Source organism: Periplaneta americana, chromosome 15 (assembly GCF_040183065.1).
Source record: "Periplaneta americana isolate PAMFEO1 chromosome 15, P.americana_PAMFEO1_priV1, whole genome shotgun sequence".
Taxonomy (NCBI): Eukaryota; Metazoa; Arthropoda; class Insecta; order Blattodea; family Blattidae; genus Periplaneta; species Periplaneta americana.
In genome coordinates, this window is record NC_091131.1 from 167,289,609 (window position 1) to 167,361,697 (window position 72,089).

Sequence of the window (72,089 nt, forward strand, 5' to 3'; positions counted from 1 at the left end):
TTAACATCTTCTGTAATTGCTCTCTTGCTGCAGTGTGATCTGGCAGTCTTCGGTGTTGCAACAATTGCCGGAACAATATCCCTTGCTAGTTTAGCTACAACTACGACACATTTTCTAGGTCTATGAGGAAGGCCACGTTTTGCCTTTGCCACGGCTTTTCCAAATGAACAAGGTAACTGATAGCTTTTTTGATGGAGATGCGACTGCGGAAGACAAAGCAGGAGTTTGCATCTTCTTTTTCTCTCTATGTACTCTTTGCTCTATTCTACGTTTCTTCCTCTATTCGTCTTTCCCATCAAAAGTCATTGAACTCTTCCTTTTCTCTCTTCTCTGTCTTTGCATACAGGTTTGCTTTCCTTTAAACTGTTCGTATTTCCCCTCTTTTTTCAGTCTTTCAATCTGTTTTCTCTTCCGTTCTGCTGCTGTTTGAGGCATTTTACCGCTGGCAAGGTTAGGTTAAGAATGGACTGGTGTTGGTATTTTATGCCTTATTTTCAAGAAAATGAAGTATCACACTTCCCTACAGAAAGAAAAGAAATTAAAAGTAACTGGAAGGAACTGTGAAATTCAGTGTGACTTACACAAATTAATAAAAAATTATTACATTGAAGGCAAATTATCTAAAGTCAGGAATCATATATTTTATCACTTTGTTCTTACTAAAGTAAGAACATAATAATTTACAATCGATTAACTCGAAGCATTACGCCTAGAATCTGACAATTCACAAATTTTTGTGACTTACACGACAATCCCACCTTACTTAGCAATTAACTTTATTTCAGCATTCCTTGCCAAAACTTACCTTTTACTTCAGTGTGAATAAAAAGAGTTAGATTTCAAGTTATTATGGTAAGTAATATCTGCTGTTAGCACTTAAAGACGTTCTACATGCTTTTATTCTGAGTATAATATTCAATACTGCAGTTTTATGACACTTTTCTCCAATCTGACAACATTGCTGCTAACTGTGTTCAAAATTTAGAACTATGTCGTATGTTTCTGGAAGCTTCAATGTCTAGACAACATTATTTTTTAGTGTTACCAGCTTAAAATAATACTTCAATATTTTCACTCTGGGTATATATTTTCATGAAATTCACCGGTGAACAAAGGGAGGATTATGAGAAGAATGGGAAAACAAATAGAACGTGGGAATACAAGGAAAATGGAAAGAGAAGAATATAGGTAAAATAAAGAGAACAAACGGAATACAAGGAGAGCAGAAAGATAACGACAACAAGACTAAGGCAAATGCATGGAGAACAAAATGTAGAAGGAAAAATAGAAAGAAAAGGAGAAATGAAGACTGCAATTAAAACACGGAGAATACAAGGGGTATAAGGGAAATAGGACTGGAGAATGCTGAGTTCGCAGTGAAAGACCTTCTCTTGAGCAGAACACTATGAATGAATGAATTAAATGAGAGCAAGTGTAATACAATAAAAAACAGGGCAATGCATGGACAACAAGGAGAAGATGGGGTTGGATTTTCATGTGGCTGATAATTTTCTATTTATCCCTCATATGTAGTGAGAAGAAAGACAAAGTTCTACTTCAAAATGTGGGAACCCCAAGAAAATTCCTGTTAACCTAGCCTCCGTACACAACGATCCTAACCTCATTGTTTGAAATGATGTCTCCGTTTAACTCAAGCCAACAATCTGTAACTGAATCACCACGGCGTCTTGGATTTGTAATACATTTACTTTTCAATTATTTTGAAATGACATGATTTCCGTACATGTTTGATGAATAGAACAGAAGATACTATACATTATAACAAAGAAAATAATGAAGTCATGTCATGTCAACCACATTCGATTAGTAGTACAGTGCCATTCAGTAATCTTTGTACTGTTTACTATTATTGCAAATTTATAATATATCCTCTATTGGCATTTCTCTACTGAACTCATATCCAATGAAAAACTATTATATCTAATTCTCCGCAATAAGGAGATACATATTGCGTTGCGCTTCACATCTTTGTCGTGTCCCCTTTCAAGTGGGATGTGCAATGCACGCCTTCGTATCAACCAAGTTCTTTAAGTGATCATGTCTCTATCGATGAAGCCTGCGAAATAGGGCACATTAATGCCGCAAGGCAATGTGAGAAAGACATTTTGTGCAGTGAATTCAAACTATTTTTCAAAGTTAGCCTACACATTTTACTTCTTATAGATCAAGCCTGGGCGTTAATAGCTCAATTGAGGTAGGCTACTGCAGACCACCCCTTGACTCTCCACTCCACAGACACAGTTATATATCGGACTGTTACATGAACGTCTGAAGGCAAGCATTGCTGAGTGACGGATTGAATAATGTATGCATCATAGCGTTTGACTCTCGCTGGTCACCTAAAATCCACCACTGATGCACATTGTTTTACTATATGAAAGCAGTGTAGTGGAAAGAACATGGGCGGTGGTATCTGCTTTTCTTTTTCCTTCCCCTGGTGTAGGCAGTCACGCGTTCTTGCCATGTGTTCATTTTTAATAGACGACCAGGATATAACACTAATTGATAACCTGAGAACACAAATTTTCAAATAATTTCTCATTCTGGACAGACTGCAACAAACAGTAGTTCAGTGATGACTGAATTTCAAATGAAAGTTTTCTGTTTTCCGGCAGAACAGTACATAATTGCACTATTTTACGACTATACCTCAACAAATTCAACAGATAACTCGAAGAACTGCTTGCGATAATATACAAGCGATTGCAAAAAAAAAAAATTCCATAATTATCAGGATAAGGAGAATCATAAGCAGTTGGCCAGGAAACGTGCACAATGAGATAAGAGGTCACTATTGTCATTATTTCCAGGAATTTCACAGCGAGATATGAAGGGTTCAGAGCCATAGTGGTCCAAGCGCCATTAATGAAAAACGGAGAAAACAAGGTCTTAAATTGAGTGATTACCATGATTTAACGAAACATATAGCAAGTAATATAAAGTATGCACATTCAAACTAAATGATATGTCAATCTTCATTAAATTATGCTATTCACTTAACGTTAACCCTTGCTTCCTCCGTTTTTAGTAAATGGCGCTTGGCCCTCTACAGCTCTGAACCCTTCATATGTAATGGGAGGGAACGTTGAAAAAACTTTAGAATAAATTGTCCATGAAGCTACGTTAGCTGCATTAGTTCGTGAACTAGCTGACAGCATTAAGCAAGTAAGTATGCGTAGTATACAGTAAAGGTAATAATGTTATCCAACTGAGAGTATGTAATTTATTCTCACATCAAACTAGATTGTATACAAGCGGTGCGCATATTCGAAAAGTGCGCTGCAAAGCTGTGCAACATGAAGTGTTGTTACCTAAACTAGCGGTAAGCTTCGGTTATTGGCCCCACAATGCGTCTGGAATAAACTTACATACATATGAAAATAACTGTTTCGGTATCGGTACTACATTCCGAATTTTAAAGCGATTACGGACCGCATCTTAATTTATGGAGCGTATGGAAATTGGGTCCAAAATTAGGAATAGGTTGAGTTTCGTTGTCGGAAACTGAGAAGAGGAAGATCAGTTTTTTGTGTCACCGTATTAAAGGAATGTTCGTGGACAAGTTTCTGCACAAAACCGGTTCTTTTCTCGCTCAGTAAAATTGCAATAAATTCTGAAAAAGAAATATCACAATATTACTCGTATCACAGAGTTACCAACCTTTACCCTATATTTTTCTCTTGGCCAGGTGTAATTTTGGTGCCCCATCCCTTTACTGTGTATCATGGCGTCGTTTCTACTTGTATTTGCACTTTGTCTCGTCGTTCAATCGACCGTGGCCGAAGACTGCAAGACTGGAAAATCTCTAATCGAAGACGTCGATGTATACAAGGTAAGAAATTGGTTATCGTTTTAAAGTGAAAGCTCTCTCGGAAAACATTGTTGACACCCCTTTGAAGTGAAATTTCTGAATTCAATAAATATTGTTAATAATGAATATTCCAATTTTTTCTGCGTGCTTTTTATTACCAAGAAGTAAGTGTCCGTATTAACCAGTGTAACACAGAGGAAGATGCCTGGCTGTTTCATACAGCACTCACCAGAGGCCCAATAAAGTGTTGATTCGGCTCCGTGGAGATTCATGTTTCATCAGTTGTTTTAGCAAATCAAAAGAAGGAACCATACCATTTTGATTACCATCACCGAAATTAATTAAGCGAATTTACGAGCATAGGATGCATGTAGAGGTGACGTAGATTGTCGGGAGAGAGTTCCTCTGTATAGGAAAATGTGTGGTTTGCCCAACCTAAACTAAATGCCACACTTTCTTCTTAGAAAAAGCAGAAGCAAAGTAGGTATAGGAATGAACTCTATAGCGTCTAACCCACCTCGCAGCTGTGGATCTACTCCACCTCTTAGTTTCGCTTTAGTGCCCAACACTTTCCGCTCCACCGATCTTTCATCATTATGATAACGCAGAATTGCTGCATGGAAATATCATATGTACTTCGATACACCACTATAGTAGAATTATTTAGATTAAATCGATTTATAGATCTTTTATATGTATACAGGGTGGAAATGAAACCCTTCACATTTTCAGAGGGAATAGATCATATTGTATGTAACAAAAATTGAAATAACATGTTGGTGGAAAGTTCATAGTTTTCTGAGAAAAAAAAATGTTTTTTTCCCAAATACTAAACACCCTGTTATTCGGTAACTATTGCGAGTAGGATAGTGACTTTCATCCATATCGATAGAAAATCTAATAAAGAATAATTTATCACTCTGGCATATTTCAAACGCGTCGACGGTTTTCGCGTAAATTTAATTTAAAACCACTAATTTCAAGCCACTGAACGATGCGAACAGATTGCAACGTCGTAGCGAGAGAGGGAGGCTCGCGTACAGAGACAGACCTGAGTTCGTTCACCTCTTACAACTTTACTACTTGAAGAAAAGATTACTGTGCTAGCGGCGATGTTAACCGTGGATTTAATTACAAAACGTAAAATAGGTTTCCTAATTCTTTAATGTACCCTATCGCCCCTTTCAATCTGCAGGGGTATTTTACTTCCACCCTGTATATATAGGGCTTTTACGAGATGTATAGATGAATTCTTTCAATTAAAGCTTTACACGATTTTATTGTCATCCTTCAAACAGTTAAAATATGTTTCCTGTAGCTCACTCTTACTCAGATAAACGCTTTATTATTTTTTTTAACTCTAGACACAAGACCAAGGCTTCAGCTGCCTTTACGAGAAGTCATGATAATAATCCTCACCCATGAACATAAACTGAGGACGGTCTTGTCTAATTGAGATCTGTAATCTTTATATAGGTACAGGATTCTTGGAAGGTCGTCTACGTCAACAATAAAGATCTGATGACAAAATTCTCCTGCTGGGTAAGCGAAGCAAGCACCGCACCTAACGGAGAGCTTCAACTGCAGGTCAGCATCGTTGACAACAGGTAAGGCAAAACAAAGCCTGGCAGGGAATTTGAGGGCATCTATAATATGATTCCTTATACTTATAAAGTATAAAGAGAATTAGGATTGATAAGTAACTTACAATTTGCTGTAAGATTTCATTGCATGTAATGAAGGAAAGAAATGAGCTATGTGATCAACATTCAATCTTCCAATAATAATAATAATAATAATAATAATAATAATAATAATAATAATAATAATAATAATAATAATAATAATAATAATAATAATAATAATAAAAATAATAATAATAATAATAACAACAACAACAATAATAATAATAATAATTTATTTTTTATTTATTTACTTATATTTAATGCGTTGTACAACAGCCAGTGGCCAATTACAGTTCAGCACAAAGAATATAATAAAAACATCAGCAATGATATAAATTACAATAAAAGTCCAATGACGTAATTAAAATAAGGGCAATTAAATAAAATGATAATTATAAATTAAATAATGGAGTTATATAAATGAAGAATGGAAACATATAAATAGTATTACAAAAGTACGCAAGACGACGAGAATATTATAACACAACGACAATAATAACATTGGATAGACGGAATAAAGTGGATGAATAAAATACATAAAATAATGACAATTAAGGTAATATTATTTGAAAATGAAAAGATGGAATCATGTAAATGATTAAATAAACAACTAAATAATATAAAAGGTAACGAGAATAATATTAAAATTCACATTTAAACTAGAGAAATAATAATAATAATAATAATAATAATAATAATAATAGTAATAATAATAATAATAAAAATAATAATAATATTAAAATTGAATACAATATTTTAGAATGACAATAATACAAATATTAAATTAAGTAAACTGATATTATAACGTTAATTAACAGATACAATTAAATAAAAGAATCTTAAACAAAGAATTCTTGTCTAGTTGATGATATAATATTATCGGTATTACAAGAATAATGAAAATGTTACTATGTAAATTGAATAAAATTTTTAGAAGAATAAATAAATCATAAGTCATTGCAAGAACAAATTGAGCCTATACATTGAAAGGATCCAATTCGCCTTCATGTATCTTGGCATTTTAATGCATCTGGAGACTGGTGAAAGAAATGTTGAATTTCTATTATAGAAAAGTTTGTGAGCTCTTATATCATCGTCTGAATACGTAAGATAATATTCTTTAAGAAGAAGTCACAGGGTACACCTTTTAGAACCTTGCAAAGAATGGATAATCGAACTCATGACGTCTTGTAGGCTTCGAAAATTACAGTATTCGCATTTTCTCTCATAGCTATGTCCGGAATTAATGATAATGAGGAGAAATCTGAATGATCATAAGGATATAATTTTTCTTTGTATGTATTCTATTTTAGCCGAATCAGTAGTTGTAATAGAGTTCAAAACTACAGATGCAAAATATTCGAGTTTCGATCGCACTGTTATATGCTGTAGTAGATTCTTAAAAGAGAATCAGCCGTGGAAAAAGAATAAGTTATTGACCGCATTATTCCCAACGTTCTGATTGCATGATTGTAAATTAATGTAATCAACATGATTACGAAAATACAGTTTACTGTCAATGAATATTCCCAGATATTTTACACAATCAGTTCTGTTTATTACAACAATATTTAGATAATAATTAAATTTCAGTGAAGAAGTTTTCGTGGAAAAGGTTATCACATTAGATTTGGAGACGTTAATTTTCATATCATTAACTTCTGACCATTCTGCAACTGAGTTAATGTCACATAGAAGAGACTGACTTATTTGTAATAAGTTTCCCATTTAATTCTAAGCGTGAAAATATATCTAACCAGACAATGTAGTGAACGGTAGAGGAGGGCCTATACCTAGATTACCGGATTTAAATTCTTCGAATTTTTGTGTATGGAGTTACGCAAAAAGCCAAGTTTACACAACAGACATCACCACAGCTGAAGAATTGCAGTAGGCCTATCGGATTGTAGATGCCTTCCAGCAAATGAAGAATGACCCAGGACTGCCATGGTCTTTGCAGAGAAAACTAGACAGATGCAGTCAAGTTCATGGTCAGAACTTTGAACATCTTCTGTAAAATTCTTCAGTTAACATGTTGATACCGTACCGCACCTTGTTTATCCACAAACTTTACTGTTGCTCAAACAAAAATTTTTCTTTTGTGTATGTTTAATCATATTTCAATACCAAAATTATGAATTTTACTGTCCCGTGACTGATAAATGAAATAAAGCTATCACTGATTTTGTTGGAATTAGTACTTAGTATATACAGCTGGCCTCCACCAGCACAAAATGACATTATCTCGTATATGGTTAATTTGCGGACTCATGTTTACTGGGACTATTTTGCTTTCCTTCATTTTTATTTTTCATCCCTAAACTTTTTACCGTCACTTTCGAAACACTCTGTATAAAATGAGACAAATTCAACGGAACATCTAAATTGTCGTGTGAATAACAGATGATCGAGCGAAGTATAAATCTACATTTTAATTTATTTTGCAAATTAAGATTTAAATAAAACAAAATAAGATTTGTATGTGACCAAAGTTGTGAATGTTTTAATAGAATTAATTTAGACACTTCTAGATTGTACTGGGAAATGTTTTTTTTTTATAAAAATGATTTTTCTTTTTCAGTTTCACGATGTTATCTTTCTTAAATTAACTAATTCTTTCAATGCATACATATGTCAAATCAATAACGTAAATAAAAAAACAGCTATAAGTCAATATCCGACAACTGGTAACTTCTCATATCTTCGCACACACAATGTGGACTGATTTGGGTATAGGAATGGACTCGTTATCATTGTTGTTACGGGATATGACAAACATTTCCATGATAACGTCAGTGTAATTTCTGTTGCACAAAATCTTTCCGTTTTTTCTATTAGTGTAGGACGACCATATAATTAATTATACGTAAAAAGTTAGTAAACAAGAACAACGTGGAATATTTTACATGTTGTTCCTGCTGCAGTAACGGACAGAACAACACCTTCCATGGAACCTACGAGAAGGTGAACGGCCACTACGTGGATTACATTCTTTCTGACAATGGTGAGTGCTAATAAAGTTGCAGCCACATCGCTCCGGTTGATACTCGTACACTGACCTTCAAAGAAATCTGACCTACGATTTTATGATCGTGTAAGCGAACTTTCCAACCACGGATCAGTCAGAACCAAAGATATCAAATTTAACGAACTTTGAAAGAGTTCCGCTAGTTCTCGGTAGATGGCACCATTATTGAGGCGGTTAAAAGTGTCAGAGAAAGTGATTATGTCGATTAATCATAATTAATTCTCGTAATTGACAATATTAGCGGTTTGCAGCTTACCCATTGTTGTTTTACAATAAGTAGAGTGGTATCAAAATTGAATTCTATAATTCGGATATATTTATGTGCTACTGACAATAGACTACTATTATCTTCACCAACTATTCACAGAAATAATAACTAAAGTAGTCACACTTACACCAATAAATTATCGACCACTATCGATTAGTAGGATCAGATATCTTTGAACGTCAGTGTACATTCGTTAAGTGTTGTAGCAATGCACCTCAGCCTAGTTGGATATTGGCATATTGTCAAGATTCTCAGGTCGCCAAATCTATTGCACAGTTGTCAGCAGTTACTATTTTAGCTCTGTAAAGTTAACAACTTACATATTTAAATACTCGTACGTACATTATCAAAAAAACGAGCACTTCCTTTCATGCTTTAAGAAGTAGAACTCAGTAAGAAAATAGGATGACATTAAAGTAACAAACTGGAAACAAATTTATTACAAAGTCGTTACTGCCACATATCACATAAATACTTCGACTTGCATTAACTTGTTACTTACCTCGAAGTGAAGGTCACTGATAACCAATACTGGTGTCTTTGAACCAACCTGTTAGTCAAGTCGAAATATCTCTCGTGTGCTTAGAGATAGTTATGGCTAGCTAAATGGTGTGATACGTGCAACAGTATTTATGATTTCAAATGGAAATCCTGAGGCAAGCACGCCACTGACAACTGTAACTAGTCTGACGGGTACAAAATTGTGGGAAGATGTACAATCGTGAAAATGTTAACTAGTTCGCATTATTTTGAATTGCTGAAATTGAAATTTATTACAAAATAATTTACATCGCATCCTTTCAAATTAGGAAATAACAAGGAGAATATTAGTAGACCCTGTAGTTTTCACTTATGAGTGAATCAATAGCGTCAGTTCTAAATCTAATCCAAGTAAATACGCTGTTTTCTTCCAAAGATTTAAAATGTTTTATGTATTATAAAACCAGGAAGCCTATAAAGAAGAATAGTGGTGCTGTGAAGAGTATTGCTGCCATAGTTCATGGGAGGAGTTCAACGGCAGTAACTTCACAGAGGAAAGTCTTTCATATAAAAGGAACAACAATTTATTATGCCAATTTGCGTTATATCTTATATTTAGTGGAGAATTGCCTTGACTTGAAGAAAAATTGCAACATCGTAATAAATTCAGTATCACTTCCCAACGCATGAAGAAAAATTGCAACATCGTAATAAATTCAGTATCACTTACCAACGCATGGAAACTCCCCCTCTTCGCAGCTGTGAGGGCGGTTATGTAGTCATTGTCAGTAGCAAATCTTTTTTTTTCATACATTTTACGATGAGCTTTTGCCATGTCTAACAATATTAGTAATAATAATAACAACAGTCCTAACACTTATCTTTCTTGAAATTTAATTGTTTGTCTTTAGTTGGTGTCAGGACCAACGTTTTCAACTAACTGAAAATCATCTTCAGGTCCCAATTTACAAAAAAAAGAATAGGCCTACCTGCGGGCAAAAAAGAATTTAACTGGCAAAACTTAAATTTTTCAAGATAGAGAAAAATTATTTTGACATTTTATTGGTATATATTTTCAATTCTTTTTTCTTTGGATCCCATAGTGTTTCTGTAGCAATGTAGATTATAGAGGAATGGAAAAACATTCAACATTGCTGAACTTTTAGAAATTGAACAAGATACTAACTTTCCATCTAAGAGTTCGTAACACTCCGTTATATTGTTGGTTACAAACTTTTAACAATTTATACAGTATCTTCTAGAAACTGCCTGACGAGTACTCTTTCTCCTGACGTCTATAAGCTCCACACATTCAGCAGATGGGCAAAGACGTCGCTGATTATTAATCCATCTGGTACAATTTTTCAAAGAAGAGCTTGCTGTGTTCCTTACTTAAATCCTTGCATGGATGGGGAATTTGCGTCATTCCATAAGAAACAAAATGTGTATTTAGATAGAAATCATTTACGGCTAAGCATTACTGTAATGTTGTCTTTTACTAACTTAATTTTCTATTGAAAATGGTAGTTGTCTCACCGTAACCTAAGATTCATATGTGGTTAACAAAGGCTTACAACCTTTATGCACCCACCTCTTCACTTGGTATTTTTCCTAGTCTATGTCTGTTTCCAGAGCTATATACTGTATGGATGTCCAGAATTCCTTTTGTGTCTCTTCTGATTCCCCTTCCACTTCGACATATTATTTTCGCTTTTTACTTTATTTCTGTGGCCACAAAATGTTGGACTAACTTTACAGCATGCTAAGTCAGCCATTACTACTAAACGTTGCAACCTTTTTGTTTCCGCTCAGCAATATAATTTCATACATAAACAGACAAATATCAGAGTAGCCAAAATTAACTCCATACATACATTTCTCATGGCTTCGAGAAACAAAAATGCAAGTTACAGCAGTTTTTCTCGCAGGTATTCAAATGTAACTGCTTAGTGAACACAGTAATTTAACTTATAAGGTTTACAAATCAGCATATATTTAAATTAGAGCTTAAAATTGCGTATAGGTGGAAAGCATACCTTTAACCAGACCACAATGCACATCTACACTCCGTAAGGTAGGCTATAGTCAAATTACTCGAATAATTGCAATACTAATAAAATGGAATACTCCATTTTAAATTATAGGCCTAATTATTAATTTTTTCACAAACTTGCGTGTTCGGAACGTCAACGCTATGGATTATCTCACATCGCCATAATGTAAAAATGTTTAATTATAATGCTTGTTTGCAATTAGTCAATTAACATCGTTGCTCAAGAATTCGTTAAATGTACAAATGTTTTAAGCAGTTATTGTTTGTAAAATCGACATTGACTGTTAAACCATAAGGTAACCTTTACGTAATTTCAACATTTAATTTCAATATATGATTTTTAATTGTTCAAAGCTGTGCTAATCTGTAAACCTTATAACTTATATTCCTGTGTTCGCAATGCAATTATATAGGGCGTATGTAAATTGGGACCTGGAGATGACTACCATATTAATATTATAAGAAAGATAAGTGTTTAAGACTTGTTATTACTTAGTTATATTGTCAGGAAACACCAAGTTTGTTTTACGAGATGACTGACTGCCTTTGCAAAATAATCATTCATCATAATTTTTTTATGTTTAATTAATTAATTTATTTATTTATTTATTTCCGCATTAAATAAATTACGAGTTTTACTGCAAACCAATCAAGTATCACTACTTAATATCAATGCAGTTAAATATAATTGGAATAGGCACAAGAATGTGTACGCAGTTCAGAAGCAAGTTTTAATAATAATAATAATAATAATAATAATAATAATAATAATAATAATAATAACAACAATAATAATAATAACAATAATAATAATAACAATAATAATAATAATAACAATAATAATAATAAAAATTTAATTTGAAACTTTGTCGAACATCATTCCCATGCTGCATTGAATACAAGAAACGAAACATGTTACTTTCTATTGGAATAACAATAAAATTAGGTTAAATGTGGCGCTAACATCAGAATTACAGTATGAAGACTTTAAATCTTCTGTTCTGTAAAAGCCCAGTACAAATCTTAAAAATCTCTGTTTATTACTATGATGCATCAGGTTACAAAAATATCCAGTCACATTGAGTTTCAAATAATAATTTATTACACCAAAATATAAAGCCGTAATCCATTTCACGCAAAGCGCAGTAAAAAAAAATATAGGTTTTAGGTTGAATTGTTATGTTTTATTTAACGACGCTCGCAACTGCAGAGGTTATATCAGCGTCGCCGGATGTGCCGGAATTTTGTCCCGCAGGAGTTCTTTTACATGCCAGTAAATCTACTGACATGAGCCTGTCGCATTTAAGCACACTTAAATGCCATCGACCTGACCCGGGATCGAACCCGCAACCTTGGGCATAGAAGGCCAGCGCTATACCAACTTGCCAAGCAGGTCGACTAGGTTGAATTGTTACATTATTTGCAGTTATAATGGGTTCCTTATATTTTGCTATAGAGTTGAATTAAGTTGCAATCTGTGCCACTTTTCCATTGCTGTTGTTTGGAGTACAACTAACTACCAATTATTAAATTATTTTCATTATTTATTACATTAAAAGTCTCTTTAGCATATAGGCTACATAAGCTTCTCAGAAATACATTTGCATAACAAAATTCAACATACAGAAGTGAATTTGAAAAAAATGCTAAATTCCCTTTCGTAGGAATCCCGTAGCCTACCTTCAAAGAACGTAACATAAGAACTCACCCTCTCGGCAGCATGTTACGGAAAAAAGATAGGCCTAGCATGCGTCTACATATCGGTAACTATTATATTACAAATGGCTTTTAAGCAACCCGGAGGTTCATTGCAGCCCTCACATAAGCCCGCCATCCCTCCGGTCTCCCAACTAATACTGTAGGCCTATGTGCATTTCTGGATTCGCCCATACGTGCTACATGCCCTGCCCATCTCCAACGTCTGGATTTAATGTTTCTAATTATGTCAGCTAAAGAATAAAATGCATGCAGTTCTGCGTCCTGTAACTTATCCATTCTCCTGTAACTTCATCCCTCTTAGCCCCAAATATTTTTCTAAGCACATTATTCTCAAACACCCTTAACCTCTGTTCCTCCTCAAAGTGATCGTTCAAGTTTCACAACCATACACAAGAACCGGTAATATAATTCTTTTATAAATTCCAACTTTCAGCTTTTTTTAGAGCAGACTGGAAGATAAAAGCTTCTAAACCGATTAATAACACGCTTTTCCCATATTTATTCTGCATTTAATTTCCTCCCGAGTATCATTTATATTTGTTACTGTTGCTTCAAGATATTTGAATGTTTACACTACTTCATAGGATGAATTTCAAGTGTTTATATTTCCATGTCCTACAATAATCTGGTCACGAGACATCATTATATGAGGTCCCAGTGGGTAATAAAGCCCATCGAGAAATAAGGCCCAATTTTGAAATTCGCGGATCAAGGCTAAGAGGAAGAGTGATCACTCTGTAGTCATGTTGGGGAACTAAAATTACATCTGCCTAATAAATTGCGCGCAGCTTATGTTGGTAGTAATGGAGTAACAAGAAGAAAACGCGCCGAAACATTGTTGAGGAGACAAAACTATAATATTGGAAGTAAAGTTAAATGTAATAATATATTTCAATGCTCAGAATATTGGAAATGTTATTGCATGTTATGCTTGAGAGATATTTCATCGTTCCAGATACAGGTTCAAAATAATTTTTCCAAATCTCCATGACACAGATATACCCTCAAAATCATACCAGGTCTGTGATCGTGCAATAAGGCCCAAGCAACAACAGGCAAATAAGGCCCGGGCCTTATTTCCCGACAACTATTAAAATTTACAAGACGATTAAATAAGTTAATTATATTATTGAGCATGAACTTCCACTTCAGATTGCAAATGTTTTAATAATAATAATAATAATAATAATAATAATAATAATAATAATAATAATAATAATAATAATAATAATAATAATAAATATCTAGGGATAAAATTAAACTAGGCTATATAAATAATTTAAGTACAGATTACTATTTTGTTCGCAGACATTGCATTTACTCTTATGTGTTTGTGAACTGCAACCACTTTATAAAACGATCTATAGATCCTTCGAACACTATTGGGATGAAACATTGCTCAGATACTGGGAGCTTCATCCTGAAAGGCGACTACATAAAGAGAGATTCTCAGCACTATTTAAACCTGTCTGGAATAAAATGCATGACCGTACAAAATGTCGCCAATGGTTTCCGAGCCACTGGTATCTATCTTTTTGCGCCAGATGTTATACCAGAAACAGTCTTTGCTCCAAGTTTGGTCACTGAACATCCACTGGAACAACAGGACTTAGAAATACCAGCAGCAACTCATTCATAAATTACAACTGAATCATCTTTCTTTGGTATAGAAAATAAGGCATTTGGCTCCAAGCCTTCAACACCTCAATCAACTACAATAGAAGGTAGCCAGAGTGATGACAATCAGGTACCAGAACAAGTGGAGTACAAATCGAAAATACTGGTAAGATAACAAGCCCATTCGCAACTATTCTGAGCACACCGAAGAAAGTAGCATGCGAGAAACAGGTAATCCGTAAAAAAGCATTAAATTATAAAGCAGTCACACTTACAAAGGAATTCTTTGTGAAAGTAACCAAAGAGGGCGAAGAAGAAAGATATAAGAAAGACAATAATAAAGGAATGGGAAATAACAATCCAACCCCTAAAAGGAAAAACACTAAGGAGGAAAGTATTGAGGAAACGAGAACAGTTGGCTTGAAAAAGAGCAATATCTCCCAGTCGAGACATGATGTTAATAAGGAATGTACTGTTTTGTCTGTGAATCAGCTGAAGCATTGGATATGGGATAGTGTCCATCATGTTCATTGTGGGTCCATGAAGTTTGTGTGGGCCTCACTGCCTCTAATAAATATGTTCTTGTATGCCCTAAATGTTTGGAATAGTCAGATTTTTTCTGTGACACACTGTTTCAGATTTTAAGAAGTTTATTGTCACTATTGTTGACAAATACGATTGCTCAGGTATTCCAGTACATGTAATTGTTGTTTGTATTCATTTCACTTTATGTTATTTTGATATTAACTCTGTTTCCTAATCTGATGAGTTAATTGAAATGTACTCTCTTTGGACTCTATTACCCTACGGCATGGGCCATATTAACAGACTACTCGGGAAATAAGGTCCAGTTGCAAATATTTGCTAAATTTGGAATAACAAGGAAACATTTTGATATATCAGTCTGTTCTTTTTCGTATTTTGTTACATAAATAAACATCTTTAGACATTACCTCATTAGTGTAATTCTAAACCAACTTCAGTACCGGCCATAATAAAAGATCCGTTAGGTGGGCCTTAATACCCACAGGGACCTTACTTTGTCTTTTTGGGACTTACTTCCAAACCTGTCTCTCTTTACTTGCTTCAAGTAAAATTTCCGTGTTTTCCCTAATCGTTTGTGGATTTTCTCCTAACATAGTCACGTCATCCGCATTAACAAGGAGCTGATGTAACCCATTCAATTCCAAACCCTCTCTGTACATATCGTTAACAGCTTTGCCAAATATCCATTAATTTAACTGCTTTATTAATTATTAAAGTAATGGAATATCCCTAAATCATAAACATGGCAGACACATTATACAAAATATTCGTTTCAACTGAGCACTCTTATGTAAAGACATTCATAAAATACGTGTTTGAAAAATAATAAGTTCAAAATTTATCATGTCAAACAATTATTTTTGGGAAATTTAGCGAAAAAGAGCAAAATAGTAGAGTAGGTACTTTTCCAATCATAACACGTCAAGGATTCGTCCTTTAAAAGGACTTCCGCTGAATACTTTCCACCCTGGATATATAATATATTATATATAAATATATTATATATAGTTTCAAGAAAAATAACGCCAAGAGATTTTATGAGTTTAGGACTATCAGCCTGTTATCGGACTCGATGAAGATTCTCCTGCGAATATTAAATCGACATTTATATTCTAAGATGGAAGGAAAGTTGGAAGAAGAGCAATTTGGCTTCAGAAAGGAAAAATTACAAGAGATGCAATTCGACAGCTGCGAACAATCGGCGAAAGACACCTAGAAAGAAAGAAAGACAGAAAGAAAGAAAGAAAGAAAGAAAGAAAGAAAGAAAGAAGAACGTATCGTATCTGTGGACATGCAAAGGCTTTTGACATAGCGGATTGAAATAAACTTATGGGATACAGAAAAAAAATGGTATGGATTGGCAAGAGAGGACTATTCCGTAATCTATACCAATAATAAATCTATAACCGATATTTTTCTGATAATTTTCGGTTTTCCACAAATAATTGGTGTCAACATGTATAATTATTCATCCTGAAACCAAAAATCGCTTTTTTTGAAATTGTTCTTTGTATGTCTGTCTGTCTGTATGTTTTTTCCTTTTCACGCGATACTGGCTGAACGGATTTCGATGAAAAATTGGAATGTAAATTAACTGCGCTGTAGCTCAGATTTTAGGCTATATGCCATTCAAAATACTTAATTTAAAAGAGGGGTTATAAGGGGACCTGAATTAAATAAATCTAAATATCTCGCTTATTACTATTTTTTTGACAAATGTTACGTAATAAAACTTCTTTAAAAACGATTTCCGATAACTTTTATTCTATGCAAAATATTGATAGGACTGATATTACTATGCTGTGCCGAAGTCCATAATATTTCCATGCAGGAATTCTGCATTACCATGTGGCGAGATATATCCGTTTTGAAATAACAATGCTTTTATATCATGGCCAAGTTCGATTAATATACGAGTAATAAAGATAAAAGAAATGACTCTGCATTTATTTCAGGCGGCAACAGTCGGATTAATATACGGATGATATAATATGTATTTATAGTATACTAAATATTACTAGCCTATTTTGTGTGTTTGTATGAGGAAATCTCAGGAAACTATATAATACGAGGCGCGTCCATAAAGTAACTTTCCAACTCGTCCCACATATGTTGCGCGAAGAGACGGCGTGTACGTGATAGAATAATATCTTGGCATGGCGCATGCGCTAGCGGAACTTCCCGAGTGCTCTGAGTAGCTTCGTTGCATTGGTTGAAGATGGACGCTCCTATTCCAGCTCCCGTTGCATGTGAAGTGCGATCAGTGATAAAGTTTTTGAATGCACAGGGCATAGCGCCGATTGAAATTGATCGTCAGCTGTGCCAGATATATGGTCAAGCAGATGGTGCGTTGCTCCACAAGGTCGTCTGTGATGATGGTTGGCCTTCCACTGCGCTCCTCGTCATGCACATTTTGGCGTCCTGCAGCAGCAACGCACCATCTGCTTGCCCAGATATCTGGCACAGTTGACAATCAACTTATTTGAATCCGCGCTATGCTCTGTGCATTCAAAAGCTTTATACTGACGCGGCGGGAGCTGGAATAGGAACGTCCATCTTGAACGAATGAAACGAAGCTACTGAGAGCACTTGGGAAGTTCCGCTAGCGCATGCGCCATGCCAGGATATTACTCTATCACTTACGCGCAGTCGCTTCGCGCAACATAAGGTTTGCTAGCTGTGAGACGAGTGGGAAAGTTACTTTATGGACACGTATCGTACATTTAAATAATTCTTTCATCATTGGAAAGTGTAGTTCCTTTAGATGGACGTAGGCTTTATGTCATTACAGAAGCTCATGGGTGAATCGATGACTGGGCACAAATGCATATAAGGTAGGACTAAACAGAACCTTACGCACATCAAATTTTGTATAGTGTCGAAACTAATAATTAGCTATATGTACTGCAGTTAAAGTTAATTCTATTTGGAGGTACCGTACAGTACTGAAATTTGATGTCAGATTTGCGTTGCGATTTTTATAAAAGAATGAATGCCATAGATGGAGTAATTTTATAAATATACATGCGGCACATATTAAGTATTAATTATTCAATAACATAATACTACAAAATTTTATTTCTTAATTACGTATTTGGGTGAGCTACGGCAATGTATACTTAATAGGTAACAGTTCTATGTAGTGAACAATACTCCATATTGACTAATTAACAAACCAACACTTTAGCATGACTTGTGGTTTGTAGGCCATCTCAAACCCCAAACTCCACCCCTCTGAGAGCGAGATCTTATATACTCGGTCAGTTTTGGCCGAATGTTACAATAAAAACAATTAACAACATAGGTATTTCAGTCATAACGTCATGTAATACCAGATGAAATTTTGAAGTAATTACATGATTGAAATACGACTAATTGGTCTAGGGAGCATCCTTTTTGGTTGCAAGAATAATTCGCTTAACATGTTTGTAAATTAGCCTTGAATACGTTGCGCTGCTGGAAAAGTTTTTCTTCCTGAGATTCAAGAGCCCTCACAACCAATTAAAAACTTAGGTAGGTACTTACAGCGGAACATCTGTTATCAACACACGTTTTAAATAATATAGGGCAGTACAACACCTTATTTCAAATAGTATCGTTTGGTGACAAAACCTTCTTCCAGCTGAGAGTAACAACCTTCAGTTCTTACAAATGTATTCTATTTCAGACGCTGTTAATCTAACTTAATACCAAACTTAAAAGAAGACTTAATCGAACAACTCCAGAACCTATTGCATGGTAATAACAGTAACATTCATATTTCTAAATACAATTGTGAACGTCATTGAGGAGCAAACGATTTATAACTGATAATAAATTAATTATTCACTAACAATAACAAAGCTGTATTTGGAAATATATCAGATTTAAGACAATGATATTTATTTATAACAAGTGCAGCGGGCACGGCTAGTCTTTATATAAAACTATGAGTGAAAGTCAGGATAGGAGAAGAAATGTCAGAGAGAAGTGGAGTAGGGAAAGGAATGCGACAAGGATGCTGTCATTTACCGCAATAGTCACATGAATACATTCGAGAAAGTGTGAACACATTATCACAGCCGATGAACGCCGTTCTCCGTAACACACATGCGTATATGAGGACGTGGTATTCTGCGCCGCTCCTCCTACCGTTCTGCGATGCATATTCGCGTTGTAGCATAGGAACTTTATGCGGTGGCAGCAACGGAAAACTGAAGTCACTGGTGAAATTTTACCAGTGACGTCAATAACACTCGAGAGGAAATTAAACGCATAAAAAAATATATATATAATGTATATATTTGAGTTTCTGGCTTTTTGGTTAGATGTGCAGTATTTCCATGTCATTTCCAGAAACTGAACACACTAGAACAATATGAAATATACAGACACACGAAAACACACCCCAACGATATTCTCAACACACTACTCAATTTTAAAACACATACACTCTTTGGCTCTACACTACTAACGCACCCACACAGGAAACAAGAGGCGCCAAGACCAACAATGACCAGTTTCGAAGATGACCGAAAATAGGTCGAAACATGTTAACAAGGTACGTCAATAATATTTAACACAAGAAAGTTCTTATCATACATATTCCGAAGTGATACAGTGTTAAAAGTTGTGTAATCAAGATGTATAAAAAATATCATATAAGCATGGGTCCTATTCTCAATATTTACAGAGTTAAGAAAAAAACGTATTTTACAAACAACTTTAAATTAGTGTAACTGAAAATATTGAGAATAGGAACTATGATTATATTACATTTTGTTTGTTCGACATGTCTTCAGAAATAACCTAAGTAAAGGACGGTAAATCCTTGTGAATCACCCTGTATAATATGAAAATAGTACGCATAAGTGTTCTCATTCATGGTATATTGGTGCATTAAATAATTTATGTAATTAGAACTTTATTTGCTAAAAATATATTTTATTAATTGGTAAAATGTGAACGTTCATTGCAAAAAGGTCATGAGTCATTGTTTTTGAAAATGTGTTTTATGCCAAACAAAAAATTTTTAATGAAAAATTTATAATACAATATTTTCTTCGATAACGCTTTAATCATTGACAGTCATATGAGAATTAAAAATTAGGTAGTTTATGCTGTAGGTAGTTTTAACTTTCTCCTGTAAAAATTTCAGTTTCTTGACTCATGACCTTTTTGAAATGACCGATTCAATTATATTACCGGTTGTTCTGTATGGTTGCAAAACTTGGACTCTCACTTTGAGAAACAGAGGTTTAGGGTGTTCGAGAATAAGTTGCTTAGGAAAATATTTGGATGAAGTTTGAGGAGTATGAGGAAAGTTACACAATGCAGAACTGCACGCATTGTATTCTTTAACTAACATAATGAGGAACATTAAATCCAGACAATTGAGATAGGCAGGGCATGTAGCACGTATTATGGGCGAATCCAAAAATGCATACAGAGTGTTAGTTGGAAGATTTGAGGAGAAAAGACTTTTGGGGAGGCCGAGGCGTACATGGGAGGATATTAAAATAGATTTGAGGGATGTGGGATATGATGATAGGGACTGGATTAATCTTGTCAGGATAGGGACCGATGACGGGCTTATGTGAAGGCGGCAATGAAACTCCATGTTCCTTAAAAGCCATTTGTAAGTAAGTTTGTATAGCTTAGATAATATGGACGACAACAATTTGGGGCCGGAAGAAGCAATTATAGCTACCACGCATTCACATCATGTTTTTAAGTGTGCTCTTTCATATCTTGGTTTTATAGTGATGTTCCAAAGTCTACGAATGTGTGCTTATCATTTATTTGTCTCATTTTTGTAGCGGGCTTATCATCTCTCTACGAGATTTTGGCGGTGGATTACCACCGGTTTCAAATCGTCACTGCATGCCCTAGAGCCATTAATAGACAGCGTGAGTATTAAATTCAAATTCGTATCAAATTTTGTATGCATTGTTATTAAATCATCACATGTCTTCAGGTTACTGGGACTTAGTTATCACAAGACATCAGGTTACTGGGACTTAGTTATCAAGGAAGCCATCGAAATCCAGCTAGATGGCAATAATTTCAACAGAGACGGGGGTCTACAGCTGAGTACGGCATGGAAACCTGCCATCAATACGCTTAGACCACCAGCACACGGCAGACAGTCGGGACCAGCAAGTGGCTCCTGATTGGCTGACGTGTCCACCAACCAGAATGCGCCTGGCGGTCGGGACTAGGAACTAGCTCCTGATTGGCCTGCAGCGGGAAGCCCTACTTTTGCATATATACCGGCTAGACGTGGTCCCACATCACTTCGTCCCTGAAGAAGATGGCAGAGCTAGCCGTCGAAAGCTTGGAAGCTAATCTCTAACTCACCTGGCTGAGAACCCGAGAAGAGTTATTCTACATCAAACGCCGGGAAAGCCTCAAGTCATACATGATGAAAGTTCGAAATGGCATTTTATAGCATTTTATAGTATTTAGAAATTCTTGTTTTATTTTCCAGTAATGTTACAAACAAATCACAGTTGTTGCTTTTCCACTGCTTAATATTTTCTTCACAAAGGAAGGTAGCAACAGTAGTAGTAGTAGTAATAGTAATAGTAGTAGTAGTAGTAGTATTAATAGTAGTAGTGGTAGTAATAGTAGAAGTAGTAATAGTAGTAGTAGTAGTAGTAGTAGTAGTAGTAGTAGTAGTAGTAGTAGTAGTAGCAGCAGAAGCAGTAGTAGAACAATTTCCATTACCCAGATAGGCTATAATGCTTCGATATGGAATATAAATAAGAAACGAGAATACACCAATTCAGGGGTTCCCAACCGGTGTGTCGCGGAATTTGGAACTGAAAAATAAGTTTCATGTCATCCAGAAAGTATCTTTACAACTTATTTTTTATTTACAACGAAGTCTTTGATAATATGGTACATTGTATTTTGAGAGAGAATTTAACAATGAAACGTGAACACCTGCAACAATGCTTTGTAATTAATTTACTCTTGCCACTTAGTAAAAAACAGAAATTAGAATCGCTGGAACATATTGGTCAGTTTCAGTAAATACTTGTGAGCGGGTGATAGTGCTACTATTTTATCAAAAGTTCTTTATTTAGATTTTGTCAAGGGAAAATTTTTAATTCGAAAAAGACAATCCGAATGAAGTTCAGGGTTAGATGACAGCAGTACTAATTCAAATAATGTGAGCGAAAATTCCCTTCAGGGTTCACAAAAACGTTTTGCGTTTCATAATTATAATTATGAATACTTATAATATGGTCTTACGTGGCGTGGAGATGAATATAAACAAAATCCCGAGCGTTTATATGCGGAAATGTTTTGTCAAATCAGTCGATGGTGCCGAATAAACTAAAAAATTATTTAGAACAGCCGTTTTCAAATTCATACTTGTGTCAATCAGCAATTCTCTACCATCAAAATAGTCAAGTCTAAAAAAAAGGAAGAGACTGCTGCATCTTGATGACTTACGTGTTGGCCTGGCAACCATAAGGCACGTATGGAGAAACTCTGTGCAGCCCACCAAGCGCAGATTTTATACGCCTATTAATTTAAATAAGTTAGTTTTCAAAAACGACAATAAAAATCTTTTATCGGACATCCAGTATAGACAGTTGGGAATTTTGACACACAGGTATTGTATCTTTGCTTATTTCTAATGCCACTCAAGTTGCTGCTTTTTTTTTAGATTGCGTGTTAACATCGACCTAACTACAGCAGTGGATGTCCAACATTACACAGAAGTTATCAGTGCTTTCTTTTCTGGCGGAACGCACTGGAACGGCTTAGACCTTGAAAGTCTTAGCTGAACGAAAAGGAGGTTAAAACGACAAAATTCTCGTGCAATGAGTAGTAATCATCTCCCCAGTTTGCCACAAAATATTCTCCACAGAGTTCAACTACCTTTTGCTGTAGAAGGAAGCACTGGTTGTTATGTATTATTATTATTATTGTTATTATTATTATTTTTAAAAACAAATACGTGTGTCGCGATATCGTGGGCGTTCTGTAAAGTTTGTCTTCAGTCACAAAAGCTTGGGAACCACTGCATTAATTGATAAATTGTAAATAAAAATAAAATAGAATAGGTAGCAAGTAATCATTAAAAATAGGAAATTACGAAGTGAGTAAAATTTATTAACGAGAGCAGTATATTTGAATGTTTAAAATAGACAGTAAATCACAGGCTAACTAAAATTGAATCGGTTTTTTTTTTTTGTGAAATCCGATAAGTCAAATTTTAACAAAATTGAGTGTATTGCTAATTTATGTTGCATAGGGATAGATACACCATTTTCAGAAAAATGTCACAAGCCAAACGGCATTTCTGCTGTGACATGTGCGCTTGAAAATTAAGTTACGTGGATAAGGCCCATAAGTCAGTGACAAGATTGACACAGAATGATCAAAACTATAACCTATGCTGTTGTGTTTGATAAATTAATTTATTTTGAGTGTGAATTTTGGATTTGTTAGAATAATGTTTTTAACGTATTACTGATTTATTGTACTGAATTATTTCATGCAGAAGTTCATTATTTATGTCTTTAGTGACATTATATACAGGTTGGAGTAAAGTTTGTCCACAAGAAGCAAAAATTATGAACTCAGCTTCTAAATATTGTTTTTAAGAATGAAATTCGTATTTTTTAACCAAATTTTCTATTATTTCATGAAATAAATATATTGTTTTGTTAAATCTTTACCAGAATTTGATAAACGCCATAAGTCAGACATTTTTAAACCTGAAATTGAGTCATATTCTAATTAAAATTATTCTTTCGGACACAGAAATATTCGTTAAATTTTTACTAACATTTCCCATTTCAAACATTCCAGTTCTCAAGTCATGCATTTCTTTTAAACAGTTTTTTGTGCTTCCCCAAACGCTGTATTTCGTGACTTAAGGGGTTTCTAAAAAAAGATTCAATTAACGATAACAGTGCAAATACATTTTTGAAGGTAATATCAAATTGCAAGCTAACAAAATTTAACAACATTACAAATGAATCTGTGAAATAAATAGCAAATCACAGACCACAAGTTAATTACAGTGACAGCAGTGTAAATGATTTTATTTAAATAAATACCAAATTACATGCTAACAAAATATAACATCTACAGTATATACAAATGAATGTTTAAACACTCGTGAATGGCAAATTACAACTATCTAAAATTAACAATTATTCATAGAACTAATTGCTCAGCAGAGCCAAACCGTGATTAAACGTTAGAGCAAACATAAATGGAGGGATATATGGCAGAGTATGAAGTACAGAGGTAAAGAGTATCACAGAAACCTATGTGAGCAGTTTACGCTGAGTTTAGAGTACTTGCATTAGTTGTCCGTTTGTACATTCTTCCTAAAGCAGTACGATTGCTTACGAGGAAATGCTTTAGAGAGTTTCAAAAGGAATTTTCTGTTTTCTGACTGCAGATGTTGGGCGGAAGCGAACTAAAGATTTTGAAACATAGGTCAAAGGGAGGCGAGTCAAAAAGTTTAGTAGTATACTTATAGAGGGTTAGGGCGTTTTTTTTAGTATAATAATATTGATAACCACAATATCGCTTGAATAAATTGTTATGTTTGAAAGCATTATGGACACATTCGAAGACAATTATGGACAGAACTGTTAGAATCTTCTGTTTTTTGAATAGACGTTGTAAGACTCGCGAGTTTTAATTCTGAAAATGGTTATAATTATTCGTTTTTGTAGGACAAGAATTCTGTCTGTTAAGCACTGTATGCTGCACCCCAAGAGATTATAGGCTTTGGTATTTTATCCTGGCCTAGTTACAGCGGTAAATGCAAGGTGAGGTGCATTCATAAATGAAATTAATATGTCCTAGAATGGAAACAGGCAGGTAACTTCCGGAATAGGCAATAGCTAATATGAATAGAATTTTAAAAAAACCCTACGAAAATTCGCTACTCATTTTATTAAATTTGAAAGTATCATAAACACTTATTCACTTTCCACATGCATATACAGATAATTAAGAACAACATAAAAATCTGGCTGTGACTGGAAAAGGAGCAGGTTATTTTACGACGCTTTATCAATAGCTTAGGTTATTTATCGTCTGAATGAGATGAAGGTGATAATGCCGGTGAAATGAGTCCGGAGTCCAGCACCGAAAGTTACCCAGCATTTGCTCATATTGGGTTGAGGGAAAACCCCGGAAAAAACCTCAACCAGGTAACTTGCCCCGACCGGGAATCGAACCCGGGCCATCTGGTTTCGCGGCCAGACGCGATAACCGTTACTCCACAGGTGTGGACAATTTACTATATCTGAGCAGCTTTATTAAATTATTCAGAAATGAAATTTTTGCATTTATAAACATTTCAAACCTAAAAACATACATCATAATGTTAAAGAAGAGAAATTAAGTTACAAAAAACTGTTGAAATTTAAAATTATATTCTTTTTCGAAATAAACTAATTTCCTGAAAATGAGAGTTTTTCTAGTTTTGCTAAGTCACGCCCTACTATAAGTTGCCATTAAAATCTTTTGGTCATAAAAACATTTGTAATGCTATTATCACTATTATTATTATCATCACTATTATTATTATCATCACTATTATTATTATTATTATTATTATTATTATTATTATTATTATTACCAAAGCTTTATTGAATAAATAGAGAAACATATCTGCCTACACGAAAAATACATCCTAATCTTAGTCCAAAGATCTTAATTCTTATGTTAGTGTGGATATTTTCAATATTGCATAGATTTGAGATGTTAAACAATTTTGAAGTAACTTCTACCGCCGCGCCGCACAGCGATCCTTTTACCTATCTGGCCGCGCAAAATTCGATTCAGTATTAAAATGATGCAGAAACATTAAAATAACAATTTGTACGTATGTGAAGCAATTTCCTTATCCATATGGCATGATTCGAATTCAATTTGGGCTTAATATTAAATCTCAATCACAGTGATGTAGGTATTCTATAGGCAACAACACTGTAGAACTTCAGGTCTTCATCACTGCATGTATGAAAAATATAAGAAAAATACGTGGAAGAAATCAGTTACATCATAATGGCATTATGACATAGCTAGTTCTTTATTATAAACTGTGAGGAAAATTTTACAAGTGTAAAGTACTGGGGAGGACGACAAGACGTACACTAACAATGAACAGTTATCACTACTAATTTTTCCTTCAATGTAATTCAATGTTAGAAGTGTTTTCAATAATATTTAGTTCTCAGTGCTGCTGTAAGTTTCAGATTAAGTTCCTGAAGCTGGCGCGGGTTCTTGATAAACAAAGAACTTCGTTGAATACAGGTCCACTTCTCTTTCGCGTTTTCTTTGTGAGACTGCTTATTACAGGATCTGACGACACCAAAACCATATTCAGCATTAGATAACAAGCCAATTATGGAAACTTTTTCTATATTTTGTTCATATAAAACAAATTTCTCTCTAGCAACTTCTTTCTGTGACTGGAATTTACTCAGGATTCAGTGACAAGCAAGCAAAAGTAACAATCTTAACAATATCTTTAAAACGGATTATCTGTAAGTTTTCAAATCATTATTTTACAGTAAACAGTTAAATAGTTCATCACTTCTTTCTGCTTTGTCATCTGTATGGCGCCAACATGAAACAGATCGTTCCGCGATACCTCTTCTATAAAAAAGGCAAAGTTGCAAAAAGTAGCAGCTAGTTTCTATATAGGAGAAAGAATAAGATATTGTCTTTAGTCTTCTGAAAAAATTTGACCAATCGTTGACAATTCTAAATTTCCGGGTGTAAAAATACTCAAAACTACAAGTTAAAATAGCAATGATTTCTCAATTTTCAAGCAAATTTCACTTTAAAGTAATGAGCTGTGTGGAATTTTTAAAATATCACAAACATAGCACAAATCTTGGTCTCGCATATGCACCAGTAACCGATGAAAATCGTCGGACGAAAAACGTCATTTTCAGCACAGTTATCGAACATAAATTATGAGCTCGGCTTCAGGCCAGGGATACGATAAGAAACGCCATACTTCTGACTTCTTTTGTAACAAAAGAGCTGCACAAATAAGCGTAACTATAACAAATCTCGTATCCTTGGATATTATATCAATTACAAACTCCATAAAACTTGAACATACGTGAAACTGAATTTGTACTTTGCGCGGCCAGATAGCAAAAAGGAACACTGTGCGCCGTGAAGGTAAATGATGAAGGATTTCTGATTTCGTAAAACTTGCAGTATGTATCTCGAATAAAAGAATATCACACATAACGTGGTTAACGTAACCTATGAAGACTTTGCCTAATTTGCAACCACATGCAATGTTAAATCGTGTCTTACTGCACAGAGTGCACTCACCCTGCATTCTGAAAGATTTTGTGATTTACTATAGAGCTTGCTCTCCAAGAATGTGCTTTTATTGTAAAAATGTAAACACCATTTGGATACACTAACCTACTCTTAACATCGGGGACATAAATTTTAAATTATTACCTGCGATTTACATCCATTCCATGGAATTATTCCCGCAAAAATATGTTTCCAAATGCTTCACTCTAAGAAAAATTTTCTAAACGTGTTTCTATTTCAACGAGTAAGACTGTAGTTTCTCATTGTCAAATTCTAACACGCACACACTGACTAAGGTACCGTATAGAGTGACGAGAAATATATTTTAATTTGAACACATTTAGAAATAATGAATATATTCACGGAACGAAGTACAGTATATCATGCCTATCTCTTAGTTTCAAAAGTTACAGTAAACGAAAGTTTTTACGACCCAAGATCTATATATTTTAAATATCAATATTGAAATTGTTAAGGTTCATCATATTATTATATCAGCTACTATGAAAAATATCTGAAACAGGTAACTTCCAATAACAGAAAAATGCTGTAGCGAGTTTATTAAACGCTAAATTATGCTTTTTTGAAATGATTGTTAAATTTCCTACTATACATTGTCCGGAATGTACCTCAAAAACAGGACATTTTTGTAATGCCTAGTATTAATATTTCTATTCTTGCTGCAAGAATCATGATGATAATGGACTATCCCGTTGAGGCCAATAAGTACATGCGGACATGAGGGTTGATCACATTGTAACGTTCAACATGATTCCGAACGACGGATGGAGATGTGAGTAATTCCTTGGTCAAACAGAAACAGAATAATATATTTTCATCAGGAATGTCCTATTCTCCAATTAGGAAAAAGTTATGTTAAAGCATAATTCTTTATATTGGTGCGCTCAGTTGGAAACTACTGCCCCGTGGATTGGCATGTGCTTCCAGTGAGTCCTTGGAAGTCTGAACACGACGAATCTGCTACCGAGGTCGTTGAATTTTCTTAACAATTGAGCGAACAGTTCTGCTGTACCTGCCAACTGGGATGAAGTTCATTCAGCTCATCAGGCAACGCTCTCGTGACCATCCCTCATGTTAGCAGAGGAAATGCAATGATGTTCGGGTAAAGGGAGTTAAGCCATTTTTGTGCAAATAGAGTTTTGTTCCCCCGGGTGAATACAGAAATTAAATTCTGTAAGTGGGTGTACAAAACAACAGATAGTAATATTAGTACAGTATGTGATGTATTTTATTAGTGCAGAAAATTATTTTCAATACGGTCCGAACTTTAATTTTCATTCATCTCAAAACTCATTTTTATAACTTATCTCGCTTTACCCTAACACCATCGAGTAATCATCCCAACACAATGCTCAACATGATTCATCTGCAACGAAAAAAAATAATAATACTAAACATTACAACATCTTTCACCTATGATGTGGGGTCTTCGGATATTATGTGTACTGTATAAATATGAGAAATTTATTGCAGCTGTGGTTGCCATCACTTTTCTGACTTGGACACCAAGTGAGGAAGCTCTTAAAGCCGCCAAAGAGGCTCTCGCCAAGATTGGTCTCGATTTCGAGGACTTCGAGACATTCTGTCCACTGAGTGAAATAAAGGAATAATAATTTCGTCAGAAGTACCAACGATGGGGAATTAAATTAGTAGAAGTACTAATTTCATTATACTGTGTGTGATTAAAAATTTATTGTTGTTCTGACATAATAAATGTTGTAAACGAAACCATTAAATACTCTCTCACTGAAAATGAATACCAACAATATATGAATATATTAGACCAAACAATAAGAAAATTTGTATTTTTTTTTTCGTTCCATTTTACTTTTCAACACGAAACGTTTATGCTTTAGGACCAAATAGAGAGAATGTTAAGGAAGTGTCAAAATCTGAAGTAAATTTATTTTTTTTTAAGATGAAGTTCCTAAAATTTATTACAGAGGCAACACCATCGCTTTTGTTATTGCGTCGGGCGACAGACGACAGTTTCGCAACCAAATGTGTATGAAAGAGATTGTTGCGCGTCATATTCAAATATAGACGTATGAAAACCTAGTTGCTTAAAAATATTGTTTAATTTAGTTACTAGTTACTATTATCTTTAATAGTAATCTACGTTACAAGAGCGGTATGTTGACGTTTTCATGGTCGAGGAAAAGACTGAAAAAGCGAAACGTAGTTGAGCTTTTTTAATTTCCGAGAACATGAAAATAGACATACCGCTCGTGTATCGTACATTATTTTGTGCGAAGATCGTTTATTATATACCTGAAAGACGAATTTCTAATTAGTTACAATGAAATCTCCATGTTGGTTTCTGTTTAATGACGGCAACTTCGGAAAACCAAAATATCTTTCTTCAACATTATTGCTATAAAATGTTTTCTGTGTTTACTTTACTCCAGCAGGCCGTGATATACTGTACGTCTGTCTTTTTTACCCCCAGTCTATAAATACGAACTTAAAACAAACGGTAAGGTTATGTAATGATTTATTTTTCATTTTAATATTTTAACAATATTATTTATATAACATATTGCAGTAATAACATCGGCATCTGGTTGATTTTTTCACGGCTTCCTTAATGTTACTTGTATCAGGAATGCAATGAGTTTCGTGGAGCAGTAGACTTTACTTAATTTTTGCAAATATTTAAAAACAATAATTAACATTGCAATTTAGGTGAAATTGCAGTGGTAAGTTTCCAATTTATAATTATTACTATGTTAAAACCTAAAGCAGTAAAATGAATGTCGCGCTTAAGCGGTAAGAAGAGGGAAATTGTTATATGTGTTACGTTGGGAATACTGAATGTGGTATTTCACACTTACCGCGTATTGGTTCTGTGCTGAAAGCAAGCAAATACGCACGATCTCGCACAAAATAATAGTTCTTGTGAGTTTATAGTTTTGTGTGTTCTTAACTCTATAATTTGTGACTAGTTCCAGGAAATAGGACCTAAAGTCGGATTTTTCATTTTCTTGTTTCTTGTGGCTTCAAAAAGAGAATGAAATAGTGAGGATTTAAAAAAAAAATCCATGGTTCTAGGTGCTAGAGTTTTTAATATATTACTTACTGAATATTGATATTACATTTTCGAGAAAAATGCAATTAAAGTTTTCATTTGTTTGCTTAGCAACTATAAGAAAGATTTAGATATTTAAGAAGCACTGTGCAAAATTACGTCCTAGTTTAGTATGTAAAAAAAGCCTGCAGGTAGCGCAAGATGTCAAAATATAGAAATGCAGTTCTTACACCGCAAATTCGTTATTTTGCTTTCTGTAAAATTTCCTTTCACGACTTTAGGGCCCTTTTCGCGCAACGGGTCACATTTATAAATAGGCATTGTGGCTGAAAATGAGTCAAATTTATGTATACGATGAGATTTCTATCCTAAAGGAACTAACAACAACATGGAAATTGAAAAATACAAATGAAGACATGGAGCTTCGCTCTCCCAGCGGAGTCATCAATCCCGCAGAGTTGTATTGCTGACAGTTTGCACAGCACTGTTTTAACCAAGACATACGAAAATAATAAGACTTCACCCAGCGCTACAGATTCTGTAAGTAGATGATGAAATAATCCCACTATACGGAGGTAAATACCAAGGAGGGAAGACAACTTGAATCAGATAATTAATCTACAATAGAAGTGTGTGATCCCAAAAGTAGCTCAGTCCATTTGGTCATTTTTATTTAATTCATTCTGTGTTCTGCCTAAGGGCAGGTCTGTCACTGCAAACCCAGTTTCCTCCAATCTTTCCTATTTTCTGCCTTCCTCTTTATCTCTGCATACGATCCATATATCTTCATGTCGTCTATCATCTGATATATTCTTCTGCCCAGAACTCTTCCCCCGTTCATCATTCCTTCCAGTGCATCCTTCAGTAGGCAGTTTCTTCTCAGCCTGTAACCCAACTAATTACTTTTCCTCTTTCTGATCAGTGTCAGCATCATTCTTTCTTCACCCATTCTTTCCAACACAGCTTCGTTTCTTATTTTGTCTGTCCACTTCACATGTTCCATTCGTCTCCACATCGACATATCAAATGCTTTTATTGGCTTCTCTTCACTTCGTCGCAATGTCCATGTTTCTGCCCCAAACAATGCCACAATCCACACAAAGCACTTTAGTAGTCTCTTATTTAGTTCTATTTCCAGAGGTTCACAGAAAATGCTACTTTTTCTATTAAAAGCTTCCTTGGCCATTGCTATCCTCCTTTTGACTTCCTGGCTGCAGCTCATGTTACTGCTTATAGTACACCACAAATATTTGAAGCTGTCCACTCCCTCTATGCCTCATTTAGAATTCGCAAGTTTACCTTTTTTCTTCTTCTTCTTCCCATGACCATACTCTTCGTCTTATTTGCAATTATCTTCATCTTATTTGTATTTATCTTCATTCCATTCGATTTATATATTTGAGATCTATACCAATTATTAACAATGTTCTCTTCTAAAACAATGCTAATCCTTGTCTAAATGGTTGTGTTATTGTGTATGTAACTAGAAAACTTGCTCAGTCCGTAGATCGGTGGATACAATAACTAGCCTAGTCCTTTAAGAAAAATGGACTGATCACACTCTTCAATTAAACAACAACGAGCAAAGCCAATGATGATTCTCAACGATTTATCATACCAACATCAAATAAATATAATCTCTATTATGAGAACTTAAGAACTATACTCAAGCATCATCTACATCGACCAAACAACAATATATTATTCCTATTCAGTCAAAACGAAAATCAAATGTTCCATATGTACAATTCTAACAACCAAGCTATCAAATTTTTTCTCTAAAAACAAAATATTTCAAGCATACATGAAAGACAATTTAAAAATAATTTATTCGAAGGAAGATATAAAATACATTTGTGAAATAGAAACTGACTTCATTAATCTGACAGAAATATTTAAAAATCATTAATATGGATACTACACTTATACACATACAAATGAACGTCCATTTAAGGTAGGCCTACTCATTCGAAAATTGTCTTGTAGTATCACTGGACAAGAAGTTTACGATAAAATTTAAACATGAAATTTTAAAGTAATACAAGTTCAACAATGACTTAAAAAAAAGGTGTTGAAAACAGCAAATGTAAACTTCCAATATTTCAGGTTACATTAAAAAATTATGCAAAATCAAAAGAAACATATCAATTAAAAATCTTACAGAATATTGTTATTCAAGGTGAAAAATATAATCCTCCAAAGCGAGTAAGACAATGTCACAGCTTTCGGTCAAATTTCTTCTGGATGTCAGAGAGGACCTTACTGTCTAAAATGCGAAGAAAACACTTAATTGCTCATTGCAAAGAAAGGGTACAAAATGTGCTACAGTAACTTCTCTGGCGATCATATATCCAATTATAGGCATTTTTCAGAAGTTCTACGTCATTTACACCAGTTTAATAACAAGCGCCTGTTTCTCTAAACTACTAGTTTAATAATTCACCAGTTACTAGTTACCAGAGTACATTTCACCAGCTCTAATAGATTCCGTTTCTCCAACTATTTCACCAGTCTAATAACTTGTGACAATTTTTCACTAGTCACATGATTTTTTATACTAGTCAGCTGATTGAGTTCATTTGTTTATAGTCATTTGTAGGTATTGTTATTAGAGGTTGCTTGTGTTTTGGTTTTGATTTCTCTTTGCGGCTGAAATGTCAACAATTCAAAGCAAATTAACTATACTCAATATGATTAATGAATCAAAGAATATATTATTCAGTGCTTTTTCAAGCATATTAAAAAAAAAGTGATAACATAAAAGAATGGACAAAAGTTTGTAATGTGTGAGGCTATGGAACTGATGCCTCAGAACAAAGACTATGCATACGTTAGGGACACTTACTGGCCCAACATTAAGAAAGCAATTTTGGTAAGTAGCAATTCAAGTTTACAGTTAGTATCATAATATGAATATATGCTGTAAAGTAGGTAGTGGGTCTACTGCCGATATGGATGCCACTTATGCCTTGATAAAAAATTTCACTAATTTTCTGTTTCAATTTTACATTTGATCTATTCACAAATTAGTGTGGTTTTATATTTTATTTGTAGGCCAAAGCTGACAATTCCAGAGAAACTGGCAGTGGAGGAAAGCCAGCAAAATTCACTGCAGTTGATGAATTGGTATTACATTATTAGGAAAAAATTCTGAAAGTGTTGCTGGTCTAGGACAGAAAGACCTGGTGGCATTGGAAAGTAATCAACATCCGAGTTTGTAGACCAATTTGTACTTGAAGCAGGGCTTCTATTTATTTCTTTTGTTTTGTCAGGTCCCACTATATTTAACAACTCTTCAAGCTTTTCATCACTTTACCTAAACCGTTCATTATATTTATACAAGGCTCCCATAGAGGAATAATTGTTCTTTCTCGATATAGTTTAGCTCTTCTCACAACAAATTTTTGATCACTTGAACCGGAAACACTAAACCACATATTAAAAATAAATAACCACAATATTTTATTTTTATTATCTGAGGAAGGGCGTTACTAGTCATTGATAATACAGAAATCATCAGTCTTTAGAATCTTGTTTCCTGTTGAAAACCAGTATCATCAACTAGATTAGCAATTTGAGAAACAGAATCATTTATGGACTGGAGAAATCGTCCAATAATACTAGTCTGTGAAATGGTTACTACCACTTTATTCTTGAAGTTTCTAGAGACACAGACTTGTAAAGTAAACCAATATTACTACTGTGCAGACTAGTGTCACTAGTCCATGAGTTTTGAGAAACAGGCCCATATCAAACAGTTTCACAACAAGCAACACCAGCTATCCACATTAGCAGCGTCAAGGATTTCCCTTCACTGCCGACAACAGCTATTCCAGGATCTTGTCCCAATCGCAACAACAACATCAATAACAACAAACGTGTTGTGTGTCTACAAGTTCATTTGAAGACATTTAGTCAATTATTCAAATTTTTAAAGAAACAAATTTGCAAGAAATTATAAAAACAATAAAATCTACTCAACACAAACTATTTACGTGCGCTCTGAAAAATTCTGCCCTTAATTGAAGGAGTCACATAATTATTTTCTGGGGACGGTAACTCACCGTGAATCTAAACTTTTATAATACATACATCTAGAAAATAATGTGGAAATAACAATACTATCGGTTTACAACCTGCTCAATAAACCTTTCTTACTGTCAGATTCAGATGAACTTATTCACATAAATAAACATTTTATTATTGCTGACGATCTTAATGCCAAACATCCAAACTGACATTCAAAGACATAACATACAAGACGTATAATATTGCAAGCTAGTCTTCAAAGATACTGCGCTAATCCGAACGAATAATTTGGCTTCCGACCTCAACTCAGTACTACACAACAAGTACAGAGGATACCAAAAAATGTTATAAAAACTTCAACCAAAGAAAAAACTATGTTACCATAACAAAGCTGAATTCACACAAACAGAAAATGATGAGCACTAATCATGTTAGACTTTCCCAGTTACAACAGTTCCGCAAAATGCCCACCGTGGACGTCGAAAAATTAAGTTAACATAACAAAGCTGAATTCACACAACCAGAAAATGATAAGCACTAATCATCTTCGACTTTTACAGTTACAACAGATGTTCAAAATGCCCACCGTGGACTTCGGAAAACTGTGTTAACATAACAAAGCTGAATCCACACAAACAGAAAATGATGAGCACTAATCATCTTAGACTTTTACAGTTACAACAGTTCTTCAAAATGCCCACTGTGGACATCGAAAAACTATGTTAACCTAACAAAGCTGAGTCCACACAAACAGAAAATGATGAGCACTAATCATCTTAGACTTTTACAGTTACAACAGTTCTTCAAAATGCCCACCGTGGACGTCGAAAAACTATGTTAACATAACAAAGCTGAGTCCACACAAACAGAAAATGATGAGCACTAATCATCTTAGACTTTTACAGTTACAACAGTTCTTCAAAATGCCCACCGTGGACGTCGGAAACTATGTTAACATAACAAAGCTGAGTCCACACAAACAGAAAATGATGAGTACTAATCATTTTAGACTTTCACAGTTACAACAGTTCTTCAAAATGCCCACCGTGGACGTCGGAAACTATGTTAACATAACAAAGCTGAGTCCACACAAACAGAAAATGATCAGCACTAATCATCTTAGACTTTCACAGTTACAACAGTTCTTCAAAATGCCCACCGTGGACGTCGGAAACTATGTTAACATAACAAAGCTGTATCCACACAAACAGAACATGATGAGCACTAATCATCTTGGACTTTTACAGTTACAACAGTTGTTCAAAATGCCCACCGTCGACGTCGAAAAACTATGTTAACATAACAAAGCTGAATCCACACAAACAGAAAATGATGAGCACTAATCATCTTAGACTTTCACAGTTACAACAGTTGCTCAAAATGCCCACCGTGGACGTCGGAAAACTATGTTAACATAACAAAGCTGAATCCACACAAACAGAAAATGATGAGCACTAATCATCTTAGACTTTCACAGTTACAACAGTTGCTCAAAATGCCCACCGTGGACGTCGGAAAACTGTGTTAACATAACAAAGCTGAATCCACACAAACAGAAAATGATGAGCACTAATCATCTTAGACTTTCACAGTTACAACAGTTGCTCAAAATGCCCACCGTGGACGTCGGAAAACTATGTTAACATAACAAAGCTGAATCCACACAAACAGAAAATGATGAGCACTAATCATCTTAGACTTTTACAGTCACAACAGTTGCTCAAAATACCCATCGTGGACGTGACATACCTCTTTGGCAAAACCAGCTGAGAGAGGACGGCCTGTTCTTAATGCGATATCTGTTCACATCAACACTGGTTACGAGCTTAGAAACTTAGGCATTCTGGAGTCATAATCACCCAACTCCCGGGCTGTATTTTCTCCATACATAATGCGTTGAAGCACCCACAAGTACATGGCGGACCTATACCGAGAGCTTGCACATGTCGAGATGTTTTCGTACTAATGTACGATTCACCTTTGTTTCTTTTAATCTTTGCTTGTACGTTAATCCATTTTTCGACATGCCTCTGACGTTTCCTGTAATAACCAGATATGCCTGTTGATCATCACCAGGGAAAGGATTTATATGTAAATACATATTTACTTATAAAGCTAATATAATTTATATTTTGCATTATCTTTATGTTTCACAATGTGTAGGGTTGAAAAATCCTACTTTTATTTTCCATATTTTTCCATATTTTAGAGTTTAGTACATATTTTCGTTAATTTCCATATATTTTCCATATTTCATATAAAACAGTCCATATTATATTAGGTTTAACAATAAAACAAAAGAAAATTCCATTAACTTTTAAAAATACATTTCAACAATAGAGATTTAAACACATGTTCAGTAATCCCTTTAACATCAGAGTTATTTGAAAATTAGCAGTCCTATCAACAATGGGAAAGTAAGTTACAAAACTGTATTAATTTAATTTAAAATTTTTAACAGACTTCAGTTGTGCAGCTCAACAGTTAAATGCCAGTCAGAGTACACATAGGTTCAGTTTTGTAAATCATACTATAAAGACGGTAAATATGCCAAAAGTACGTCATTCAGTCAATTTAAAATCAAAACTAACAAGTTACATTTCAGAATTTAAAGAAGATGGTTTATCAACTGACAATAAAATATTATTTTGTAATTTGTGTCAGTGTGCAGTATCATCTACACAAAAGTTCCTGGTGCAACAACACATTACAACTAGTAAACATCAGGCCAACAAACAACTAAATTCCAAGCAGAGACAATTGTTTTTAACACAACCAACAACATCGAATGTAAGATCTGAGTTTAACATCGACCTGTGCCGTTCTCTCATCTCTGCTGATATTCCTCTCTACAAACTAAAGAATAAGGTCTTCAGGGAATTCCTTGAAAAATATACTCAACATACAATCCCGGATGAGTCAACACTTAGGAAGACGTATGCTCCATCCATCTACGATGAGACAATACAGAAGATAAGAGATGAAATTAAAGATAGTTCAATTTGGGTTTCCATTGATGAGACTCCCGACAAAGAAGGTAGACTTGTTGGTAATGTAGTTATCGGTTTGTTAAGTGAACAATATTCTGAACGAATTCTTTTACATTGTGATGTTCTAGAAAAGTGCAATAACAAAACTATAGTTAAACTGTTCAACGAAGCTATGGGTATCCTGTGGCCAAAGGGTATTATGTACGATAATGTGTTATTCTTTATTAGCGATGCTGCCCCTTATATGGTCAAAGCTGGACAAGCATTATCTGTTGTATATCCTAAATTGACTCATTTTACTTGTGTGGCGCATGCATTTCATCGTGTGGCAGAAGTGGTCAGAGACAATTTCCCTAAAGTAGATTTGTTGATTTCATCAGTGAAAAAAGTATTTCTCAAAGCTCCCAGTAGAGTTAACGTGTTGAAAGAAATGTACCCTGAAATTCCATTGCCACCAAAGCCAATTTTAACTAGATGGGGTACATGGCTAGAAGCAGTTGAATATTATGCCGAACATATAGACTCTATTAACAATGTTCTCCTTGCATTGGACTCTGAAGATGCAGTCTCAATTGATACTGCGAAAACAGTTACCTGTGACATAAGTGTGAAGAATGACTTAGCTCACATTCAGCATACATTTTCATGCATCATAAAAACGCTCAAAAGTCTCCAAAATAGGCACCTTTCACTATCTGAAAGTTTTGAAATTATAAATAGTACTGTGAACAACTGAATCGTGGTAGAGGTAAAGTTGCAGATGCAGTAAGAGCTAAGGTGGACACTGTACTTTCAAAAAACCCTGGATATGAAGAACTACAAAAGGTTATTGCTGTGATGAGTGGTGAATCAACAGTGAAGATTAACTTGGACTTATCCCCAGCAGACATTGTGAAATTGAATTATGTACCAGTTACTTCTTGTGACGTCGAACGCTCTTTTAGTCAGTATAAATCTATCCTCAGAGACAATAGAAGAAGATTCACTTTTCAGCACTTGAAAGAAATGTTTGTAACCTATTGTTATGGTAACAGACAATAAAAATTGTGTTTTGTTGAAACTACATTGGAAGATAAGGTACGTCCATTATATTTTTTGTTTAGTTTGATTAAAATGTACCAATATTTAACGTACATAGTCATTTTTTTATAATTTTAAGTCCATATTTAATTCCATATTTTGGTAAAAATCCATATTTAATTCCATATTTTGGTAAAAATAACTACATATATATTTACATATTTCATATATTTTTAGTCCATATAAATCCGTTCCCTGATCATCACTGTCACCATACTAAGCTAATACAATGCCCATAAATACACGAAATTCCTCACTACGGTTGTACTCGGCTGAGTGGTTACAACACTGAGACAACGAGTGGCGTGCCTTCAAGCAGAGTGGCGTCTTCGCTCTTCTCGTATGGAGTAATATGAATATTATGAACCTGTCACTGACTACGCAGTTTCTCCAACCTCACAAATAGTGATAATTTCGATGTAGTGAGGGAGAGCCCGCCAAAGTCTGCTGGGCTTAAGTTGCAGATATGTGTCTTAAATATTCAGAGGAGTAAAAAAAAAAAAACAAAAATAAAAACAAAATTGGACACTTGGCGAGCTCTTCCTTATCTTACGGAACGCCTCATATATTTCACGTAATTTCATGTCTATATGTGCTTTCACTTCAACTTCAGAGACAGCTGACAATAAATACGGAATTCCGTTGTTCCCAGTCTAAACCCGTTAGGGTGTTGTCAACCAAAATAAAAATCTCTATCGGCCGTACATAAGAATCAATATAGGCCTATACTTATATAACATAATTTATAATTTACCACTGTATCCCTTACACTGTACCTGATTTTTTTTTTAAATGTGACTGAAGAAAATATATCTCACAAATTATTCAGAAAAGAGTAATTACATTATTTTTTATTCATATACAGAATTCAATACAGTATAATTTCGCAAGAAGTCATTGTTTAACATAAGTAATAATATCACTGATTAAATTTAGGATTTACCTTGGCTGACTACTTTCGAAGTCTTGTTCTTCATTGTCGAAAGCCTGCTGGAGGTCTCGCGCTATCTTCTGGTTTCCTGTTGTAGTGGGGTGTGTTCATGATTGTGTCGGAAAGTGTGTGTGTTTTGAAATTGAGTTGACTTTTCATGATGTGATGTGGGTGTGTTCCTGTATGTTTATAAATTTCATATTATTCTAGGGTGTCACATTTCTTGTTTTTGGCTGATGTGTATTGTTTTTATGTCGTTGACTATGTTCCCGTAGCTGTGAATGGTGTTTGTGGTATGTTCTGCGTAGGTTTAATTGTTGCGTAGTTTGATTATGGCTACGATGTGTTCTTTGTGACGTGTTTGAAATGATCTTCCAGTCTATCCAGAAGTTGTTGAAAATGTTGCCTGATAGTTTGTAAACTCCTGTTAAGTTGTATTTATTTTTTTGTCTTTCTGTGTGTTAAGATGTTTTTGTAGTGTGTTCTGTTTGCAATGTTGTATTTCAGTTTCTTGAATGATGATGCAATCTTGTAGCCAATGTGTTCTTGTTTTCGTATGTTAGTGTGATGTATTGTTTCTTTCCTGAGTTTATGTGGCGTTTTCTTGTTTCCGTTTAGTCATTCTTATGATGCTATCTATTATGTTGGGGATGTATCCATTTTCCTGTGCTATGTATTTGATAGTGTGTATTTGTTCGTTATAGTCTTGTTGGCTCACAGGAATGTTGATGAGTCTGTATATCACGGATCGGAATGCTGCGTGTTTGTGTTGTGTGGGGTGACTGAAGATGCTGAGTATGTGTGTTACCGTGGTTGTAGGTTCCCTGTATATTTTGAATATGAGTTTATTGTCTGTATTTGTTATTGTGATGTCTAAGAAATTTATGGATTTGTTGTTTCCTGTTTCTAGTGTGTAGTGTAGTTTCGGATGTAAGTTATTTTGTTTATGAGATACGCCGTTTATTTGTAGAAAGTCTCAGTTACTACAGAATTTGTGTGTGTTTTTATTCTCTATATTTATTTAAGATTCACATGTTATCAGTGTTTTGAGTATAAGTTGCTAGTCACACTTTATCTTTTTAAAGAATGCGATCCTAAGATATTGCTGTAGCCGATGCTCTAAACTATTATGGACGCAGTGTACATTACATCGCAGATATCATGAATATGGCTAGAAGTAGACCTATCATTCAGGATGCCCTAAAGCATTTCAGAGAGACACAAAAACAGACCAGGAAACTAGGTTCGGGCAGAGCCTTCTTCAGTTACAACCCGGAGCCATACGTCGGCAACACTGTAATTAACTCTGAAACGGAGGCCTACTATCCAGAACATGTGTTGGTGCTAATGCCGATTTTCCATCTAAATTAATGTTACAATATAAGTGTGTGTCCATGGCATTATGTCCACGGTCGTACCAAACGTTAATTGTTGATGTATTATAAACGAAGTGCCTGTTGGCGATAAAAACAAGACAATAAATGAAAATATGGCTGCAGTTTATGGCAATTTTTACGGTTATTATTAATGACAAAATGATTGAACAATTCTTCTAAATATTAAATACTGTATAAACTACATTTTTATAGTCTTACTTGTGGTTTGTGGTGTATCAGAATTCTAGCCAAATTGTTGGTTGATTTTCAAATTCATTGTAAACAGCTGTTTTGTGATCCCATAAATGTTGCAGTTTTGTTGAAGATTCGGAATGCCTGCTATACGTCAGAACTACCTATAATTTGTAGATGCATACACATACTTTGTTTTTTTCAAGGTTTGTTTATTGATAATATTTCTTTTGTAATAAATTAGTTACAAACATGTTTCTTTTCACTTCGTATTTACAGGATTTAATGTTCGAGTTTACGCTAACTGGCACATACTTAATAGATAATGATGTGTTTTGTTACGTATTATGTTGAAGGTGTGTTTCTTCGTTACTTGGCCTTAGCCTATTTAAAATTATATTTTACAAAATTTGTAAGAAATAATTTAGGATAACAGTATTGTTATGGTGACTAGCGAGGTTCAAACTAAAACTGGCTTCGTAGACATCTGAAATATTTATAGAAAAGCACGACAAATAATCACATGAAATTAAAACGTATATGATATCCTAGACCAGCGGTGGCGAAAATGTAATCGTGCGCCGAGCCACTGTGTAAACTGCAACGTGCATAGCACCTATGTAGGGAGGCGGACACCCGAAGGGGAAGTGAACCAACTGTCTGACTTATTAACGGATTTTCATTTTCCTTACGTCAAGCACTTAAATATAATTTTATACAGTGCAAGGCTGCAAACTAATGTTTAGTACGAGGAACGAAGAAAGAAATGAACAATAAATGAACAATATCACAACCTAAAATTAACTGTCTTCAGAATGTCTCTGCGACAAAGTTTCAAAATCAGGAATTATGTCACTTACTGCCAGTCGTAGTTTACCACGAAGGTATTTGTCTGACAGTCGTGATCTAAATTTGGTTTTTACTATTTTCATTGTTGAAAATAATTTTTCACAAACGTAAGTTGTAGCGGACATGGCTTCAACAGAATAGCGAAAGAACGAAGCTTCGGATATTTATTTTTTTTTTAAGATTTGAAAGTTCAACATTTGTCAAGTCCATACATGTAGCTTTCATTTGACATCACATAGTAAATCAGTGAGTTCAAATTGAGGAGCTAACCGCATTATTCGTACATCTGCTGAAAAAGGGTCGACGTACAGAGATGATGATGATGATGATGATGATGATGAAGATGATGATGATATCAGTAACATGTAGTATAATGCCGTTTTATGTTATACAACCGTTTTCCTCGTAATACTTGTGAATAAATTATACATTTAATATTCTCATCATATTGACAGCAAAAAAAATAACGCGTCCTCCCATCCTACTTGGAACTTTCGTACATGGTTTCGAGAGAGACATATGCTACCCGCAGGTCCGAGACAAATACAAATGGAACGGAGTTTGACTCCAGTGAGTGAGAGGGTGGGGGTTGGCGGAGGTTAGAAGCAATCGAAATGCACAGCTATCACTGCGAGCCACAATGTCTCGCGAGTCACGTTCTCGCCGAGGCTGTCCTAGACCTTTCACGTCAGAGGTGAAACAACATAAAGCGGCGAAACATTGTCAATTTACTAGCCACATAATGGTTAATTGATTGGAATAGGTTACTGCGAAAGTACGTCGTTATTTTATTTATTTTTGGTACAAGTAACATTTCTTTAAGTATTTATTTATTTTCCCTTGTACCATCAATAAAAAACACGTATGCTTTCAATTTTTTAAAGTTATAAGTGGCTGTATATGCAAGTACTTACGCGGTATTCTGAAACTCAAATAAAATACCATTTCGGATTCCGTAATAAATTACGTACATCAATCATATGCACTTAGTTTTGTATCAATTAATGTCGAAAATGTACATGTGACAACGAAATCAAAGCACTAAAAGTCAAACGTCATGCCTTTATTTCGCCTCCGCCCGCCTCCACTCAGCGTTGCCAAACCTACCAATGCTCCGCTTGTAACTGAAGATGGCTCTGGTTCGGGTCGTCCGCGATGCACAACTCAAGACGCATGGAGTTATCAGTTCTTAGGGAGCGCAACCTGCCAGGTACGATGGTAGCCCAACGATTTGTTGACATGCATGGACGTCCAATATTGGCAAAAACAGGTAGAAGAAGGTTGAAAAAAAGTGGACTGATATCGGCTAAACCTGCAACTAGCCCCAGATTGAACAATTTCCAGGGAAAAATTGTTCCGGGGCCGGGTATCGATCCCGGGAACCTTTGCTTAGAGAAGGAATGCTCTACCGACTGAGCTACCCCAGATTACTCAGGATGAATCGCGTCGAAAGACTGCGTTTCGCATAGAATCATAGAGTGTGGGAAAATGAAGAGTGGAGCTGTGTTCTGTTTACAGACGAGTCCCATTTGAATCTACGCTCACCTGATGGACGTGAAAGGATTTGGAGAAGGAGAGGGGAACGATTTTCGCAATGTTGTATTTCCGAGAGATCGCCATTTGGAGATGGTGGAGTGATGGTTTGGGCAGGAGTGTGTATGAATGCTCGTACGGAGAAAGTTTCCACAGATGGAAATCTAACGGCTGATAGGTAGGCTACATAAATAAATGTTTGGTCCATCATGTGGTGCCATTTGGTCCATATATAGGCAATGGTTTTCTTCTAATGCACGCCCACACGTCGCTCGCATTACCAGGGATTATTATCTGCAAGAAGTGGGGATTCGTGTTTTACATGGCCAGCAAGGAGTCCTGACATCAATCATATTTAGCATTTGTGGGGATACTGGCACAGCATATTAGGAAGAGGCAGCCAACACCAGAAAACTTACAGGAGTTAAGACAAGCATTTCTTGAAGCATGGGAAGACATTCCTGAAGAAGCCCTTTCTAACCTGATTAAAGACATGGCAAGACGTATGGATGCAGTTATGCAATGCCGACGGAGTAACACACGTTACTAAAAATGTGATTTCAATGTTACAACCACGAAACATCCGAACCACAGCTGGAAAAAAAAAATGTTGTTACTGGTTTTACGCCCTTTGCATTCTGTCAAAAAGACTGAATTTCTAATAGTGTACTTATGATGAATTACACGATCCTTTGTTTTAAATGTGTTTTTCTAAAATTTAAAAACCATTAAATTTCATAACCTATAGACTTCTGATTAACAATTTTTGACATAAAAGAAGAGCTCTTGAGCACAAAATGTCCGGGCTTTTTTTTTTTTTTATCTCAGAGTGTATATTCATATGTTAGTGGTAGTCGCCACATTACGTCATATATTGTTGTTAAATATCATCAGCAACAACATGGCAAGCATACATATAATGTAGGCCTACCTCTGAATGTTTCACATCACAGTAATGTCACGTCAACAAGTTTGTTTTCTTTATGCAGAAGACTGGTCCAGCACGTACGAGAGATTGGCTACAAATAATGGAAGTTTCATTATCGCGGGCGGATGTCCCAAAGTCATAAATGCAGAGAGTGAGTACACGTGTAATTAGATGCCACATTCCTGCTCCACATTAAGCCGGTATCAATGTAGAACTTTATTTTCAGCTGTGGCAATTATTCTTTTTCCTACGTGGACCCCTACCGAAGAAGATGTGAACGTAGCACTTGACAGCCTCATATATCAGAGTTGTACATATGGTATGTTGAAAAATGTACATCACACACGAGGTAACATAATTGTAATATTGTGTCATAGTGTGACTTACACGACAACAAAAGACATGCAGAATGCACCTCTACTATAATTTAACAATTTCTGTTCTTTTATTTGAATGAAAAGTATGAGAGGAGGGTAGCTGTTTCAGCGATGATGAAATGAATTGCAATGGCAAGAAAATTAAATTTTGAACATTATTTTACTGCTTATTCCTGAAAATATGCTGTGACTTACACGATTTGTCAAGGTACTTACAAACATAATATTCTCAACCTTCTGTATGCTTCTGTGTCCATACATCTCTGTGCAACATAACAAGCTAATATAAAGTATAGCTCCACACTATATACTTCATACTAATGACTTTTCTTGCGAAATAAAGTATAACTGCATACAATATAACAAAACTTATGACTTTTCTTGCAAACATTTACATATCACTTAGCCTAAAATTACATTCTTGAAATCAAAATTGAAATAATTTTTAAGCCTGTTATCAAAACTTGGTTCTTTTAGTACTGTGTTAATTTATTTCTCTTCGACTATAGACACATCATCCTTGACTGGCCAATGACATTTAGAGGTTTCTGCATCATATCTTAAGAATTTAACTTGAATTTTTTTTTTTTCCTTTTCAAATTTATTCACCACATTTCCTGCAAAGTGTTTCACAGTTTTATTTCCAGGTAATGGTACCAAAATCCAGTTCCCTATGTTCACTCGTTTCTTAGAATCTTCCTGTGTCACTGAAATGTTAATACTATCACTGTTGCGCTTACTGCTACATTCATCTGTAGGACAGAAAACTCCTTCCTTAAAATCAAATAACCTTTTCGGCGCTCCGTGTGAAATAACAGAACATTAAATTCTATATCGAGATGCAGAGTGAAAGTAATGATAATTTCTAGTATCAGGTACATTGCAGATTTCTTTCCCGTTGATTCCACTTCCTTAGTTTTTCTGATAAGCTTGAATAGATATCACTTGCATTGTAGTATAAAACATTTATCATTGGGCATAATTGCTGTGCACATTCAGCAAATTGCTCAGCAGTTTCAGGATCAATTGTCTTGAAACGGTAGCACCTCGTATCCGTCGTTTCACAGTACCACCTAACCCATCTATTGGTCCCTTTCCGTGGGCAGTAGCTGAAAAGTTCCAAGTAGCCTCCTCTGGCTGGAAAATTATCTAGGACAGAGAATACCTCTGTTTGAAATGTTGGGCTGTGCCATCAGATTGATAATGTGTATGTGAAAACAAAATGTTTGGATGCTTTGTCTTGAAATGATCAGCCAGCAAAGTATTGAAGTGGGCTACTGCAAACTTATCATGCTGCATTTAATCAGACACTAGAACATAGGATTCATGTTCTAATTGTTCAGTTTCTGAAACAAAATATATATTAGCAGTATACAAATTACAACTATGTGACACCCAATGAGCAGACTGTATCTCATCTTGGTATTGGAAGCAATTGTTTTCACTGAAGTCAATGTGAATAATTATTGTATTGGGCACAATGTTTTCTTCAGGTTTTCAAAATAAGAAGATTGATTCGAGTTAATAAACACATGTTTAAGGAATTGTGGCAGCTTACTTCCCATTGCGTCCAGTATCTCTGTAACAGACCCTCATATTATTTTTCTGTATATGTGTCCTCATTCGTCCTTCATCCATTGTTTGTAGATTCTTTCATCATCTCTGATATCTTGTGAAAATACATTAAGAATGTAATGGTCAACCTTTCTAGCAGTGCCACAGACATAATGGACTTCATTTTGTTCTCATCGCATTACAATATTTCCTATAAAATCTGATATGCTCCTAGACATTTCCGGTAGTGATGTAAGTAGCAGTGTCATGATAATTACATAGGCATAAATGTTCAGGAGTGTCAGCCCTAAGTCAGATGTATTGTGGACGAAGTTCACCAAATCTTGTCAATCCAATTTTAAATTCTGGGTAATCGTTTTGAAACTGTTTGTAGGTTTCACTCACAGTAAGGAATAGGTACCGCTTTTGTACCTTCTCTTCTTCATCTTCTGAACGAATGATGACATAATCCTTAGTCCCAAGCATTTGATAGGACACGCTGTCACTGTTATAGAAAGCTGTAACAGCAGCTTTAACATCTTCTGTAATTACTCTCTTGCTGCATTGTGATCTGGCAGTCTTCGGTGTTGCAACAATTGCCGGAACAATATCCCTTGCTACTTTAGCTACAACTACGACACATTTTCTAGGTCTATGAGGAAGGCCACGTTTTGCCTTTGCCACGGCTTTTCCAAATGAACAAGGTAACTGATAGCTTTTTTGATGGAGATGCGACTGCGGAAGACAAAGCAGGAGTTTGCATCTTCTTTTTCTCTCTATGTACTCTTTGCTCTATTCTACGTTTCTTCCTCTATTCGTCTTTCCCATCAAAAGTCATTGAACTCTTCCTTTTCTCTCTTCTCTGTCTTTGCATACAGGTTTGCTTTCCTTTAAACTGTTCGTATTTCCCCTCTTTTTTCAGTCTTTCAATCTGTTTTCTCTTCCGTTCTGCTGCTGTTTGAGGCATTTTACCGCTGGCAAGGTTAGGTTAAGAATGGACTGGTGTTTGTATTTTATGCCTTATTTTCAAGTAAATGAAGTATCACACTTCCCTACAGAAAGAAAAGAAATTAAAAGTAACTGGAAGGAACTGTGAAATTCAGTGTGACTTACACGACAAGTTAATAAAAAATTATTACATTGAAGGCAAATTATCTAAAGTCAGGAATCATATATTTTATCACTTTGTTCTTACTAAAGTAAGAACATAATAATTTACAATCGATTAACTCGAAGCATTACGCCTAGAATCTGACAATTCACAAATTTTTGTGACTTACACGACAATCCCACCTTACTTAGCAATTAACTTTATTTCAGCATTCCTTGCCAAAACTTACCTTTTACTTCAGTGTGAATAAAAAGAGTTAGATTTCAAGTTATTATGGTAAATAATATCTGCTGTTAGCACTTAAAGACGTTCTACATGCTTTTATTCTGAGTATAATATTCAATACTGCAGTTTTATGACACTTTTCTCCAATCTGACAACATTGCTGCTAACTGTGTTCAAAATTTAGAACTATGTCGTATGTTTCTGGAAGCTTCAATGTCTAGACAACATTATTTTTTAGTGTTACCAGCTTAAAATAATACTTCAATATTTTCACTTTGGGTATATATTTTCATGAAATTCACCGGTGAACAAAGGGAGGATTATGAGAAGAATGGGAAAACAAATAGAACGTGGGAATACAAGGAAAATGGAAAGAGAAGAATATAGGTAAAATAAAGAGAACAAACGGAATACAAGGAGAACAGAAAGATAACGACAAGACTAAGGCAAATGCATGGAGAACAAAATGTAGAAGGAAAAATAGAAAGAAAACGAGAAATGAAGACCGCAATTAACACACAGAGAATACAAGGGGAATAAGGGAAATAGGACTGGAGAATGCTGAGTTCGCAGTGAAAGACCTTCTCTTGAGCAGAACACTATGAATAAATGAATTAAATGTGAGCAAGTGTAATACAATAAAAAACAGGGCAATGCATGGACAACAAGGAGAAGATGGGGTTGGATTTTCATGTGGCTGATAATTTTCTATTTATCCCTCATACGTAGTGAGAAGAAAGACGAAGTTCTACTCCAAAATGTGGGAACCCCAGGAAAATTCCTGTTAACCTAACCTCCGTGCACAACGATCCTAACCTCATTGTTTGAAATGATGTCTCCGTTTAACTCAAGCCAACAATCTGTAACTGAATCACCACGGCGTCTTGGATTTGTAATACATTTACTTTTCAATTATTTTGAAATGACATGATTACCGTACATGTTTGATGAATAGAACAGAAGATACTTATAGTATAACAAAGAAAATAATGAAGTCATGTCATGTCAACCACATTCGATTAGTAGTACAGTGCCATTCAGTAATCTTTGTACTGTTTACTATTATTGCAAATTTATAATATATCCTCTATTGGCATTTCTCTACTGGACTCATATCCAATGAAAAACTATTATATCTAATTCTCCGCAATAAGGAGATACATATTGCGTTGCGCTTCACATCTTTGTCGTGTCCCCTTTCAAGTGGGATGTGCAATGCACGCCTTCGTATCAACCAAGTTCTTTAAGTGATCATGTCTCTATCGATGAAGCCTGCGAAATAGGGCACATTAATGCCGCAAGGCAATGTGAGAAAGACATTTTGTGCAGTAAATTCAAACTATTTTTCAAAGTTAGCCTACACATTTTACTTCTTATAGATCAAGCCTGGGCGTTAATAGCTCAATTGAGGTAGGCTACTGCAGACCACCCCTTGACTCTCCACTCCACAGACACAGTTATATATCGGACTGTTACATGAACGTCTGAAGGCAAGCATTTCTGAGTGACGGATTGAATAATGTATGCATCATAGCGTTTGACTCTCGCTGGTCACCTAAAATCCACCACTGATGCACATTGTTTTACTATATGAAAGCAGTGTAGTGGAAAGAACATGGGCGGTGGTATCTGCTTTTCTTTTTCCTTCCCCTGGTGTAGGCAGTCACGCGTTCTTGCCATGTGTTCATTTTTAATAGACGACCAGGATATAACACTAATTGATAACCTGAGAACACAAATTTTCAAATAATTTCTCATTCTGGACAGACTGCAACAAACAGTAGTTCAGTGATGACTGAATTTCAAATGAAAGTTTTCTGTTTTCCGGCAGAACAGTACATAATTGCACTATTTTACGACTATACCTCAACAAATTCAACAGATAACTCGAAGAACTGCTTGCGATAATATACAAGCGATTGCAAAAAAATAATTCCATAATTATCAGGATAAGGAGAATCATAAGCAGTTGGACAGGAAACGTGCACAATGAGATAAGAGGTCACTATTGTCATTATTTCCAGGAATTTCACAGCGAGATATGAAGGGTTCAGAGCCATAGTGGTCCAAGCGCCATTAATGAAAAACGGAGAAAACAAGGTCTTAAATTGAGTGATTACCATGATTTAACGAAACATATAGCGAGTAATATAAAGTATGCACTTTCAAACTAAATGATATGTCAATCTTCATTAAATTATGCTATTCACTTAACTTTAACCCTTGCTTCCTCCGTTTTTATTAAATGGCGCTTGGCCCTCTACAGCTCTGAACCCTTCATATGTAATGGGAGGGAACGTTGATAAACTTTAGAATAAATTGTCCATGAAGCTACGTTAGCTACATTAGTTCGAGAACTAGCTGACAGCATTAAGCAAGTAAGTATACGTAGTATACAGTAAAGATAATAATGTTATCCAACTGAGAGTATGTAATTTATTCTCACATCAAACTAGATTGTATACAAGCGGTGCGCATATTCGAAAAGTGCGCTGCAAAGCTGTGCAACATGAAGTGTTGTTACCTATAATAGCGGTAAACCTCGGTTGGCCCCACAATGCGTCTAGAATAAACTTACATACATATGAAAATAACTGTTTCGGTATCGGTACTAAATTCCGAATTTTAAAGCGATTACGGACCGCATCTTAATTTATGGAGCGTATGGAAATTGGGTCCAAAATTAGGAATAGGTTGAGTTTCGTTGTCGGAAACTGAGAAGAGGAAGATCGGTTCTTTTGTGTCAACGTATTAATGAAGTGTTCGTGGACAAGTTGCTGCACAAAACCGGTTCTTCTCTCGCTCAGTAAGTTGTAATAAATTCTCAAAAAGAAATATCACAATATTACTCGTATCACAGAATTACCAACCTTCACCCTATATTTTTCTCTTGGCCAGGTGTAATTTTGGTGCCCCATTCCTTTACTGTGTACCATGGCGTCGTTTCTACTTGTATTTGCGCTTTGTCTCGTCGTTCAATCGGCCGTGGCCGAAGACTGCAAGACTGGAAGATCTCTAATCGAAGACATCGATGTATACAAGGTAAGAAATTTTGTATCGTTTTAAAGTGAAAGCTCTCTCGGAAAACATTGTTGACACCCCTTTGAAGTGAAATTTCTGAATTCAATAAATATTGTTAATAATGAATATTCCAATTTTTTCTGCGTGCTTTTTATTACCAAGAAGTAAATGTCCGTATTAACCAGTGTAACACAGAGGAAGATGCCTGGCTGTTTCATACAGCACTCACCAGAGGCCCAATAAAGTGTTGATTCGGCTCCGTGGAGATTCATGTTTCATCAGTTGTTTTAGCAAATCAAAAGAAGGAACCATACCATTTTGATTACCATCACCGAAATTAATTAAGCGAATTTACGAGCATAGGATGCATGTAGAGGTGACGTAGATTGTCGGGAGAGAGTTCCTCTGTATAGGAAAATGTGTGGTTTGCCCAACCTAAACTAAATGCCACACTTTCTTCTTAGAAAAAGCAGAAGCAAAGTAGGTATAGGAATGAACTCTATAGCGTCTAACCCACCTCGCAGCTGTGGATCTACTCCACCTCTTAGTTTCGCTTTAGTGCCCAACACTTTCCGCTCCACCGATCTTTCATCATTATGATAACGCAGAATTGCTGCATGGAAATATCATATGTACTTCGATACACCACTATAGTAGAATTATTTAGATTAAATCGATTTATAGATCTTTTATATGTATACAGGGTGGAAATGAAACCCTTCACATTTTCAGAGGGAATAGATCATATTGTATGTAACAAAAATTGAAATAACATGTTGGTGGAAAGTTCATAGTTTTCTGAGAAAAAAAAATGTTTTTTTCCCAAATACTAAACACCCTGTTATTCGGTAACTATTGCGAGTAGGATAGTGACTTTCATCCATATCGATAGAAAATCTAATAAAGAATAATTTATCACTCTGGCATATTTCAAACGCGTCGACGGTTTTCGCGTAAATTTAATTTAAAACCACTAATTTCAAGCCACTGAACGATGCGAACAGATTGCAACGTCGTAGCGAGAGAGGGAGGCTCGCGTACAGAGACAGACCTGAGTTCGTTCACCTCTTACAACTTTACTACTTGAAGAAAAGATTACTGTGCTAGCGGCGATGTTAACCGTGGATTTAATTACAAAACGTAAAATAGGTTTCCTAATTCTTTAATGTACCCTATCGCCCCTTTCAATCTGCAGGGGTATTTTACTTCCACCCTGTATATATAGGGCTTTTACGAGATGTATAGATGAATTCTTTCAATTAAAGCTTTACACGATTTTATTGTCATCCTTCAAACAGTTAAAATATGTTTCCTGTAGCTCACTCTTACTCAGATAAACGCTTTATTATTTTTTTTAACTCTAGACACAAGACCAAGGCTTCAGCTGCCTTTACGAGAAGTCATGATAATAATCCTCACCCATGAACATAAACTGAGGACGGTCTTGTCTAATTGAGATCTGTAATCTTTATATAGGTACAGGATTCTTGGAAGGTTGTCTACGTCAACAATAAAGATCTGATGACAAAATTCTCCTGCTGGGTAAGCGAAGCAAGCACCGCACCTAACGGAGAGCTTCAACTGCAGGTCAGCATCGTTGACAACAGGTAAGGCAAAACAAAGCCTGGCAGGGAATTTGAGGGCATCTATAATATGATTCCTTATACTTATAAAGTATAAAGAGAATTAGGATTGATAAGTAACTTACAATTTGCTGTAAGATTTCATTGCATGTAATGAAGGAAAGAAATGAGCTATGTGATCAACATTCAATCTTCCAATAATAATAATAATAATAATAATAATAATAATAATAATAATAATAATAATAATAATAATAATAATAAAAATAATAATAATAATAATAATAACAACAACAACAATAATAATAATAATAATTTATTTTTTATTTATTTACTTATATTTAATGCGTTGTACAACAGCCAGTGGCCAATTACAGTTCAGCACAAAGATTATATAATAAAAACATCAGCAATGATATAAATTACAATAAAAGTCCAATGACGTAATTAAAATAAGGGCAATTAAATAAAATGATAATTATAAATTAAATAATGGAGTTATATAAATGAAGAATGGAAACATATAAATAGTATTACAAAGGTATGCAAGATGACGAGAATATTATAACACAACGACAATAATAACATTGGATAGACGGAATAAAGTGGATGAATAAAATACATAAAATAATGACAATTAAGGTAATATTATTTGAAAATGAAAAGATGGAATCATGTAAATGATTAAATAAACAACTAAATAATATAAAAGGTAACGAGAATAATATTAAAATTCATATTTAAACTAGAGAAATAATAATAATAATAATAGTAATAATAATAATAATAATAATAAAAATAATAATAATATTAAAATTGAATACAATATTTTAGAATGACAATAATACAAATATTAAATTAAGTAAACTGATATTATAACGTTAATTAACAGATACAATTAAATAAAAGAATCTTAAACAAAGAATTCTTGTCTAGTTGATGATATAATATTATCGGTATTACAATAATAATGAAAATGTTGCTATGTAAATTGAATAAAATTTTTAGAAGAATAAATAAATCATAAGTCATTGCAAGAACAAATTGAGCCTATACATTGAAAGGATCCAATTCGCCTTCATGTATCTTGGCGTTTTAATGCATCTGGAGACTGGTGAAAGAAATGTTGAATTTCTATTATAGAAAAGTTTGTGAGCTCTTGTATCATCGTCTGAATACGTAAGATAATATTCTTTAAGAAGAAGTCACAGGGTACACCTTTTAGAACCTTGCAAAGAATGGATAATCGAACTCATGACGTCTTGTAGGCTTCGAAAATTACAGTATTCGCATTTTCTCTCATAGCTATGTCCGGAATTAATGATAATGAGGAGAAATCTGAATGATCATAAGGATATAATTTTTCTTTGTATGTATTCTATTTTAGCCGAATCAGTAGTTGTAATAGAGTTCAAAACTACAGATGCAAAATATTCGAGTTTCGATCGCACTGTTATAGGCTGTAGTAGATTCTTAAAAGAGAATCAGCCGTGGAAAAAGAATAAGTTATTGACCGCATTATTCCCAACGTTCTGATTGCATGATTGTAAATTAATGTAATCAACATGATTACGAAAATACAGTTTACTGTCAATGAATATTCCCAGATATTTTACACAATCAGTTCTGTTTATTACAACAATATTTAGATAATAATTAAATTTCAGTGAAGAAGTTTTCGTGGAAAAGGTTATCACATTAGATTTGGAGACGTTAATTTTCATATCATTAACTTCTGACCATTCTGCAACTGAGTTAATGTCACATAGAAGAGACTGACTTATTTGTAATAAGTTTCCCATTTCATTCTAAGCGTGAAAATATATCTAACCAGACAATGTAGTGAACGGTAGAGGAGAGGGCCTATACCTAGATTACCGGATTTAAATTCTTCGAATTTTTGTGTATGGAGTTACGCAAAAAGCCAAGTTTACACAACAGACATCACCACAGCTGAAGAATTGCAGTAGGCCTATCGGATTGTAGATGCCTTCCAGCAAATGAAGAATGACCCAGGACTGCCATGGTCTTTGCAGAGAAAACTAGACAGATGCAGTCAAGTTCATGGTCAGAACTTTGAACATCTTCTGTAAAATTCTTCAGTTAACATGTTGATACCGTACCGCACCTTGTTTATCCACAAACTTTACTGTTGCTCAAACAAAAATTTTTCTTTTGTGTATGTTTAATCATATTTCAATACCAAAATTATGAATTTTACTGTCCCGTGACTGATAAATGAAATAAAGCTATCACTGATTTTGTTGGAATTAGTACTTAGTATATTCAGCTGGCCTCCACCAGCACAAAATGACATTATCTCGTATATGGTTAATTTGCGGACTCATGTTTACTGGGACTATTTTGCTTTCCTTCATTTTTATTTTTCATCCCTAAACTTTTTACCGTCACTTTTGAAACACTCTGTATAAAATGAGACAAATTCAACGGAACATCTAAATTGTCGTGTGAATAACAGATGATCGAGCGAAGTATAAATCTACATTTTAATTTATTTTGCAAATTAAGATTTAAATAAAACAAAATAAGAGTTGTATGTGACCAAAGTTGTGAATGTTTTAATAGAATTAATTTAGACACTTCTAGATTGTACTGGGAAATGTTTTTTTTTTTTATAAAAATGATTTTTCTTTTTCAGTTTCACGATGTTATCTTTCTTAAATTAACTAATTCTTTCAATGCATACATATGTCAAATCAATAACGTAAATAAAAAAACAGCTATAAGTCAATATCCGACAACTGGTAACTTCTCATATCTTCGCACACACAATGTGGACTGATTTGGGTATAGGAATGGACTCGTTATCATTGTTGTTACGGGATATGACAAACATTTCCATGATAACGTCAGTGTAATTTCTGTTGCACAAAATCTTTCCGTTTTTTCTATTAGTGTAGGACGACCATATAATTAATTATACGTAAAAAGTTAGTAAACAAGAACAACGTGGAATATTTTACATGTTGTTCCTGCTGCAGTAACGGACAGAACAACACCTTCCATGGAACCTACGAGAAGGTGAACGGCCACTACGTGGATTACATTCTTTCTGACAATGGTGAGTGCTAATAAAGTTGCAGCCACATCGCTCCGGTTGATACTCGTACACTGACCTTCAAAGAAATCTGACCTACGATTTTATGATCGTGTAAGCGAACTTTCCAACCACGGATCAGTCAGAACCAAAGATATCAAATTTAACGAACTTTGAAAGAGTTCCGCTAGTTCTCGGTAGATGGCACCATTATTGAGGCGGTTAAAAGTGTCAGAGAAAGTGATTATGTCGATTAATCATAATTAATTCTCGTAATTGACAATATTAGCGGTTTGCAGCTTACCCATTGTTGTTTTACAATAAGTAGAGTGGTATCAAAATTGAATTCTATAATTCGGATAAATTTATGTGCTACTGACAATAGACTACTATTATCTTCACCAACTATTCACAGAAATAATAACTAAAGTAGTCACACTTACACCAACAAATTATCGACCACTATCGATTAGTAGGATCAGATATCTTTGAACGTCAGTGTACATTCGTTAAGTGTTGTAGCAATGCACCTCAGCCTAGTTGGATATTGGCATATTGTCAAGATTCTCAGGTCGCCAAATCTATTGCACAGTTGTCAGCAGTTACTATTTTAGCTCTGTAAAGTTAACAACTTACATATTTAAATACTCGTACGTACATTATCAAAAAAACGAGCACTTTCCTTTCATGCTTTAAGAAGTAGAACTCAGTAAGAAAATAGGATGACATTAAAGTAACAAACTGGAAACAAATTTATTACAAAGTCGTTACTGCCACATATCACATAAATACTTCGACTTGCATTAACTTGTTACTTACCTCGAAGTGAAGGTCACTGATAACCAATACTGGTGTCTTTGAAGCAACCTGTTAGTCAAGTCGAAATATCTCTCGTGTGCTTAGAGATAGTTATGGCTAGCTAAATGGTGTGATACGTGCAACAGTATTTATGATTTCAAATGGAAATCCTGAGGCAAGCACGCCACTGACAACTGTAACTAGTCTGACGGGTACAAAATTGTGGGAAGATGTACAATCGTGAAAATGTTAACTAGTTCGCATTATTTTGAATTGCTGAAATTGAAATTTATTACAAAATAATTTACATCGCATCCTTTCAAATTAGGAAATAACAAGGAGAATATTAGTAGACCCTGTAGTTTTCACTTATGAGTGAATCAATAGCGTCAGTTCAGCCTTCTAAATCTAATTCAAGTAAATACGCTGTTTTCTTCCAAAGATTTAAAATGTTTTATGTATTATAAAACCAGGAAGCCTATAAAGAAGAATAGTGGTGCTATGAAGAGTATTGCTGCCATACTTCATGGGAGGAGTTCAACGGCAGGGACTTCACAGAGGAAAGTCTTTCATATAAAAGGAACAACAATTTATTATGCCAATTTGCGTTATATCTTATATTTAGTGGAGAATTGCCTTGACTTGAAGAAAAATTGCAACATCGTAATAAATTCAGTATCACTTCCCAACGCATGAAGAAAAATTGCAACATCGTAATAAATTCAGTATCACTTACCAACGCATGGAAACTCCCCCTCTTCGCAGCTGTGAGGGCGGTTATGTAGTCATTGTCAGTAGCAAATCTTTTTTTTTCATACATTTTACGATGAGCTGTTGCCATGTCTAACAATATTAGTAATAATAATAACAACAGTCCTAACACTTATCTTTCTTGAAATTTAATTGTTTGTCTTTAGTTGGTGTCAGGACCAACGTTTTCGACTAACTGAAAATCATCTTCAGGTCTCAATTTACAAAAAAAAAAGAATAGGCCTACCTGCGGGCAAAAAAGAATTTAACTGGCAAAACTTAAATTTTTCAAGATAGAGAAAAATTATTTTGACATTTTATTGGTATATATTTTCAATTCTTTTTTCTTTGGATCCCATAGTGTTTCTGTAGCAATGTAGATTATAGAGGAATGGAAAAACATTCAACATTGCTGAACTTTTAGAAATTGAACAAGATACTAACTTTCCATCTAAGAGTTCGTAACACTCCGTTATATTGTTGGTTACAAACTTTTAACAATTTATACAGTATCTTCTAGAAACTGCCTGACGAGTACTCTTTCTCCTGACGTCTATAAGCTCCACACATTCAGCAGATGGGCAAAGACGTCGCTGATTATTAATCCATCTGGTACAATTTTTCAAAGAAGAGCTTGCTGTGTTCCTTACTTAAATCCTTGCATGGATGGGGAATTTGCGTCATTCCATAAGAAACAAAATGTGTATTTAGATAGAAATCATTTACGGCTAAGCATTACTGTAATGTTGTCTTTTACTAACTTAATTTTCTATTGAAAATGGTAGTTGTCTCACCGTAACCTAAGATTCATATGTGGTTAACAAAGGCTTACAACCTTTATGCACCCACCTCTTCACTTGGTATTTTTCCTAGTCTATGTCTCTTTCCAGAGCTATATACTGTATGGATGTCCAGAATTCCTTTTGTGTCTCTTCTGATTCCCCTTCCACTTCGACATATTATTTTCGCTTTTTACTTTATTTCTGTGGCCACAAAATGTTGGACTAACTTTACAGCATGCTAAGTCAGCCATTACTACTAAACGTTGCAACCTTTTTGTTTCCGCTCAGCAATATAATTTCATACATAAACAGACAAATATCAGAGTAGCCAAAATTAACTCCATACATACATTTCTCATGGCTTCGAGAAACAAAAATGCAAGTTACAGCAGTTTTTCTCGCAGGTATTCAAATGTAACTGCTTAGTGAACACAGTAATTTAACTTATAAGGTTTACAAATCAGCATATATTTAAATTAGAGCTTAAAATTGCGTATAGGTGGAAAGCATACCTTTAACCAGACCACAATGCACATCTACACTCCGTAAGGTAGGCTATAGTCAAATTACTCGAATAATTGCAATACTAATAAAATGGAATACTCCATTTTAAATTATAGGCCTAAATATTAATTTTTTCACAAACTTGCGTGTTCGGAACGTCAACGCTATGGATTATCTCACATCGCCATAATGTAAAAATGTTTAATTATAATGCTTGTTTGCAATTGGTCAATTAACATCGTTGCTCAAGAATTCGTTAAATGTACAAATGTTTTAAGCAGTTATTGTTTGTAAAATCGACATTGACTGTTAAACCATAAGGTAACCTTTACGTAATTTCAACATTTAATTTCAATATATGATTTTTAATTGTTCAAAGCTGTGCTAATCTGTAAACCTTATAACTTATATTCCTGTGTTCGCAATGCAATTATATAGGGCGTATGTAAATTGGGACCTGGAGATGACTACCATATTAATATTATAAGAAAGATAAGTGTTTAAGACTTGTTATTACTTAGTTATATTGTCAGGAAACACCAAGTTTGTTTTACGAGATGACTGACTGCCTTTGCAAAATAATCATTCATCATAATTTTTTTATGTTTAATTAATTAATTTATTTATTTATTTATTTCCGCATTAAATAAATTACGAGTTTTACTGCAAACCAATCAAGTATCACTACTTAATATCAATGCAGTTAAATATAATTGGAATAGGCACAAGAATGTGTACGCAGTTCAGAAGCAAGTTTTAATAATAATAATAATAATAATAATAATAATAATAATAATAATAATAACAATAACAATAATAATAATAACAATAATAATAACAATAATAATAATAATAATAACAATAATAATAATAAAAATTTAATTTGAAACTTTGTCGAACATCATTCCCATGCTGCATTGAATACAAGAAACGAAACATGTTACTTTCTATTGGAATAACAATAAAATTAGGTTAAATGTGGCGCTAACATCAGAATTACAGTATGAAGACTTTAAATCTTCTGTTCTGTAAAAGCCCAGTACAAATCTTAAAAATCTCTGTTTATTACTATGATGCATCAGGTTACAAAAATATCCAGTCACATTGAGTTTCAAATAATAATTTATTACACCAAAATATAAAACCGTAATCCATTTCACGCAAAGTGCAGTAAAAAAAAAATATAGGTTTTAGGTTGAATTGTTATGTTTTATTTAACGACGCTCGCAACTGCAGAGGTTATATCAGCGTCGCCGGATGTGCCGAAATTTTGTCCCGCAGGAGTTCTTTTACATGCCAGTAAATCTACTGACATGAGCCTGTCGCATTTAAGCACACTTAAATGCCATCGACCTGACCCGGGATCGAACCCGCAACCTTGGGCATAGAAGGCCAGCGCTATACCAACTTGCCAAGCAGGTCGACTAGGTTGAATTGTTACATTATTTGCAGTTATAATGGGTTCCTTATATTTTGCTATAGAGTTGAATTAAGTTGCAATCTGTGCCACTTTTCCATTGCTGTTGTTTGGAGTACAACTAACTACCAATTATTAAATTATTTTCATGATTTATTACATTAAAAGTCTCTTTAGCATATAGGCTACATAAGCTTCTCAGAAATACATTTGCATAACAAAATTCAACATACAGAAGTGAATTTGAAAAAAATGCTAAATTCCCTTTCGTAGGAATCCCGTAGCCTACCTTCAAAGAACCTAACATAAAGAACTCACCCTCTCGGCAGCATGTTACGGAAAAAAGATAGGCCTAGCATGCGTCTACATATCGGTAACTATTATATTACAAATGGCTTTTAAGCAACCCGGAGGTTCATTGCAGCCCTCACATAAGCCAGCCATCCCTCCGGTCTCCCAACTAATACTGTAGGCCTATGTGCATTTCTGGATTCGCCCATACGTGCTACATGCCCTGCCCATCTCAAACGTCTGGATTTAATGTTTCTAATTATGTCAGCTAAAGAATAAAATGCATGCAGTTCTGCGTCCTGTAACTTATCCATTCTCCTGTAACTTCATCCCTCTTAGCCCCAAATATTTTTCTAAGCACATTATTCTCAAACACCCTTAACCTCTGTTCCTCCTCAAAGTGATCGTTCAAGTTTCACAACCATACACAAGAACCGGTAATATAATTCTTTTATAAATTCCAACTTTCAGCTTTTTTTAGAGCAGACTGGAAGATAAAAGCTTCTAAACCGATTAATAACACGCTTTTCCCATATTTATTCTGCATTTAATTTCCTCCCGAGTATCATTTATATTTGTTACTGTTGCTTCAAGATATTTGAATGTTTACACTACTTCATAGGATGAATTTCAAGTGTTTATATTTCCATGTCCTACAATAATCTGGTCACGAGACATCATTATATGAGGTCCCAGTGGGTAATAAAGCCCATCGAGAAATAAGGCCCAATTTTGAAATTCGCGGATCAAGGCTAAGAGGAAGAGTGATCACTCTGTAGTCATGTTGGGGAACTAAAATTACATCTGCCTAATAAATTGCGCGCAGCTTATGTTGGTAGTAATGGAGTAACAAGAAGAAAACGCGCCGAAACATTGTTGAGGAGACAAAACTATAATATTGGAAGTAAAGTTAAATGTAATAATATATTTCAATGCTCAGAATATTGGAAATGTTATTGCATGTTATGCTTGAGAGATATTTCATCGTTCCAGATACAGGTTCAAAATAATTTTTCCAAATCTCCATGACACAGATATACCCTCAAAATCATACCAGGTCTGTGATCGTGCAATAAGGCCCAAGCAACAACAGGCAAATAAGGCCCGGGCCTTATTTCCCGACAACTATTAAAATTTACAAGACGATTAAATAAGTTAATTATATTATTGAGCATGAACTTCCACTTCAGATTGCAAATGTTTTAATAATAATAATAATAATAATAATAATAATAATAATAATAATAATAATAATAATAATAATAATAATAAATATCTAGGGATAAAATTAAACTAGGCTATATAAATAATTTAAGTACAGATTACTATTTTGTTCGCAGACATTGCATTTACTCTTATGTGTTTGTGAACTGCAACCACTTGATAAAACGATCTATAGATCCTTCGAACACTATTGGGATGAAACATTGCTCAGATACTGGGAGCTTCATCCTGAAAGGCGACTACATAAAGAGAGATTCTCAGCACTATTTAAACCTGTCTGGAATAAAATGCATGACCGTACAAAATGTCGCCAATGGTTTCCGAGCCACTGGTATCTATCTTTTTGCGCCAGATGTTATACCAGAAACAGTCTTTGCTCCAAGTTTGGTCACTGAACATCCACTGGAACAACAGGACTTAGAAATACCAGCAGCAACTCATTCATAAATTACAACTGAATCATCTTTCTTTGGTATAGAAAATAAGGCATTTGGCTCCAAGCCTTCAACACCTCAATCAACTACAATAGAAGGTAGCCAGAGTGATGACAATCAGGTACCAGAACAAGTGGAGTACAAATCGAAAATACTGGTAAGATAACAAGCCCATTCGCAACTATTCTGAGCACACCGAAGAAAGTAGCATGCGAGAAACAGGTAATCCGTAAAAAAGCATTAAATTATAAAGCAGTCACACTTACAAAGGAATTCTTTGTGAAAGTAACCAAAGAGGGCGAAGAAGAAAGATATAAGAAAGACAATAATAAAGGAATGGGAAATAACAATCCAACCCCTAAAAGGAAAAACAACAAGGAGGAAAGTATTGAGGAAACGAGAACAGTTGGCTTGAAAAAGAGCAATATCTCCCAGTCGAGACATGATGTTAATAAGGAATGTACTGTTTTGTCTGTGAATCAGCTGAAGCATTGGATATGGGATAGTGTCCATCATGTTCATTGTGGGTCCATGAAGTTTGTGTGGGCCTCACTGCCTCTAATAAATATGTTCTTGTATGCCCTAAATGTTTGGAATAGTCAGATTTTTTCTGTGACACACTGTTTCAGATTTTAAGAAGTTTATTGTCACTATTGTTGACAAATACGATTGCTCAGGTATTCCAGTACATGTAATTGTTGCTTGTATTCATTTCACTTTATGTTATTGTGATATTAACTCTGTTTCCTAATCTGATGAGTTAATTGAAATGTACTCTCTTTGGACTCTATTACCCTACGGCATGGGCCATATTAACAGACTACTCGGGAAATAAGGTCCAGTTGCAAATATTTGCTAAATTTGGAATAACAAGGAAACATTTTGATATATCAGTCTGTTCTTTTTCGTATTTTGTTACATAAATAAACATCTTTAGACATTACCTCATTAGTGTAATTCTAAACCAACTTCAGTACCGGCCATAATAAAAGATCCGTTAGGTGGGCCTTAATACCCACAGGGACCTTACTTTGTCTTTTTGGGACTTACTTCCAAACCTCTCTCTACTTGCTTCAAGTAAAATTTCCGTGTTTTCCCTAATCGTTTGTGGATTTTCTCCTAACATAGTTACGTCATCCGCATAAACAAGGAGCTGATGTAACCCATTCAATTCCAAACCCTCTCTGTACATATCGTTAACAGCTTTGCCAAATATCCATTAATTTAACTGCTTTATTAATTATTAAAGTAATGGAATATCCCTAAATCATAAACATGGCAGACACATTATACAAAATATTCGTTTCAACTGAGCACTCTTATGTAAAGACATTCATAAAATACGTGTTTGAAAAATAATAAGTTCAAAATTTATCATGTCAAACAATTATTTTTGGGAAATTTAGCGAAAAAGAGCAAAATAGTAGAGTAGGTACTTTTCCAATCATAACACGTCAAGGATTCGTCCTTTAAAAGGACTTCCGCTGAATACTTTCCACCCTGGATATATAATATATTATATATAAATATATTATAGCTATATAGTTTCAAGAAAAATAACGCCAAGAGATTTTATGAGTTTAGGACTATCAGCCTGTTATCGGACTCGATGAAGATTCTCCTGCGAATATTAAATCGACATTTATATTCTAAGATGGAAGGAAAGTTGGAAGAAGAGCAATTTGGCTTCAGAAAGGAAAAATTACAAGAGATGCAATTCGACAGCTGCGAACAATCGGCGAAAGATACCTAGAAAGAAAGAAAGACAGAAAGAAAGAAAGAAAGAAAGAAAGAAAGAAAGAAAGAAAGAAAGAAAGAAAGAAAGAAAGAAAGAAAGAAAGAAAGAAAGAAAGAAAGAAAGAAAGAAAGAAGAACGTATCGTATCTGTGGACATGCAAAGGCTTTTGACATAGCGGATTGAAATAAACTTATGGGATACAGAAAAAAAATGGTATGGATTGGCAAGAGAGGACTATTCCGTAATCTATACCAATAATAAATCTATAACCGATATTTTTCTGATAATTTTCGGTTTTCCACAAATAATTGGTGTCAACATGTATAATTATTCATCCTGAAACCAAAAATCGCTTTTTTTGAAATTGTTCTTTGTATGTCTGTCTGTCTGTATGTTTTTTCCTTTTCACGCGATACTGGCTGAACGGATTTCGATAAAAAATTGGAATGTAAATTAACTGCGCTGTAGCTTAGATTTTAGGCTATATGCCATTCAAAATACTTAATTTAAAAGAGGGGTTATAAGGGGACCTGAATTAAATAAATCTAAATATCTCGCTTATTACTATTTTTTTGACAAATGTTACGTAATAAAACTTCTTTAAAACGATTTCCGATAACTTTTATTCTATGCAAAATATTGATAGGACTGATATTACTATGCTGTGCCGAAGTCCATAATATTTCCATGCAGGAATTCTGCATTACCATGTGGCGAGATATATCCGTTTTGAAATAACAATGCTTTTATATCATGGCCAAGTTCGATTAATATACGAGTAATAAAGATAAAAGAAATGACTCTGCATTTATTTCAGGCGGCAACAGTCGGATTAATATACGGATGATATAATATGTATTTATAGTATACTAAATATTACTAGCCTATTTTGTGTGTTTGTATGAGGAAATCTCAGGAAACTATATAATACGAGGCGCGTCCATAAAGTAACTTTCCAACTCGTCCCACATATGTTGCGCGAAGAGACGGCGTGTACGTGATAGAATAATATCTTGGCATGGCGCATGCGCTAGCGGAACTTCCCGAGTGCTCTGAGTAGCTTCGTTGCATTGGTTGAAGATGGACGCTCCTATTCCAGCTCCCGCTGCATGTGAAGTGCGAGCAGTGATAAAGTTTTTGATTGCACAGAACATAGCGCCGATTGAAATTGATCGTCAGCTGTGCCAGGTATATGGGCAAGCAGATGGCGCGTTGCTCCACAAGGTCGTCTGTGATGATGGTTGGCCTTCCACTGTGCTCCTCGTCATGCACATTTTGGCGTCCTGCAGCAGCAACGCACCATCTGCTTGCCCATATATCTGGCACAGCTGACAATCAACTTATTTCAATCCGCGCTATGCTCTGTGCATTCAAAAACTTTATACTGACGCGGCGGGAGCTGGAATAGGAACGTCCATCTTCAACCAATGAAACGAAGCACTGAGAGCACTCGGGAAGTTCCACTAACGCATGCGCCATGGCAGGATATTACTCTATCATGTAGACGCAACATATGGTTTGCTAGCTGTGAGACGAGTGGGAAAGTTACTTTATGGACACGTATCGTACATTTAAATAATTCTTTCATCATTGGAAAGTGTAGTTCCTTTAGATGGACGTAGGCTTTATGTCATTACAGAAGCTCATGGGTGAATCGATGACTGGGCACAAATGCATATAAGATAGACTAAACAGAACCTTACGTACAGAAAACTTTGTATAGTGTCGAAACTAATAATTAGCTATATGTACTGCAGTTAAAGTTAATGCTATTTGGAGGTACCGTACAGTACTGAAATTTGGTGTCAGATTTGCGTTGCGATTTTTATAAAAGAATGAAAGCCATAGATGGAGTAATTTTATAAATATACATGCGGCACATATTAAGTATTAATTATTCAATAACATAATACTACAAAATTTTATTTCTTAATTACGTATTTGGGTGAGCTACGGCAATGTATACTTAATAGGTAACAGTTCTATGTAGTGAACAATACTCCATATTGACTAATTAACAAACCAACACTTTAGCATGACTTGTGGTTTGTAGGCCATCTCAAACCCCAAACTCAACCCCTCTGAGAGCGAGATCTTATATACTCTGTCAGTTTTGGCCGAATGTTACAATAAAAACAATTAACAACATAGGTATTTCGGTCATAACGTCATGTAACACCAGATGAAATTTTGAAGTAATTACATGATTGAAATACGACTAATTGGTCTAGGGAGCATCCTTTTTGGTTGCAAGAATAATTCGCTTAACATGTTTGTAAATTAGCCTTGAATACGTTGCGCTGCTGGAAAAGTTTTTCTTCCTGAGATTCAAGAGCCCTCACAACCAATTAAAAACTTAGGTAGGTACTTACAGCGGAACATCTGTTATCAACACATGTTTTAAATAATATAGGGCAGTACAACACCTTATTTCAAATAGTATCGTTTGATGACAAAACCTTCTTCCAGCTGAGAGTAACAACCTTCAGTTCTTACAAATGTATTCTATTTCAGACGCTGTTAATCTAACTTAATACCAAACTTAAAAGAAGACTTAATCGAACAACTCCAGAACCTATTGCATGGTAATAACAGTAACATTCATATTTCTAAATACAATTGTGAACGTCATTGAGGAGCAAACGATTTATAACTGATAATAAATTAATTATTCACTAACAATAACAAAGCTGTATTTGGAAATATATCAGATTTAAGACAATTATATTTATTTATAACAAGTGCAGCGGGCACGGCTAGTCTTTATATAAAACTATGAGTGAAAGTCAGGATAGGAGAAGAAATGTCAGGGAGAAGTGGAGTAGGGAAAGGAATGCGACAAGGATGCTGTCATTTACCGCAATAGTCACATGAATACATTCGAGAAAGTGTGAACACATTATCACAGCCGATGAACGCCGTTCTCGTAACACACATGCGTATATGAGGACGTGGTATTCTGCGCCGCTCCTCTTACCGTTCTGCGATGCATATTCGCGTTGTAGCATAGGAACTTTATGCGGTGGCAGCAACGGAAAACTGAAGTCACTGGTGAAATTTTACCAGTGACGTCAATAACACTCGAGAGGAAATTAAACGCATAAAAAATATATATATATATAATGTATATATTTGAGTTTCTGGCTTTTTGGTTAGATGTGCAGTATTTCCATGTCATTTCCAGAAACTGAACACACTAGAACAATATGAAATATACAAACACACGAAAACACACCCCAACGATATTCTCAACACACTACTCAATTTTAAAACACATACACTCTTTGGCTCTACACTACTAACGCACCCACACAGGACACAAGAGGCGCCAAGACCAACAATGACCAGTTTCGAAGATGACCGAAAATAGGTCGAAACATGTTAACAAGGTACGTCAATAATATTTAACACAAGAAAGTTCTTATCATACATATTCCGAAGTGATACAGTGTTAAAAGTTGTGTAATCAAGATGTATAAAAAATATCATATAAGCATGGGTCCTATTCTCAATATTTACAGAGTTAAGAAAAAAACGTATTTTACAAACAACTTTAAATTAGTGTAACTCTGAAAATATTGAGAATAGGAACTATGATTATATTACATTTTTTTTTGTTCGAAATGTCTTCAGAAATAACCTAAGTAAAGGACGGTAAATCCTTGTGAATCACCCTGTATAATATGAAAATAGTACGCATAAGTGTTCTCATTCATGGTATATTGGTGCATTAAATAATTTATGTAATTAGAACATTATTTGCTAAAAATATATTTTATTAATTGGTAAAATGTGAACGTTCATTGCAAAAAGGTCATGAGTCATTGTTTTTGAAAATGTGTTTTATGCCAAACAAAAAATTTTTAATGAAAAATTTATAATACAATATTTTCCTCGATAACGCTTTAATCATTGACAGTCATATGAGAATTAAAAATTAGGTAGTTTATGCTGTAGGTAGTTTTAACTTTCTCCTGTAAAATTTCAGTTTCTTGACTCATGACCTTTTTGAAATGACCGATTCAGTTATATTACCGGTTGTTCTGTATGGTTGCAAAACTTGGACTCTCACTTTGAGAAACAGAGGTTTAGGGTGTTCGAGAATAAGTTGCTTAGGAAAATATTTGGATGAAGTTTGAGGAGTATGAGGAAAGTTACACAATGCAGAACTTCACGCATTGTATTCTTTAACTAACATAATGAGGAACATTAAATCCAGACAATTGAGATGGGCCGGGCATGTAGCACGTATTATGGGCGAATCCAAAAATGCATACAGAGTGTTAGTTGGAAGATTTGAGGAGAAAAGACTTTTGGGGAGGCCGAGGCGTACATGGGAGGATATTAAATAGATTTGAGGGATGTGGGATATGATGATAGGGACTGGATTAATCTTGTGAGGATAGGGACCGATGACGGGCTTATGTGAAGGCGGCAATGAAACTCCATGTTCCTTAAAAGCCATTTGTAAGTAAGTTTGTATAGCTTAGATAATATGGACGACAACAATTTGGGGCCGGAAGATGCAATTATAGCTACCACGCATTCACATCATGTTTTTAAGTGTGCTCTTTCATATCTTGGTTTTATATTGATGTTCCAAAGTCTACGAATGTGTGCTTATCATTTATTTCTGTCTCATTTTTGTAGCGGGCTTATCATCTCTCTACGAGATTTTGGCGGTGGATTACCACCGGTTTCAAATCGTCACTGCATGCCCTGGCGCCATTAACGGACAGCGTGAGTATTAAATTCAAATTCGTATCAAATTTTGTATGCATTGTTATTAAATCATCACATAAATAGTTACGGACTGACAGAAAATTGGGTTCTACCCCTTAGATGATCGTATGCTTACTGTTTGACCGTCAGCCTATTTGTATAGTTCTCTGCACGACTCAGTAACGACAAGAGAGTTCAGTCAGTGTCATGAAAAATAATACAATAAACCACCATTCTTCTGTTCCCTATGGAAAAACGCAATTTTAGAGCTGGAGCAGTTTATCTCAATATATAGGAGAGCTCTTCTATCCCACGGATCGCTTCTATCCTGTATTAGTACATGATGAAAGTTCGAAATAGCATTTTATAGTATTTAGAAATTCTTGTTTTATTTTCCAGTAATGTTACAAACAAATCACAGTTGTTGCTTTTCCACTGCTTAATATTTTCTTCACAAAGGAAGGTAGCAACAGTAGTAGTAGTAGTAATAGTAATAGTAGTAGTAGTAGTATTAATAGTAGTAGTAGTAGTAATAGTAGAAGTAGTAATAGTAGTAGTAGTAGTAATAGTAGAAGTAGTAATAGTAGTAGTAGTAGTAGTAGTAGTAGTAGTAGTAGTAGCAGCAGAAGCAGTAGTAGAACAATTTCCATTACCCAGATAGGCTATAATGCTTCGATATGGAATATAAATAAGAAACGAGAATACACCAATTCAGGGGTTCCCAACCGGTGTGTCGCGGAATTTGGAACTGAAAAATAAGTTTCATGTCATCCAGAAAGTATCTTTACAACTTATTTTTTATTTACAACGAAGTCTTTGATAATATGGTACATTGTATTTTGAGAGAGAATTTAACAATGAAACGTGAACACCTGCAACAATGCTTTGTAATTAATTTACTCTTGCCACTTAGTAAAAAACAGAAATTAGGATCGCTGGAACATATTGGTCAGTTTCAGTAAATACTTGTGAGCGGGTGATAGTGCTACTATTTTATCAAAAGTTCTTTATTTAGATTTTGTCAAGGGAAAGTTTTTAATTCGAAAAAGACAATCTGAATGAAGTTCAGGGTTAGATGACAGCAGTACTAATTCAAATAATGTGAGCGAAAATTCCCTGCAGGGTTCACAAAAACGTTTTGCGTTTCATAATTATAATTATGAATACTTATAATATGGTCTTACGTGGCGTGGAGATGAATATAAACAAAATCCCGAGCGTTTATATGCGGAAATGTTTTGTCAAATCAGTCGATGGTGCCGAATAAACTAAAAAATTATTTAGAACAGCCGTTTTCAAATTCATACTTGTGTCAATCAGCAATTCTCTACCATCAAAATAGTCAAGTCTAAAAAAAAGGAAGAGACTGCTGCATCTTGATGACTTACGTGTTGGCCTGGCAACCATAAGGCACGTATAGAGAAACTCTGTGCAGCCCACCAAGCGCAGATTTTATACGCCTATTAATTTAAATAAGTTAGTTTTCAAAAACGACAATAAAAATCTTTTATCGGACATCCAGTATAGACAGTTGGGAATTTTGACACACAGGTATTGTATCTTTGCTTATTTCTAATGCCACTCAAGTTGCTGCTTTTTTTTTTAGATTGCGTGTTAACATCGACCTAACTACAGCACTGGATGTCCAACATTACACAGAAGTTATCAGTGCTTTCTTTTCTGGCGGAACGCACTGGAACGGCTTAGACCTTGAAAGTCTTAGCTGAACGAAAAGGAGGTTAAAACGACAAAATTCTCGTGCAATGAGTAGTAATCATCTCCCCAGTTTGCTACAAAATATTCTCCACAGAGTTCAACTACCTTTTGCTGTAGAAGGAAGCACTGGTTGTTATGTATTATTATTATTGTTATTATTATTATTTTTAAAAACAAATACGTGTGTCGCGATATCGTGGGCGTTCTGTAAAGTTTGTCTTCAGTCACAGAAGCTTGGGAACCACTGCATTAATTGATAAATTGTAAATAAAAATAAAATAGAATAGGTAGCAAGTAATCATTAAAAATAGGAAATTACGAAGTCAGTAAAATTTATTAACGAGAGCAGTATATTTGAATGTTTAAAATAGACAGTAAATCACAGGCTAACTAAAATTGAATCGGTTTTTTTTTTGTGAAATCCGATAAGTCAAATTTTAACAAAATTGAGTGTATTGCTAATTTATGTTGCATAGGGATAGATACACCATTTTCAGAAAAATGTCACAAGCCAAACGGCATTTCTGCTGTGACATGTGCGCTTGAAAACTAAGTTACGTGGATAAGGCCCATAAGTCAGTGACAAGATTGACACAGAATGATCAAAACTATAACCTATGCTGTTGTGTTTGATAAATTAATTTATTTTGAGTGTGAATTTTGGATTTGTTAGAATAATGTTTTTAACGTATTACTGATTTATTGTACTGAATTATTTCATGCAGAAGTTCATTATTTATGTCTTTAGTGACATTATATACAGGTTGGAGTAAAGTTTGTCCACAAGAAGCAAAAATTATGAACTCAGCTTCTAAATATTGTTTTTAAGAATGAAATTCGTATTTTTTAACCAAATTTTCTATTATTTCATGAAATAAATATATTGTTTTGTTACATCTTTACCAGATTTTGATAAACGCCATAAGTCAGACATTTTTAAACCTGAAATTGAGTCATATTCTAATTAAAATTATTCTTTCGGACACAGAAATATTCGTTAAGTTTTTACTAACATTTCCCATTTCAAACATTCCAGTTCTCAAGTCATGCATTTCTTTTAAACAGTTTTTTGTGCTTCCCCAAACGCTGTATTTCGTGACTTAAGGGGTTTCTAAAAAAAGATTCAATTAACGATAACAGTGCAAATACATTTTTGAAGTTAATATCAAATTGCAAGCTAACAAAATTTAACAACATTACAAATGAATCTGTGAAATAAATAGCAAATCACAGACCACAAGTTAACTAAATTGACAGCAGTGTAAATTATTTTATTTAAATAAATACCAAATTACAAGCTAACAAAATATAACATCTACAGTATATACAAATGAATGTTTAAACACTCGTGAATGGCAAATTACAACTAACTAAAATTAACATTTATTCACAGAACTAATTGCTCAGCAGAGCCAAACCGTGATTAAACGTTAGAGCAAACATAAATGGAGGGATATATGGCAGAGTATGAAGTACAGAGGTAAAGAGTATCACAGAAACCTATGTGAGCAGTTTATGCTGAGTTTGGAGTACTTGCATTAGTTGTCCGTTTGTACATTGTTTCTGAAGTAGTACGATTGCTTACGAGGAAATGCTTTAGAGAGTTTCAAAAAGAATTTTCTGTTTTCTGACTGCAGATGTTGGGCGGAAGCGAACTAAAGATTTTGAAACATAGGTCAAAGGGAGGCGAGTCAAAAAGTTTAGTAGTATACTTATAGAGGGTTAGGGCGTTTTTTTTTAGTATAATAATATTGATAACCACAATATCGCTTGAATAAATTGTTATGTTTCAAAGCATTATGGACACATTCGAAGACAATTATGGACAGAACTGTTAGAATCTTCTGTTTTTTGAATAGACGTTGTAAGACTCGCGAGTTTTAATTCTGAAAATGGTTATAATTATTAGTTTTTGTAGGACAAGAATTCTGTCTGTTAAGCAATGTATGCTGCACCCCAAGAGATTATAGGCTTTGGTATTTTATCCTGGCCTAGTTACAGCGGTAAATGCAAGGCGAGGTGCATTCATAAATGAAATTAATATGTCCTAGAATGGAAACAGGCAGGTAACTTCCGGAATAGGCAATAGCTAATATGAATAGAATTAAAAAAAAACCCTACGAAAATTCGCTACTCATTTTATTAAATTTGAAAGTATTATAAACACTTATTCACTTTCCACATGCATATACAGATAATTAAGAACAACATAAAAATCTGGCTGTGATTGGAAAAGGAGCAGGTTATTTTACGACGCTTTATCAATAGCTTAGGTTATTTAGCG

The 72,089-nt window shown here is 34.7% G+C and overlaps 2 protein-coding genes across 2 annotated transcripts in view; both read left to right on the forward strand.

Annotated features, from left to right (window-relative positions):
• The first annotated feature begins 3,042 nt into the window (after positions 1–3,042).
• Positions 3,043–29,300, forward strand: LOC138715514 (allergen Bla g 4-like). The gene is made up of 6 exons (XM_069848522.1): positions 3,043–3,186; positions 3,710–3,853; positions 5,309–5,439; positions 8,442–8,521; positions 21,027–21,116; positions 29,038–29,300. Exons 2-6 carry the CDS (start codon positions 3,746–3,748, stop codon positions 29,172–29,174), a joined length of 546 nt encoding a protein of 181 aa, XP_069704623.1. The 5' UTR covers positions 3,043–3,186; positions 3,710–3,745; the 3' UTR covers positions 29,175–29,300.
• A 20,708-nt stretch (positions 29,301–50,008) lies between these two features.
• Positions 50,009–72,089, forward strand: part of LOC138715512 (allergen Bla g 4-like) — a 25,948-nt gene continuing 3,867 nt past the window's right edge. Inside the window, exons 1-5 of the mRNA XM_069848521.1 lie at positions 50,009–50,145; positions 50,666–50,809; positions 52,265–52,395; positions 55,374–55,453; positions 68,018–68,107. Of these exons, the coding sequence (XP_069704622.1) occupies positions 50,702–50,809; positions 52,265–52,395; positions 55,374–55,453; positions 68,018–68,107 (409 nt within the window). The 5' untranslated portion in view covers positions 50,009–50,145; positions 50,666–50,701. The remainder of the gene's footprint in view (positions 50,146–50,665; positions 50,810–52,264; positions 52,396–55,373; positions 55,454–68,017; positions 68,108–72,089) is intronic.

Excerpts from the sequence above, each read along its gene's own strand:
- LOC138715514 (XM_069848522.1), top strand. The coding sequence starts at position 3,746 with ATGGCGTCGTTTCTACTTGTATTTGCACTTTGTCTCGTCGTTCAATCG. Across the intron at positions 3,854-5,308 it reads AAGACGTCGATGTATACAAG|GTACAGGATTCTTGGAAGGT; the intron begins GTAAGAAATTGG and ends ATCTTTATATAG. Across the intron at positions 5,440-8,441 it reads GTCAGCATCGTTGACAACAG|TAACGGACAGAACAACACCT; the intron begins GTAAGGCAAAAC and ends TTCCTGCTGCAG.